Source organism: Megascapheus bottae, chromosome Y (genome assembly GCF_031878675.1).
Source record: "Megascapheus bottae isolate mThoBot1 chromosome Y, mThoBot2.hap1, whole genome shotgun sequence".
NCBI classification, from domain to species: Eukaryota; Metazoa; Chordata; class Mammalia; order Rodentia; family Geomyidae; genus Megascapheus; species Megascapheus bottae.
Genome location: NC_143548.1, coordinates 10,780,673 through 10,852,761, shown reverse-complemented (window position 1 = coordinate 10,852,761; position 72,089 = coordinate 10,780,673). Strand labels below are relative to the sequence as shown.

General features: G+C 37.4%; 1 pseudogene; it reads right to left on the bottom strand.

Annotated features, from left to right (window-relative positions):
* Positions 1-25,309: 25,309 nt before the first annotated feature.
* LOC150040343 (ribosome biogenesis protein NSA2 homolog pseudogene) lies at positions 25,310-64,106 on the bottom strand (annotated as a pseudogene).
* Positions 64,107-72,089: the final 7,983 nt, after the last annotated feature.

Genomic DNA, 72,089 nt, shown 5'->3' with positions numbered 1-72,089 from the left:
AGCTCTATGTTTAGTCTTTGAGGAGTTGCATACTGCTTTCCAGAGTTGTTGAATGACTTTACACTCCCACTAACAATATAGTAGCCATCCCTCTAGCCCAAATCACTTCCCACATCCCTTTTAATTAGACTTCTTGATAATGCCATTGTACCTGGAGTGGATAGAATCTCCAAATTCAATCAATACTCATTAGTATCCTAATGTCATTCTTTAAAGAAATAGAGGAAACAATCCAAAAATTCATACGAAATAATAAAATATCTAATAAAGCAATAACAATCCTCAGGAGAAAAACGGCATTATTTACCATACTAAAGCTATGGAACCACACCAGACGCCCCTCAGTAGATGACTGGATGAAGAAGATGTGGTACTTTTTTTTTCCAGTTCTGGGGCTTGGACTCACGACCTGTGACCTGTCCTTGGCACTTTCTTAAGGCTAGAGCTCTACCACTTGAAACATAGCAACATTTTTGGCCAACATTCCTTCTGTGCTGTTCTTTCTGCTAACAATTGTGTTTCCTATACTGGGTCTTTTATTATTTCATGTGAAATTTTAGATTGCTTCCTCTATCATTTCATTGAAGAATGACGTTGGAATATTGATGGGCATTGCACGGATTTTTATATATCCCTTGGCTGCACTGCTATTTTCATGATGCAAATCTATCCAGGCACATGGGATGTTTTTCCATTTTCTTAGTTCTGCTAAGAACTAAGGTTTGAACATAAAGGTCCTTTACATCCTTGGTTAATTCCTTAGTATTTTACTTTGAGACTATTTCAAAAGGATACGCTGGTTCGGTAGTTTTGCCTAGTGGTAAAATGCTTGACTAGCATGCACCAAGACCAGGGTTTAATCCTCAGTACCACATGCATAGAAAAAGCCAGAAATGGTGCTATGGCTCAAGTGCCACAGTGCTAGCCCTGAATAAAAAGCCCCAGGACAGTGCTCAGGCCCTGAGTTCAAGTGCCATGACTGACAAAAAAAAGGATTTGCTTTCCTGATTTCTCCCTCATTCTTCTCATTTTTGTTACACAGGGTTTTTCTTGGGGTGATAATTTGCTAATGTTTGAAATCAGCTTTAATAACTTCATTGTTGAGTCTGCCAAGTCATCTACAAGAGAGAAAGTTTCACTTCGTCTTTCCCTATTTGGATTCCCTTCATGATTGCTTCTTGCCTTATCAATGTGACTAGAAATTCTAATACTATATTGATGAGAAATGGAGAGAGTGAACATCCTATCTCATTCCTGATTTTAGAAGAAATTGCTATAGGTTTTTGCTATTAACTATAATGCTAGCTGGAGGTTTATAGCAGCTTCACATTTCATTAAATATGACATTTATATATTTTTTCATATTTTTTATTGTTATTAATAGAAGGGTTACATGATATTTGCCAGATAGGAGGTGCATTAATTCACATACATTGATACCCTTTCACATGTCTTGATCCCTATTTCCCTCCCCCCATCCACACCCCTCATTTTTCCCCCCTTCCCTATCCAATTTCAAATAACCAAATGCAAATATATCCGATATATCAGGTAACGAAGTGGGATACTGTAACAATATAAGATAACCAAGGGACAGCAAAAGAGATGAGAGATAACATAGTACATTAAGAACAACAATCATTCATTATATGGCTTTTGTTTCTTTATCCTAAAGGTCCTTTCATTTAGCGTCATGCTATATGGCCTTATGTATTGATGAGTTTAAAACTGAATTTGAAGAGAAACCCTTCCAGTTCGGGAGCATGGGAGGTTTTTATACTTACTTAATTCAGCTATGATTTTATAGAGTAGGGCCTGGAAAAGGAAACTAATGAAATAGAAATATACTAAATGGACACATTGCAGAGAACTTCCTAAATACCAGGAAGGACAGTCCTTTTTAGATACAAGAAACTTAGGGGATCCCAAACAGATATGAGCATAAGAGGATATCCCACCACCATATTAGAATCAGTTCAGAATCAATAGAGACCAAGAAAAGGTTCCTTAAAGCTACCAGAGAGAAGATAACAATCACCTATATAGGAAAACCAATTGGAATAACCACAGATTTCCCAGGAGAGACATGCAAGCAAGAAGAGCTTGGAATGATGTATGTCTTCTCCTAAAGATAAATGACAACCAATAAAGAAAAATATACCCATCAAAGCTGGCATTCATAGAAAACTCCAACAACAAAGAAAATTTGAAACAGTATCTGTTGACCAAACCAGTATTACCAAAACTCCTCAAAGATATTCTACACCTATAAAACCAACACAATGGTGATATTCACAAAGAAATTGCACCTAAACAGAATACCAATGAAGAATACCAACAAGGTTTGCAAGACACACTCCATAATGATATAGATTAAAAAGGCAGGAACGAACAAATATCTTTTAGTCCTATCCCTCAATATCAATGGACTTAACTCTCCAATTATATGATACACTGACTAGACAGATCAAACAGAAAGACCCAACTTTCAGCGGTCTTAATGGGACACATCTTGCTTCCAATGCACAAAAGCATATTCTGAGATTGAGAAGTGGGAGTAAAATCTATCAAGTAAACAGCCCCATAGACAGGTTGGAGTTGCTATTCTTATATCTGATAAAATAGATTTTAATCTAAAATTATTGAGGTTGTTGTTGTTGTTGTTACAAAGGGACATCTTGTTCTTCTACTAGAAATCAGCAAGTCAGGGAGCCAGATATCCCATGTTATAGATGACTTCTCAAGGCCGTAGTGATATTGACCCACCTTCCACTGATCAGAGAAAATCAGGGCTGAAAAACCATCTCTCTGTAGTCTAACCTGATAAATGAGGCCCTCAACTATGAGGAGGTTTCCTGGGGGACCAAGGCCCAATGCCATCTGCCCACCTGTAAGGTTCAATAAGATAACCACAAGCTGGTCATGGTGTATTTTTCACTTTTCATTCATTTGCTTCACTTTGATTTGATGGTGGCTTCTCAGAAGGCTTCTCACTAAATATACTGACAACAAGACTCTCACAACCCCTCCCATTGCTTCTCTCTCCATCTCTCATTCTCTTTCAGCTTTGTCACACTTTTAGAATTCCTGGAGCTTCCCCTCCAGATGGCTGACTTGACCCTCTGGAACCATAAGCCCCCGTTAATCCTGGGCCCCCAACCACTCTGGCAACTAGTAACGATGTCAGTGTGGGATAGGGCCTGTTTCTCCCAATATATTTCATCTGTTGATTTTGTTAAGATGCACACAATTTACCTTCTCCATTTTGTTCCAGGAACTGACATCATCGCAGTGCATAAGATCTACCAGTTTCACTGGATATTGCACTTTGGAAAGAAGGAGTGAAAATGATTTTGTGGGTTACTCACAGATTTAATAAGAGGACAAAATACCAATCATGCAAAAAGTAGCAGTTTGAAACCATGACAGGGATTCTATTTCTTCTGAGCAACTATAAATAACATTTATCAAGAGTAAATTGGAAGAACTTTTACATGGATCTTAATAAACAGTGTTTGAAGAAGTAGATCAAATTGCATCAAATTTTTTAGAAATAAATCTATGAGTGAAATGGAATGTCAAAAATTACCTCCTGGATCCTGTGATTCCACGTATTTTGAGCCTTCTAGAACACAAAAAGCACATACCAAAATTCCTTAACATAAAGGCTGTGCACTTCCAGATTCTCTGCACAGAGGTCTCATTAACATAGTAATTATGTTTGTGACACATGGATATAAAATTCAGCAGGACAACACTGAATTATCATAAAAATTAGAGTAAAATGTGAGGCACAATTATGAAATAAATCTTTGTGCTGAGGTACAACGTATTACCCAAGGTGACATATTTGTTCAAATATTATGCTGTAGAGTATTTTTCCTCACAATTTCATTTTGAATTTTAGTATAACTTCCAGTGTACATCATTCTGTACAAAGCTCTTTATGCAGATAGATATGAAAAAGCATACACTACACAATATCTATTAAGTTTTATTTCCTGAGTTCCATGCTAATAGTGTGAATACAGTATGAATAATTTCCATTGCATACATTCATTTGAGTTTATTTTGTCAGTATTGACCATAAATTCTGGGGCTGTTCTGTCCCTGAGCTCTTGTGCTCAAGACTAGTGTTCTACTTCTTGAACCACAGCACCCCTTCTGGCTTTCTTGTTAGTTAATTTCTCCAGGAAAAACGTTTCTCAAAGACTTTATTTCTTGGGCTGGGTTTGAAACCTCAGGTCTGAACTTCCAGAGTAGCTAGGTTGGGAACGATGGCTCATGCAGTACAGGAAGCTGAAACCTGAAGGTCATGGTTTAAAGTCAGTAGAAGAAGGTAAGTCCATGAGATTCATTCTCCTTTTCACCATCAGAAAATTGACTGTGGAGCTCTGACTCAAAGTGGTAAAGGGCTAAATATGAGTGGAAAAGCTCAGGGGCATTGCCAAGGCCTGAGTTCAACCCCCATGACTGACACAACAAAAAACAAGAGGCAAGAAATTCCACACTTTTGTTATACTAAATATATAATATAATAATATATTAAAATATTGTAGCTAGTATTTTATTCAGTTTTTTATTAAAACAAGTATTGTTACATATCATACATTATTTATTCACCTCTAACTCTTCAAAAACATCATTTTCAAATATTTTTCCCATTTTATGTAACAGAAGTAAATGTGAAAAATAACTCACATGCTCACTGAGAAATAGGAATACATTTTCATTAATCATTTGGACATATTTATTCTTTTTATTATATTTTATTGTAAGGGTAATATGTGGGGGGGCAATTACATTTATGGGGTAGTGAGTAATTACTTCTTGAACATTGATAACCATTTTCATGTTTTTATCTGACTTTCCCCTCCCCCCACACTCCCAATCATCTTTTTCCCCTTTCCTGTCCCTAATTCAAATAAGCAAACATTTATAAAATATATCAGGTAATAAAGTCAGATACAGTACCAACATAAGATAAACAAGGGCAAAAGGAAAAGAAATAACTTCAGACAGTACAATTAGAACAACAATCACAAAAATAAATCTCTTGTTACCCTGTCCTGTAGTTCATTTTGTTTAATCTCATACTATATGGTCATAAGTACGTAGCTTTTGAGCTACTGTGATCATCTGCAAGGAGAACCCCAGGTGAGTACTAATTACTACAAATGTGGGAAACTATGAAGCCTATGTTCCTTTGGGGATGGCTTACTTCACCTAGAATGACTTCTTTACAAGGTTTTCCCTTTCTTTGTGAATGAAGCAAAGTCATTCTTTCTGTTGGCAGCATAGAATTCAATTGTGTATAAATAGCACAACATTCATCTACTGAGGACTATGTGGATTGGTTTGATACCTGAGCTATGATAAATAATGCTGCAAGGAACATCATTGTTCTAATAGCACGTATTGATTCTCATGTCATTCTTTCAAGGCAGACATATATTGAAATTCTTGACATCTCTCATTTTCTCATTCAGTGTAATCATTTTTGCTCTATGTCTTCCTTACTAATATGCAATTTGGTTGCTCTTGAAAAGTGGAGCATTCAATACTCATGATTGAGATCAAATCTTCTCTCCCCTGAAGTTTTGGGTAGTGTTATATGTTGGATATTGTCATCAGAAATGTAAAAGAATTGTTTGGAAAACAAATGATATCTGAGATGGCATATCTGAAATGATATGCCATTTGGCACAACTAAAGCAACAGATACAGTAATTTAGAAATATTTTCCCAAGATTCCATAATAGTAAGAAAACTATGATCACTGAACACATTATATTCAGATAATTATAACTGTCATAACTGGAATCTCTAACCTGATATTTTGAATTCTTCACATATACATACCACTATCATTCACACACCTAATTCATTTTTTCACTATCATAAATATAAATAAGTGTATTATTATAGTAAACCGAGCTGCATCACAAAACCACTATCTGTGGAGATGTTCCCATTTCTGCTCTCTGAACCACACTGGGAAGGAATCCCCTGCCCCACCAGCCAACAGCAGCACCATTTTGACTGCTGGAAGAGACCCAGCAAAACCAACTGGAGCCTGAGAAATGCTGCTAGCAGTGTCATCATTCAAAAGGGCAAAGGATTTCCCAAAGGCAGCTTAGCCGGATATCCAACTTCAGGGCTAGGAGAAGTTCCTCCACCTGGGTGGGGCCAAGATACTAGTAAACAAAGCCTTTGGTGGCTCCACCAGCTTTTCTGGCTGCCCAATCAAGAAAACTGATCTGAAAATTTGCAAAGGCTAATCACAGGACAAAAAGTCTTCTTAAAATGTTTTCTTTTTGAAAATTTTTACTTTAAAAACATTTATCATTCATCTCTCCTATGTGTACCTTTCTCTTTTCTTTATATATTCTTCCTATTACTCTTATATTTTGTAAGTTTTATCTTACTTTTTTATATAAATTTGTACTCAACTGTTTTATTTTTCTATCACCTTAGGTCAGTTATCCTTACACTACCTCTTTACTTCATTACTATATTAAGCCTATACTCCTAAATTACTCTTTTCTTACATTCCCTCTTGTCTTTCATACTATTTTTCTATCTCTGGTCCTCTGTTCATCCTTCAATTTTTATAATGCATTGATCTACAATTGATGGTTGCTGATTAATACTGTATATCTAGGTCTTCAATTATACTATAGGTTGAGAGAGACTTAAATATCATGGAGATTCGTTTGTGGTATTTTGGTCATAAAATGTTGATTGGTGCTGTTAGATTTATATGTAAGTGCACAAGAAGAGAGAGACATTGATAATACCACTTGAAAATTCTGAAGTTCTATTATCTATCCAACTAAACAGTTCTAAGTTGGTTATATCCTAAAAATTGAAATCTTGTGCAGTATTAATTTTGCTCCCATTTTCAAATGGGAAAACAAGAAATTCAAGAAAAACAACAAATCAAGGAACAGCATCTCCCACCCAATGTAAGCAGGCAATGCAACAGTCAATGGCAACACTAAAAGACAGTCCTCTAAATGCTACACAAATGTAATTGGTAAACATGATTAAAGAAAAGTTTAAAAATATACAGAATGATACAAGTGAATGAGACAAATCCATATCTAAACAAGAGGAAGCCATAAAGAAAGAGCAACATGAATGTGAGGAAGCCATAAAGGAGGCCATACAAAAAGATTTACATGAACGTGAGGAAGCCAGACCAAGGAAATCCACAAAAAAAATCTACAAAAAGCTAACCAAACTCCAACAAATGTCCAATGAGAATAAAGCTGCTGAGCTAAAAGACTTCAAAGAGATCACTCAAAATTGAAATGAATTAGTTAAAGAATTCCATACACAATCTAAAACAAGAGATGCAAGCATCAAAAATGACCAATTGCACAAAGGGAGATGAAGAACAAAGTAGAAAGTTTTGATAGCAGATCAGACAATGCAGAATAGAGAGTCTCCTGGGTCCAACATAATCAAGATGTTATAAGGAAAAAACAGAAAATGAGTCACACCAAATCCAGAAAATTTGAAAGAATACTTCAGAAAGTGCAATATACAATTAGGAAGCCTAATTTAAGGCTAATTGGTATTGAGGAGGGCCTGGAGACAGAAGTCAATGGAATTGGAAATACACTTCAGGGAATCATTTCAGGGAACATCTCAAATATCCAGAATGGCAGGCCCATCCAGATACAAGAAGCTTTTAGAACCCCAAACAGACTTGACCACAAAAGAACATCCCACTGCCACATTATAATCCATACAGGATCAAGAGAGACCAAAGAAAGGATCCTAAAAGCAGCCAGGGGGAAGAGAACAATCACCACAAAGGAAAACCAATTAGAAAAACCACAGATTTCTCAGCAGAGATTATGCAAGCAAAAAGAGAGTGGAAGGACTTATGTCATGCCCTTCAGACAAATAACTAAAACCCAACAATACTGTACCCAATTAAGCTCTCATTCATAACTGAGGGAACAATTAAACTGTTCCATTCCAAGCAAATGTTGCAACATTATGTAGCAACCAAAACAGCATTACAGAAAATTCTCAAATATGTTCAACACACTGAAACCCAACACAAATGTGGCACTGACAAGGAAATGGCACCCAAAATTCGTACCAGCTAATTACCACAAGAACTGTCCATCCACAGGCCCTAACAAAATCTCTGTCAAAATGGCAGGAATTAGTAAATATTTTCAATCCTAATCCTCAATATCAATGGTCTTAACTCTCCAATGGCATAGACTGTCTAGAGGGATCAAAAGCAAGATGTATCATAATGCTATCTTCAGAGATATATCTTGCCCCAAAACCAAACATTTTTTTGAAAGTTAGAGGTTGGAATAAATTTATTAACATAATGGCCCCTATAAACAGGCTGGATTTGCCATTCTCATATTAAATAAAGTAGACCTCAAACTAAAATTAGTGAGAGGAGACAAAGAATGCTTTACATACTAATAAAGGGATCTCACCTCCAGGAGGACATAACCATCTTAAATGTCTACCACCCAACCCCAGAGCACTGAACTTCATCAAGCAAATTTCACTTTCACTAAAATGACATATAGATTGAAACACAGTGATCGTTGGTGACTTTAAGACACCACTCTCACCCATGGACAGATCAACCAGGCAAAAATTCAACATGGAAGCCTCAGAATTGAACAACTATATTGACCAACTAGATCTAACAGACATCTGCAGAAAGAGAACTATAGACCCAATTCTTGTTGAATATTGATGCAAAACTTCTCAACGAAATACTGGACAACTGTCTTCAGCAGCTTATCAAAAAATTATACATTATGATCGAACAAGATTCAATCCCAGGAATGCAAAGCTGGTTCAACATATGCAAGTCAATTAATATAATTCAACACATCAACATGACCAATTACAAGAATCACATGATTGTCTCAATAGATGCACAAAAGGCATTTCACAAGATCTAAGACCACTCAATGCTAAAAGCTTTGGAGAAACTAGGAATTCATGGAACGTTGCTCAGTATAATAAAGGCTGTGTATGACAAACCCACAGCTAGTATTATACTTAATGGTGAAAAGCTAAAGCCATTTCTTCTAAGATCAGGAATGAGACAAGGATCCCCACTCTCTCCACGCCTCTTTAACCCAGTATCAGCATTCCTGGCCAGAGCAATAAGACAAGAAGCAAGCATAAAACTGATCTAAATAGAAAAAGAGGAAATGAACTTTCCCTCTTTGCAGATGACATGATTCTGTATTTAAAGAACCCTCTAAACTCCACTCCCAAGTTGCTTGAACTGATTTGAAACTCTGAAAAGGCAGCAGGGTATAACATTAACCCTCAAAAATCAACTGCCTTCCTATATACCAACAATGAGGGGAACGAGGCAACAATCAACAAAGCAATTCCTTTTGCAATAGCCTCAAAGAAAATAAAGTACCTAGGAATTAATTTAACTAAGAATGTAAAGGCCATTTTTGATGAAAAATTTAAAACCCTGAAAAAAAGAAAATAAAGCAGAACTGAGGAAATGCAAAAACCTCCCATGCTCCCGGATTGGAAACCTTAATGTCATGAACATGACAACCTTGCCAAGGGCTATCTATAAATTCAATGCAATACCCATCAATGTCCCAGTGTCATTCTTTGAAGAAATAGAAGAGGCAATCCAAAATTTTATATGGAATAATAAAAGACCACGTATAGCCAAAACAATTCTCAGCAGAAAGAACAGCACAGAAGAAATTCAATACCAAACTTTAGACCCTATTACAGAGCTACAGTGACCAAAACAGCTTGATACTTGCATAAGAACAGGCCCAAAGATCAATGGAATAGAACTGAGGACCCAGATATTATCCCACAGACATATGGCCACTTAATATTTGATAAGTGAACCAAAAAATAGAATGGAAGAAAGACAGACTCTTCAACAAGTTGTGCTGCCAGAACTGTTTACACCTGCAAGCAACTAAAGTTTCATCCTTCTTTGTCACCCTGCACCAGGATTAACTCCAAATGGATCAAAGACCTGGAGGTAAAAGAAGATATACACTGAAAACATTATAAGAAGGAATAGGAGATACAGTAGGTCTCCTTGACACAAGTCAAAACTTTCTTAATAAGTTTCCAGACACAACAAATGAAAAAAAAAGTCTGGATAAGTGGGACTGCATTAAAATGCAGAGCTTTTGTATAGCAAAGGACATACCTCTCAATATATCTAGAGAGCATACAGAGTGGAAGAAGATCTTAACTCACCATACAACAGACATTTCTAAAATTTATCAACAGCTCAAAAACTTGAATCACGCTGAAACTGATATGCAAAGAAAGAACCCTTCCAATAAAAGATGGGGAAAAGACATAGAGTCTTCTCTCAAGAGGAAATACCAATAGCCTATAGATCTCTGAAGAAATTCTCAACACCTCTGGCCATAAAAGAAATGCAAATCTAAAGAACTCTAAGATTCCATCTCACTCCAGTTAGAGTGACTAAGATTAAGAATTCTAATAACAACATATGGTGTCAGGGATGTGGCCTGGAGGGATCACTACTACACTGTTGGTGGGAGTGCATACTTATTCAACCCCTATGGAAAGCAGTATGGCATTTCCTCAAAAGACTAAACATAGAGCTCCTCTTTAACCAAGCAATTCCACAACTTGTCATTTACCCAATTGTCCAGAAACAAGGACAACTAGCACAACAATGTTCATTGTAGCACCATATTCCATAGGAAGGATATGGAACCAACCTAGATACCCCTCAGTTGATGAGGGGTGATATTTATACACAAAGGAATTCTATACTGCTGTCAGAAAGAATGACATCACCACATTTGTAAGGAAATGGAAAGACTTAGAAAACAAATCATATTAAGTGAAGTCAGCCAGACTCAAAGGAACCATAGCCTCAATGGTTTCCATCATTTGTCATAATCAGTAGATACCTTGAGCCCTCCTAGGAGAGAGTTACAATAGAACAAAACCTAGAGAGATAAGGCCATATGGTATAATGTTAAAGAAATGACATCCAGGATATAGAAACAAAAGCCATATAATGAGTGATTGTTGTCCTTAATGTACTATGTTATCTCGCATCTCTTTTACTGTCCCTTGGTTGTCTCATATTGTTACAATATTTTACCTTTTTTCTAATATATTGTATATATGTTCATTTGGTTTTTTGAAATAAGATAGGGAAGGGTGGAAATAGATAAGCGTAAGGAGTGGGAAAAGGGAAATGGTGATGAGGACATGAGAAAGGGTATCAATGTTTGTGAAATAATGCATCTTCTATCTCCTGAGTATATTGTAATCCTTCTATTAATTACCATAAAAATATAGAGAAAAAAAAAACATTTAAAGCCATGTAAGACAACCCTACAGCCAGTATCATACTAAATGGAGAAAGTCTGATCTTAAAATGAGAAGTAAGATAGGCAACCGGGGAAAGGGGGAAGATGGCCTCTGTGTAAAAGGTGAACTTCTGTGTGGAATGTGAAAATGCATTTCTTTTTCATTAACTGGTCTTTGGGAATACCATCCCTGCTCTCTTTGGCATCGGAAATATTTTTTTGCCTCTCTGATACAATGTCAGACCAGCATAGATGGATCTTACATTACTGTCTATGGTGAAAACATGGATAGAAACTACCATGCAGTTTGCAGGATGGTGTTGGATCTGCCCTCCTTGTGCGATGGTGTGAGGAAGGTGAGGGGATTTGACTTGAGGTAAGTTCTTTAGGTTTCCTCAATATTTAGAATCAATAAAGTGGGTTAGGGAAATGGCTGCTCTAAGGTATAAACATCATTTTTGAATGTTCATGGGTTCATTGCTATTGAGTAAAGTGCTTATGAAAGTTCCTCTATAAATGAGGCATTGAAGTGTGTACTTACTCCTGAGACATCTCTTAATAAGGAAATGTGTGTGTGTGTTCCTTAGCTAAAACATATACAGGTTTACATTGTTTATGTTTCTTGTAACATCAACACCACAATCTAATCAATGATCCCATTAATGGTTTCATTTTCAGTTTCCTAACAAATAACAAGGTGGTTTACTTGACATTCATAGTGAATGGCATACTTAAATATATAGTGAGTATTTCATCTGCTCCATTATGTGATGGATTACACTAAACTTCACTGTTTTCACTGAAATCATTCATTTTTTAGACTGTGGACCTTTACCCATACATTGAATTTCACAGACCATATAATCTCCTTTCCTTTCTCTTTGAATTATATATATTTTTTTCCTTTGCCTTAACTGTTGGTAAGTACCTCAAAACTTACAGAATATTTAAAAAATTGTGAACACTTTCTGTTTTAATGTTTTATTACATTGCTATACTGCATTGCTACATAATATAGTCTCTGCCTCAAAGCAATGGCCTATCCTTAGGTATTTTAATCTTTCTTCTTCCATCTCTAGAAAGCATTAATTGGATATTTGTGAGTTTGTATTAGGCTTTCTAATATAATGGGATAATATATATGTGTATGTTTGATTGTATTCTTGTGTAAATATAAATGTATAACTAGGCATATAGAGAGAGGAGAGAGAGAAACGGAAAGGGAGGGGGTGGGGAAGGGTGCCTAGAAAGGGAGAACACTTGATATATGCCTTTAGAATGGTTACATATTGGAGGCATCTTGGCCTAAAATTATGTATTTTTTGGACCATTTCTCTGTTTAGAATTGTTTGTAACCACCAAACTTTCCACAGCATTTCAGTCTCCAGGCATTGTTTGTAATTCAAAAAATATGATGTTCATGTTCATAAGTTTTCTCACAGCTGACACCAGGGAAAATAATCAATGAGCAGAAGAGACACGATTTGATATAGTTTTAAAAAATGTACTCATTGTCTGGCTTTTGTTACAGCTATCACAATTTGTTTTGCTTGCTTTCTGTAATTAGAAAGGAAATGCTTGCCCTATGGTTGAATGATTTTTCAGTAAATAGAATTCCAAAGTGCAACTTGGTTGCTTTATTTTGTGTTTGTTTTGGCATTTAGTCTTTGATTTATGTTTTCCTTTGATATATAACCGTGAGTGCCTTAGAGCAGATATGAGATTTATTAACATAATTTACCATTAGTTCAAGAAGTTATACATTTCCCCAAAATAAACTCATTTTCAAAATGGAACAAGCATTTCAAGACTTAAAAATGCAAGTATTACATAGTTCATCTGCATTCAGCATATTCCCTGAATCAATCAGTGGAAATAGAAAAATTCCATTACTCAAGAGGAGAGTGAATCTGTGGAAATTGAAAGCAGGAAAAAAATAAAATAAAATGCCAACAAGGCTTACAGCATCCAGGGAAGGTTCTTACTTGTAGGACTATGATATTTTAATGAGTTCAATTATTCAAACATACATAACAGAACAACTTATTTCCTTGAGATGACATAGGCATCAAAACTCCTCCAGAAATAAATTCTGTTTATGGAGCAATGGATATTCTGGAACTGGTTAAGACATCATGATAATAAATTACTTGTTACTGCATTTTTATTTTTACAAAATGCTTTTTACATAGCTTCATACATTTTGCATCCACACATATGATATGCATTCAATTATTGTCATTCTGTAGATAAGAAAATGAGGTCTTAAATTTAATAATAAAAGGTGGTAAGAAATGCTTACAAAGCCAGATCTACTCTTTTTTTTTGCCAGTCCTGGGCTTGAGCTCAGGGCCTGAGCCCTGTCCTTGGACTTTCTCAAGGCTAGCACTCTACCACTTGAGCCTCAGCACCATTTCCGGCTTTCATCTATGTATGTGGTACCAAGGAATCGAACCCGGGTCTTCGTGCATGCTAGGCAAGCACTTTAACCACTAGGCAAAACTCCCAGCCCCCAGATCTACTCTTGTCACATACATTTTCCTCACCAACTAGAAAATACAACTTCAGAGATTGGTGGAAGATGGTGGCGGTTTAGTGTGAATCTTTCTGAGCTCCTGCCATGATACCAGTTCTGGCAGTGTAGGGAAAAGTTCTCAAAAAAAATTGATCCTGGGGCCAGGAGTTTGGCCTAGTGGTAGAGTGCTTGCCTGGATGCATGATGACCCAAGTTTGATTCCTCAGTACCCCACATACATAGCAAAGTGCTGCTGAGGCTCAAGTGGTAGAGTGCTAGCCTTGAGAAAGTCCAAGGACAGTGCTCAAGCCCTGAGCCCAAGTCCAGGACTGGCAAAAAAATTGATCCTAAGTAAGCTTTAGTGACACAGAGATCTCAGTCACAGAGGAAAAAGACAAAATCCCGACACAAGAAGACAGCATGGAGGGGTGCCAGCCACTCAGAGCAGCCCCATTTGTAAGGAAATGGAAAGACTTAGAAAAAAATTATAGTAAATGAGTAAGCCAGTCTCAAAGAAACATAGACCCAATAGTCTCCCTCATTTGTCATAATCAGTACAAACCTCAGGCTCTCCTAGCAGAGATTTACAATAGAACAAAATCCAGAGACATTAGATCAAGTAGTAAGACACTAAATGTAAGGAACTCCAGGATAAGGAAACAAAACCCATATAATGAGTGATTATTTTTCTTAATGTGCTATGTTATCTCTCATCTCCCTTGCTGCCCCTTGGTTATCTCATAGTGTTACAATTTTTCACCTTGTTATCTGATATATTTTATATGTGCTTAATTGGTTATTTGAAATTCATAGGAGAGTGTGGATATCAAGAGAAGCAAGGGGAGGGTGGGAGGGAAATGGGGGCCATGTCATGAGAAAGGGTATCAATGTTTGTGAAGTTATGCACCTTCTATCTGGTGAATATAATATAACCCTTCTATTAATCACAATAATAAAAAAAGAAAATATGACCTCAGAGTCTCTTGCTATCTCTCCTTTTAATCAGGACCCTCAAATCTCACTATATAGGAGTCTTTCCCAGCTAAAACCCACAACTTCAAGCAGGCAATGTCTTCCTGTGTAGCCTATCACAGAACATTTGTCTACTTCTATCGGGAATAAGAAAGAGAAGCCATAATCTCTAGCTCCATAACATGAGGATGTGCTGGCTTTCTGAGAATGTTAAACTCTTCTGGTTGAGCATAAATTTTAAGACTTTGGTCCCCTGGTTCGATGTGACATCACACACCCCTATAATCAACCACTCCAAGGATCTTAGATTGAGCACAGATCATACAGAAAACTAGCCAGGACCCACCTGAAAAACATAAAATGGTAGCGTGTATGACCAACTACAAAGAAGGCTGTGGGTGGTCTGAGGTTGACCCTGAGCAAAAATTAGACAAAGGTAAATAGGCAAAGACAAATAGACAAATAGACAAAGAGAAGTAGGTGACAAAACAAAGAACAACACTGAGCACTAAAGCACAATAGAGTCCAGAGTTCATGCTGAAGTGACTCAAGCATTCAAGACTCTGGAAAAGAGGATCCCAACAGCCAGGAAATACCTTTGGTCTTTGTGATGGGATTGAGTTATCTGCCAAATGACCTAGAGATTAATACCTGTGATTCCTCACATCACCTCCAGAGGGCGCTGGTCTTCTTTATTCATACATTATTTATTGTAATTAATAGAAGGGTTACATTATATTTGCCAGATTGAAGGTGCATTAATTCACATACATTGATACCCTTTCTCATGCCTTCATCCCCATTTCTCTCCCCCTCACTCCCATCCCTCATCTTGTGTTCCTCCCTTCCCTATCCAATTTCAAATAACCAAATACAAATATATCCAATATATCAGATAACAAGGTGAAATACTGTAACAATATGAGATAACCAAGGGACAGCAAAAGAGATGAGATAACATAGTACATTAAGGACAATAATCACTCATTATATGGCTTTTGTTTCTATATCCTAGAGATCCTTTCATTTAGCATCACACTATCTGGCCTTATGTATCTAGGTTTTGCTCTATTGCAAATCTCTGCTAGTAGAGCCCAAGGTTTCTACTGATTATGACAAATGAGGGAAACCATTAAGCCCATATTCCTTTGAGTCTCGCTTACTTCACTTAATATGATTATTTCTAATTCTTCCATTTTCCTAACAAATGGGGCGATGTCATTCTTTCTGACAGCAGCATAGAATTCCATTGTGTACAAATACCACAACTTGTTAATACATTCACCAACTGAAGGACATCTGGGTTGGTTTCATGGTCTTCTTTTTTTATCTTTCCAATGATTTTTTTAAAGATTTATTAGCATTGATTTTTACATCATATTTTAAATGACAAATTTAACATACAAGGTTCAAGGAAGGAATCTCTATTTACAATCACTGGGACTTAGTATTTAGAACTTAATCACAATTAGGCTAAGGGTTTGTATGTGATACAAATGTATGAATTTATGAAATAAAACATTATGTCTACAGAGTTATATGTTTTTATGTCTATATAGGTATGCTTATATTTCCATAACCATGTCCATACCTTTGGATTTCATAGCCACATATTAAGGATACGATGCACCTTTTTGTCCTTAGGACTTGACTTGTCTCACTAAACATGATTCACTCTAGATTCATCCACTTCCCTGCAAATGCCATTATTTTATCTCATCAGTTGGCTATGTAGAATTCCATTGTATATTTATACCACATTTTCTGTATCCATTCATCTGCAGTAGGGCATCTGGATTGTTTCCATTGGCTGGCTATTGTGAATAGTGCAGAGATGAACATAGCTGAGCGGGTGTCCTTATAATATCTTGGGTCATGCTGTTCAGGATAGATGCCCAGAAGTGGTATGGTGGGATCGTAGGGAAGGTCTATTTTCAGTTCTTTAAGAAACCTCAAAACTGCTTTCCAGAGTGGCTGAACTAGTCTGCATTCCCACCAGCAATGCAGTAGGGTTCCTTTTTCTCCGCAACCCTGCCCAGCAATTGTCATTGTCTGCATTCTAGATCTTGGCCATTCTTGTTGGGGTGAGGTGGTATCTTAGGGTTGTTTATATTTGCATTTCCTTTATGACCATAGATGATGAACATTTTCTCATATGCTTTTCTGCCATTTTAATCTCTTCTGATAAGTTTCTTTTAGTTCCCTTGCCCATTTAGTGAATGGTTTATTGGGTTTTGGGGGGATTAGTTTCTTGAGTTCCCTGTAGATTCTGGATATTAAGCATTTGTCACATGTATTGTTGGTGAATATCTTTTCCCAGTTGGTTGGCTGCTCTCTACTTTTGTGACTATGTTTTTATCTGTACAGAAACTTTTTATTTTTAGGTGGTCCCATTTATCGAATCTCTCTCCAATCTGTTGTGACCCTGGGATTCTGTTCAGGAATCTTTTGCTTGTGCCTATGAGTTCCAGTGTCTCTCCGTCGTTATCATGTAGCAGTTTCACGGTTTCCGATCTGAAGTTGAGGTCTTGATCCACTTTGAGTTAATGCTTCTGCATAGCAAAAGGCTGGGGTCAATTTTTAGTTTTATGCATGTGGCTGCCCAGTTTTGCCAGCACCAATAATTGAATAGGCTGTGTTTGTTCCACTGTATACCTTTGGCTCCTTTGTCAACTACAAGTTGACTAGAGGTATGTGGTTCTATTTCTGGGTCTTCTATTCTGTTCCACGGATCTTCTGGTCTTTTTTTGTGCCAGTACCATGTACTTTTTGTTATTATGGCTCTAAAGTAGAGTTTGAAGTCTGGTATTGTAATACTACCAGGATAGCTCTTTTTGCCTAGAATTGTTTTGGCTATTGTAGGTCTTTTCTTGTTCCACATAAATCTTTGGATTATATCTTCTATTTCTGTAAAGAATGTCATTGGGCCCTATTTGTTAGGAAATGGAAAGACTTAGAAAAAATCATATTAAGTGAAGTAAGCCAGACTCAAAGGTACTTAGGCTCAATGGTTTCCCTCATTTGTCATAATCAGTAGAAACCTTGGGCTCTACTAGCAGAGATCTACAATACAGCAAAACTTGGATACATAAGGCCATATAGCATGAAGCTAATTGCAAGGACCTCCAGGATATTGAAACAAAAGCCATATAATGAATGATTGTTGTCCTTAATGTACTATGTTGTCTCTCATCTCCTTTGCTGACCCTTGGTTATCTCATATTGTTACAGTATCTCACTTTGTTATCTGATATATTGGACTTATTTGTATTTGGTTATTTGAATTTGGATACGGAAGGGGGAAAACCAGGACGGCGGGGTGGTGGAGGGGTGGGTAATTGGGACCAAGACATGTGAAAAGGTATCAATATATGTGAATTAATGCACCTTCTATCTGGCAAATATCATGTAACCCATTTATTATTTACAATAAAAAATATAAAAAAAGAATGTCTTTGGGATTTTGATGGAGATTGCATTGGATTTGTATATCAATTTTGGCAGTATGGCCATTATCACTATGTTGGTTCTCCCTAGCCATGAGCACGGGATATCTTTCTATTTCCTAGTGTCCTGTTTAATTTCTTTCATTAGGCTTTTATTATTTTCATTGAATAATTCCTTTACATCTTTAGTTAAGTATATTCCTAAGTATTTTATTGTATTGGGGGCTATTGCAAATAGGATCATTTTCTTGATTTGGCTTTCTGTTTGTGAAGTATTGGTGTACAAGAAGGCTACTAACTTCTGAAGGTTGATTTTGTATCCTGCCACTTTGCTAAAGTAGTTTATTAATTCTAGAAGTTTGGGAAAGGAGTTTGTTGGGATACTCAAGTAGAGGATCATGTCATCTGCGAATAGGAATAGTTTAATTTCTTCTTTTCCTATGCGATCCCTTTGATGTCCTTTTCTTGCCTTTTTGCTCTTCCTAAGAGTTCCAGCACTATATTGAAGAGAAGTGGAGAGAGTGGGTATCCCTGTCTAGTTCCTGATTTTTAGGTGAATGGTTCCAGTCTTTCACCATTTAGTATAATACTGGCTGTAGGTTTTTCATATATGGCTTTAACTCTTTTGAGGAATGTACCTCTTATTCCTATTCTTTCTAGTGCTTTCATCATGAATGGATGTTGTATTTTGTCAAATGCTTTCTCCACATCCAGAGAAATTATCACATGATTCTTATCCTTAGCTCTATTGAGGTGATATATTACATTGATTGATTTGCAAATATTAAACCAGCCTTGCATCTGTGGGATGAAGCCTAATTGATCATAGTGTATGATTTTTTGAATTTGTTTCTGGATTCTGTTGGCTAATATTTTATTGAGGAGTTTTGCATCTGTGTTCATTAGAGAGACAGGTCTGTAGTTTTCTTTTTTTTGTTAGGTCTTTCCCTGATTTGGGCATGGGAGTAATATTAGCTTCATAAAATGGGTTTGGTATTGCTGCTTCTGTTTCTATTTCTTGGAAGAGTTTCAAGAGTATAGGTGTTATTTCATCTTTACATGTCTTGTTGAATTCCGCAGTGAAACCATCTGGACCTGAGCTCTTTTTGGTTGGCATTTCCCTGATTGCTTCCACAATTTCATTGTAAGAGATTGGTTTGTTCAATTTGCTTACCTCATCATTATTCAGTGTGGGTAGCCTATATTTATTTAAGAAATCATCCATTTCTACTAGATTTTCTTATTTCTTTGAATATTGGTCCTGGTAGTACCTATTCATTATGGACTGAATTTCTTGGAAATCAGTTGTAATTGTTCCCATGGGGTCTCTAATCTTGTTTGTTTGACTCTGTCCTTTCCTTTTTTTGATTAATCTTGCCAGGGGTCTGTCTATTTTGTTGACTCAAAGAACTAACTTTTTGATTTATCAATTTTGTGTGTAGTAGATCCTATTTAAATCTCTGATATTTCTGATTTTATTTTTGTTATTTCTATCCTTCTAGTGGTTTTAGAATTAACTTTTTCTTGCTATCTAGGTGTTTCAGGTTTTTTAGGTAATTTACATGCTCTTCTTATGTCTTTTTAATATGGGCTCCTGGTGCGATAAATTTGCCTCTTAGAAATGCCTTTGCTGTGTCCCATAAGTTCCTTTGTGATATTTCTTGATTGTCATTACATTCAAGGAAGTTTTTAATTTCATTTCTGATCTGATCTGTTACCCAGGAGTTATTCAGAAGTATTGCTCAGTTTCCAAGTGATTGAATGTTTTTTGACTTTGACTGCATTGTTCAGAATTAGTCTGACTCCACTGTGGTCTGATAGAATGCATGGGATTATATCAGTCCTCTTGTATCTGCTTAAGTTTTCTGTATGAACTATTATATGATCTATTTTGGAGTGTGTTCCATGTATTGCTGAGAAAAATGTAAAAAGTTTCACCATTGGGTGGATGACTCTGTGTATGTCTGTTAAGCCAGCTGGGCTATGGTTCTGTTTAAGTCGATGGTGTCTTTAATTTTTGTTGAGTTGACCTGTCATTTGTTGAGAGTGGTGTATTGAGGTCTCCCACTATGCTTGTGTTTGAGTCTATCTTGTTCTGTAATTCTAAGAGAGTTTGTTTGACAAATTTCGGTGCTCCTGTGTTGGGGGAGTAAATGTTTATAACTGTAATATTATGGGCATGGATTGTACCCTTTACTAATATAGAATGGCCATCTCTATATTTATGTACTGATTTTACTGAGAAGTTAATTTTGTCAGAGATTAAGGTTACTACTCCTACTTTTTTGCATGGTGCATTGGAGTGGAAAATTTGTTTCTATCTTTGCACTAGGAAATTGTTTCTGTCTTTGGCAGTGAGGTGGGTCTCTTGGAGGCAACATATGGATGGGTGGTATTTCTTAATCCAGTCTGCTGCTCTGTGTCTTTTGATTGGATTGTTCATCCCATTCACATTTAGGGAAATTATGGAGAAGTGGTCGGTCTCTATTGTCATTATTTATTTTTACTTCTGGGTTTCTTTCTCTCTCTTTTTCCCCTTTTTGTGTTTAGTCAATTATAGATATTTGCTTCTTGATGGGGGTTCTTGATTTTCTACAATGTGTTCTTGATTAATTAGTATTTTTTGTAACGCTGATTTAGTGTGCACATATTCATAAAGCCTCTCTTTGGAGTAAAATATTCTTGTTTTTCCCTCAAATATAAATGCTGGATATATCAGTCTGGGTTGGCAGTTATTGGTCTTCAGGACATCAATGATGTTTTTCCAAGCTTTTCTTGCATTTAGGGTTTGGGTGGAGAGATCTGCTGTAATTCAAATTTTTTCCCACTGTAGTATAGCTCTTTCTTTGTTTTTGCAGCATTTAAGATCAATTCCTTGGTATTCAGGTTTAGTGTCTTTTCCTTCTAGAATCTTGCCTGTTTGGAGTCCTGAAACCTTCAATAATGTGCATATTTTCCCTTTTGAGGTTGGGGAAGTTCTCTGCTATGATTTTGGTGAATAAGGGTTGCATTCCTTTGTCCTGCAATTCTGTGCCCTCCTCAATCCCTATTATGTGAAGATTGCTGCATCTGCCAGTTCCTGGAACTCTCTCTGGTAGATTCTGACTGATTTTTCCAAGGTGGCGAGTCTCTGTTCCAGCTCTTGTGTTTTATCTTCCATTCCTGATGTTCTATTCTCCATCTCAGTCAATCTGCTGCTTAATGCCTCCATTTTTGCTTGAAGTGTGGACACTGAGCTGATCATGTCTGCTCTGAGGGTATTAATCTTTGCTTCCATTTCCCCTTTGTATTCAAGGAGCTCTTTGGTGATTTCCTGCTTATATTCCTGGAATTGTTTTTAGAACTCTGTTTTAATCTCTTTAGTCATGTCCACAATCATCTCCTTGAATAGGGTCATGTTTCATGTCTCTTCAGGTGTCATTTCTTGGGATGGTGACATGTCTCTCATCCCTTCGCTCTTGTTTCCTTTTGGGCTCTGCTTGGGACTTTGATTATTTATGTATGTCGTAATTTTTCTTTGTGCTCTCCTAGGCATGGAGAACTGTTATTGTAGTTCACTCTGTGGTTGGTAGGTGGTGATCTTTGCTTGGATTGTGACCAGTGGTTCTGGGAATGTGTAAACCTGTGGTTCTCAGCCAAATTGATTCATCTGCTGACTAGGTCAGAGTTTGCAGTTTTTGCAGGTGTTCGGCCTGTTCCCAGAGGCTGTGTGCTGCTGCACCACTAGCTCTCAGCCCAACCAGTGGCCTCACATTGGACGGTGGGTTGGATCTGTGTGTTTCAGTCTCAGTGCACTGGGCAGATGGTTGAGTTTCCTGCGCTCCTTCCATGGGCGGGCCCCTGGCGAAGGGTCTGGGGTTTGGGAGTTTCCAGGGACTCTCAGGTAGGCCAGCTGGTATCTGTTCTGTTTCCAGGGGCAGGGCCCAACTGAGAACATGGGCTCCAAGGGTGAAGCAGGCCTTTCTGACTCAGAAGGCGAGCTTGGCTGCTGGTCGGTCCTTCAGTTCCCTGCTGTGTTTCCGCTGCTTTGGCCAGGAGTCTGTGACTGTGTGGGGGTGGGGGCCCCATTGGTGCTGCCTTGCTGGGGATTCCCACCTGGAGGGTGTCCGGCTCAAGATTTGAGGGGGACAGATGCTGGCTCCTAGACTCCCACGCACCCTACCCACTGTTGGAAGGCAGGGTCTCAGCGCCCCCCACTCTCCAGACCCAGTGGCCTGGGAGAGGAACCTATCGGATGGGTGAGCTGGGGCACCTCTGCCCCCTTTGATGAGGTGCTAGGTCTTAGCGCCCTCCCACTTGTCAGTCTCCAGTCAAAGGCCTGGGAGAGGAACCTGTTGGGCAGGGGGGAGCAGGGACACCTTAGCCCCCTTTGGTGGGGTGCTGGGTCTTAGCACCCACCTGCCTGCCTGTTAGTCTCCAGTCAGAGGCCTGGGGGAGGCGGCTGTTGAGGGAAGGGACCAGATTCTAAATTCCTTGCCCCCCGTCCTTGCCAGTCTTTCTCGGACGTGGTGGAGGGATCTGAGTTAAGTTGTATAGCTTGGAACCAGCTCTGTTTCCTGAAGGGTTTGGGGACACGCTGGGCTACCCACTGGGCTACCTGCTGGGCTACTCACTCCTCTGTGTTTGGCTGTGGGTGCTCCACAGTGTTGGAGAATCGCGTTTCGAATTTGTTGAGAAAGTTGGATGGAAGCTTTCTCTGGATTTCTTTTCTGGTTTGAGTCCTTCTCTGTTGCTTCTTTAGTTTGTTGTTGTGTATTTCTTAAGGTAGTTGGCTTGTGGGATTCCCTGGTTCTCTCTTTTGTGGGAGAGAGCTAGGCAGCGTCCCTATTGTCTCGGCACCATTTTCCAGGTGGTCTTCTTTTTTTAATTAAAGAATTTATTAACATTGATTTTTACATCATATCTCAAATGACATGCTTAACTAATGAGTGTTCAAGAAGGCAATCTCTATATACAATTACTGGCAATTAGTTTTTAGAACATAATCAAAATTAGGCTAAGGGTTTGTATATCATAGATACATATTAATTTATGTAATAAAACATTATGTCTATAGAGTCATAGGTTTTTATGTCTATGTAGTTGTGTTTATTTCTCCAATACGTATCCATAGAATTGAGTATACAAGTGTTGAGTCCTTGCTCTTGTACTGTTTGGATTTAATAGCCACATATTAAGGATACCATGCACCTTTTGTTCCTTAGATCTTGACTTGTCTCACTCAACATGATTCACTCTAGATTCTTCCACTTCCCTACAAATGCCATTATTTTATCTTGTCTGTTGGCTATGTAGAATTCCACTGTGTGTGTATCACATTTTTGTATCCATTTATTTGCAGTAGGGCATCTGGATTGTTTCCATCACTTGGGTATTATGAATAGTGCAGAGATGAACATAGCAGAGCAGGTGTCCTTATCATATCCTGGGTTTTGATGTTCAGGATAGATATCCAGAAGTGGTATGGTGGGATTGTAGGGAAGGTCTATTTTCAGTTCTTTAAGAAACCTCCACACTGCTTTCCAGAGTGGCTGAAGTAGTTTACATTCCCACCATCAGTGCAGTAGGGTTCCTTTTTCTCCACAACTCCACCAGCAACTCTCATTGTCTGAGTTCAAAATCTTGGCCATTCTTGTTGGGATAAGGTAGTATATTAGGGTTATTTTCATTTGCATTTCCTTTATGACCATGGAAGATAACATTTTCTCATATGCTTTTCTGCCATTTTAATCTCTTCTTCTGATAAGTCTCTCTTTAGTTCCCTTGCCCATTTAGTAAATGGTTTGTTGGGTTTGTGGGGGATTAGTTTCTTCAGTTCTGTGTAGATACTGGATATTAAACATTTGTCAGATATATTATTGGTAAATATCTTTTCCCAGTAGGTTGGCTGTCTCTTGACTTGGGTGGCTATGCTTTTATCTGTGCGTAAACTTGTTATTTTCAGGTAGTCCCATTTATCGAGTCTCTCTCCAGTCTCTACTTGAATGACCCAACAAGCTCCACTCCCAAACTCCTAGAATTAATAAACTAATTTAGCAAAGTGGCAGGATACAAAATTAACCTTCATACGTCAGTAGCCTTCTTATACACCAACAATAACAGAAACAGAAGGCCAAATCAAGAAAATGATCCCATTTGCAATATCCCCCAAAGGAATAAAATACTTAGGAATTAACCAAAGATGTAAAGGAATTATTTAATGAAATCTATAAAAACATAACAAAAGAAATTAAAGAGGACAGTATGAAATGGAAAGACATCCCATGCTAATGGCTAAGGAGAAACAATATGGTGAAAATGGACATACAGCCAAAATTGATATACAAATTCAATGCAATCCCCATCAAAATCTCAAAGACATTCTTTACAGAAATAGAAGATACAATCCAAAGGTTCATATGGAACAAGAAAACATCTAGAATCGCCAAAACAATTCTAGGTAAAAAGAGCAATGCTGGTCGTATTACAATGCCACACTTCAAACTCTACTATGGAACCATAATAAAAAAAAACCGCATGGTACTGGCACAAAAACAGACCAGAAAATCAGTGGAACAGAATAGAAGACACAGAAATACAACCACATACCTCTAGTCAAGTTGTATTTGACAAAGGAGATAAAGATATGCAGTGGAATAAACATAGTCTATTCAGTTATTGGTGGTGGCAAACCCAGGCCAGCCACATGCAGAAAACTAAAAATTGACCCTTGCCTTTTGCCATGCACAAGCATTAACACGAAGTGGATGAAAGACTTCAATGTCAGACCAGAAACCTTGAAACTGCTACATGATAGAGCAGGAGAGACACTGGAACTCATAGGGATAGGCAAAAGATATTTTGCATGTTTTCAGTTTGTAAAAATAGGCCTTTTTAATCTTTTTATAATTTAGTAACTAATTTTCTTGATTTCAGATAAGTAAGGCTCTTTGATAGTACTCAGAAACAACACAGTGATAGTGGTCTTCCTGATTGGTGTGTAGTCTTCAAAAATTGTAAGAGTTACTTGTATGAAATGTCTCTCAAACCAGTAAGACTACATTTATGCATCCATCATTTTCAGATTGTTTGTAACCTGTGCATATTTACCCCAAATAACCTTGCCTCCTTGTGTCAGTAAGCCCAGCTCTCTCACATTCACTTCAATGACTGTCCCTCCGGTAATGATAGCCAGAGTTGTAAAAAGTGTACATGAGGGATTCTTTTTTACAAAAAGCATGGGCAGGCAAAAGTTGGCTTACAGTTCAGGATAAGTTACCTGGGCCTTCTTGAAATGTAAGCCCGTTGGTCTAATGAACCTCTCATATTTAGGAGTCTTTCTTGTAAAGCCATCTCCAGCAAAGCAGACTTTAGTAACTATCTTTTTCCATGCCTTCTTTTCTCTCTTCCCAGTAAGAAAAATTCTTAATACATCCGTATCTCCCTGGGCACCAACTTGGGCAGAGGGACTTCCCACTTTCCTGACTTCTCTTTCCATTTTCTTTAAATCATTTTGGACAGTTCTTTTGCTCAAGACTGCCCTTTTCTGTCCAACAGATAGGCAGGTACTTCTCCCTGAGGAGTCTTCTCATCATCTTTTTGTTTGATTTCTCAGCACCACATAAATAGAAAAAAGCTAAAGTGGTGCTGAGGCTCAAATGGTAGAGCTCCAGCCTTGAGAAAGTCCAAGGACACTGCTCAGCCCTGAGCTAAAGCCCAGGACTGACAAAAAAAGAGATTTAGCCTTTCTGTGTGGAAACAATACCTAGGGTGCAGACTTTGGCCTATGTACTTTCCCTAGGTGACAGCTTGTGTTAGTCAAACATTTTAAATAAACTTTGGATTCCCTAAGCAGACCTAATGTCTGTTTCTTTAACACAACTTGACTCATCTTTTAAAAAATGACTTTGTTCCCTTGAACTGAAAGAGAATTAGTGCACAAAATTTCTTCAGCTGATTCATAGATGAAGCCCTTTCCTATCTTCTATCTGAAACAACCTTAGCCAGTGTCTTTAAGGGAATGCCAAGATTGTTAGTATGTTATCTTCCTATTGGGGCTATCCACTTAGCATGTATTTTACCTGCAATTGCATTGGTAGAGTCTAATTATAGAAGCTCTATACCCAGACCAAAACCCAATCTTGCCCTTCATTAAGAAAAGACAACTCTCACTGAAACTATGACTGTATTCTCTGGGCTGGTATGTATTCCCACTATTCTACCAGATCTAAACTCTACACTTCCTATATCTTGTCTTCAGCCCCCAGTCTATGCATACATAGATTAACTCCTATCGCCACTCCAGAAAGCATAATCTTGCCCCTGATAATCACTCATTATATGGGTTTTGTTTCCTTATCCTGGAGTTCCTTACATTTAGTGTCTTACTACTTGATCTAATGTCTCTGGATTTTGTTCTATTGTAAATCTCTGCTAGGAGAGCCTGAGGTTTGTACTGATTATGACAAATGAGGGAGACTATTGGGTCTATGTTTCTTTGAGACTGGCTTACTCATTTACTATAATTTTTTTCTAAGTCTTTCCATTTCCTTACAAATGGGGCTGCTCTGAGTGGCTGGCACCCCTCCATGCTGTCTTCTTGTGTCGGGATTTTGTCTTTTTCCTCTGTGACTGAGATCTCTGTGTCACTAAAGCTTACTTAGGATCAATTTTTTTGCCAGTCCTGGACTTGGGCTCAGGGCTTGAGCACTGTCCTTGGACTTTCTCAAGGCTAGCACTCTACCACTTGAGCCTCAGCAGCACTTTGCTATGTATGTGGGGTACTGAGGAATCAAACTTGGGTCATCATGCATCCAGGCAAGCACTCTACCACTAGGCCAAACTCCTGGCCCCAGGATCAATTTTTTTTGAGAACTTTTCCCTACACTGCCAGAACTGGTATCATGGCAGGAGCTCAGAAAGATTCACACTAAACCGCCACCATCTTCCACCGATCTCTGAAGTTGTATTTTCTAGTTGGTGAGGAAAATGTATGTGACAAGAGTAGATCTGGGGGCTGGGAGTTTTGCCTAGTGGTTAAAGTGCTTGCCTAGCATGCACGAAGACCCGGGTTCGATTCCTTGGTACCACATACATAGATGAAAGCCGGAAATGGTGCTGAGGCTCAAGTGGTAGAGTGCTAGCCTTGAGAAAGTCCAAGGACAGGGCTCAGGCCCTGAGCTCAAGCCCAGGACTGGCAAAAGAAAAAGAGTAGATCTGGCTTTGTAAGCATTTCTTACCACCTTTTATTATTAAATTTAAGACCTCATTTTCTTATCTACAGAATGACAATAATTGAATGCATATCATATGTGTGGATGCAAAATGTATGAAGCTATGTAAAAAGCATTTTGTAAAAATAAAAATGCAGTAACAAGTAATTTATTATCATGATGTCTTAACCAGTTCCAGAATATCCATTGCTCCATAAACAGAATTTATTTCTGGAGGAGTTTTGATGCCTATGTCATCTCAAGGAAATAAGTTGTTCTGTTATGTATGTTTGAATAATTGAACTCATTAAAATATCATAGTCCTACAAGTAAGAACCTTCCCTGGATGCTGTAAGCCTTGTTGGCATTTTATTTTATTTTTTTCCTGCTTTCAATTTCCACAGATTCACTCTCCTCTTGAGTAATGGAATTTTTCTATTTCCACTGATTGATTCAGGGAATATGCTGAATGCAGATGAACTATGTAATACTTGCATTTTTAAGTCTTGAAATGCTTGTTCCATTTTGAAAATGAGTTTATTTTGGGGAAATGTATAACTTCTTGAACTAATGGTAAATTATGTTAATAAATCTCATATCTGCTCTAAGGCACTCACGGTTATATATCAAAGGAAAACATAAATCAAAGACTAAATGCCAAAACAAACACAAAATAAAGCAACCAAGTTGCACTTTGGAATTCTATTTACTGAAAAATCATTCAACCATAGGGCAAGCATTTCCTTTCTAATTACAGAAAGCAAGCAAAACAAATTGTGATAGCTGTAACAAAAGCCAGACAATGAGTACATTTTTTAAAACTATATCAAATCGTGTCTCTTCTGCTCATTGATTATTTTCCCTGGTGTCAGCTGTGAGAAAACTTATGAACATGAACATCATATTTTTTGAATTACAAACAATGCCTGGAGACTGAAATGCTGTGGAAAGTTTGGTGGTTACAAACAATTCTAAACAGAGAAATGGTCCAAAAAATACATAATTTTAGGCCAAGATGCCTCCAATATGTAACCATTCTAAAGGCATATATCAAGTGTTCTCCCTTTCTAGGCACCCTTCCCCACCCCCTCCCTTTCCGTTTCTCTCTCTCCTCTCTCTATATGCCTAGTTATACATTTATATTTACACAAGAATACAATCAAACATACACATATATATTATCCCATTATATTAGAAAGCCTAATACAAACTCACAAATATCCAATTAATGCTTTCTAGAGATGGAAGAAGAAAGATTAAAATACCTAAGGATAGGCCATTGCTTTGAGGCAGAGACTATATTATGTAGCAATGCAGTATAGCAATGTAATAAAACATTAAAACAGAAAGTGTTCACAATTTTTTAAATATTCTGTAAGTTTTGAGGTACTTACCAACAGTTAAGGCAAAGGAAAAAAATATATATAATTCAAAGAGAAAGGAAAGGAGATTATATGGTCTGTGAAATTCAATGTATGGGTAAAGGTCCACAGTCTAAAAAATGAATGATTTCAGTGAAAACAGTGAAGTTTAGTGTAATCCATCACATAATGGAGCAGATGAAATACTCACTATATATTTAAGTATGCCATTCACTATGAATGTCAAGTAAACCACCTTGTTATTTGTTAGGAAACTGAAAATGAAACCATTAATGGGATCATTGATTAGATTGTGGTGTTGATGTTACAAGAAACATAAACAATGTAAACCTGTATATGTTTTAGCTAAGGAACACACACACACATTTCCTTATTAAGAGATGTCTCAGGAGTAAGTACACACTTCAATGCCTCATTTATAGAGGAACTTTCATAAGCACTTTACTCAATAGCAATGAACCCATGAACATTCAAAAATGATGTTTATACCTTAGAGCAGCCATTTCCCTAACCCACTTTATTGATTCTAAATATTGAGGAAACCTAAAGAACTTACCTCAAGTCAAATCCCCTCACCTTCCTCACACCATCGCACAAGGAGGGCAGATCCAACACCATCCTGCAAACTGCATGGTAGTTTCTATCCATGTTTTCACCATAGACAGTAATGTAAGATCCATCTATGCTGGTCTGACATTGTATCAGAGAGGCAAAAAAATATTTCCGATGCCAAAGAGAGCAGGGATGGTATTCCCAAAGACCAGTTAATGAAAAAGAAATGCATTTTCACATTCCACACAGAAGTTCACCTTTTACACAGAGGCCATCTTCCCCCTTTCCCCGGTTGCCTATCTTACTTCTCATTTTAAGATCAGACTTTCTCCATTTAGTATGATACTGGCTGTAGGGTTGTCTTACATGGCTTTAAATGTTTTTTTTTTCTCTATATTTTTATGGTAATTAATAGAAGGATTACAATATACTCAGGAGATAGAAGATGCATTATTTCACAAACATTGATACCCTTTCTCATGTCCTCATCACCATTTCCCTTTTCCCACTCCTTACGCTTATCTATTTCCACCCTTCCCTATCTTATTTCAAAAAACCAAATGAACATATATACAATATATTAGAAAAAAGGTAAAATATTGTAACAATATGAGACAACCAAGGGACAGTAAAAGAGATGCGAGATAACATAGTACATTAAGGACAACAATCACTCATTATATGGCTTTTGTTTCTATATCCTGGATGTCATTTCTTTAACATTATACCATATGGCCTTATCTCTCTAGGTTTTGTTCTATTGTAACTCTCTCCTAGGAGGGCTCAAGGTATCTACTGATTATGACAAATGATGGAAACCATTGAGGCTATGGTTCCTTTGAGTCTGGCTGACTTCACTTAATATGATTTGTTTTCTAAGTCTTTCCATTTCCTTACAAATGTGGTGATGTCATTCTTTCTGACAGCAGTATAGAATTCCTTTGTGTATAAATATCACCCCTCATCAACTGAGGGGTATCTAGGTTGGTTCCATATCCTTCCTATGGAATATGGTGCTACAATGAACATTGTTGTGCTAGTTGTCCTTGTTTCTGGACAATTGGGTAAATGACAAGTTGTGGAATTGCTTGGTTAAAGAGGAGCTCTATGTTTAGTCTTTTGAGGAAATGCCATACTGCTTTCCATAGGGGTTGAATAAGTATGCACTCCCACCAACAGTGTAGTAGTGATCCCTCCAGGCCACATCCCTGACACCATATGTTGTTATTAGAATTCTTAATCTTAGTCACTCTAACTGGAGTGAGATGGAATCTTAGAGTTCTTTAGATTTGCATTTCTTTTATGGCCAGAGGTGTTGAGAATTTCTTCAGAGATCTATAGGCTATTGGTATTTCCTCTTGAGAGAAGACTCTATGTCTTTTCCCCATCTTTTATTGGAAGGGTTCTTTCTTTGCATATCAGTTTCAGCGTGATTCAAGTTTTTGAGCTGTTGATAAATTTTAGAAATGTCTGTTGTATGGTGAGTTAAGATCTTCTTCCACTCTGTATGCTCTCTAGATATATTGAGAGGTATGTCCTTTGCTATACAAAAGCTCTGCATTTTAATGCAGTCCCACTTATCCAGACTTTTTTTTTCATTTGTTGTGTTTCTGGAAACTTATTAAGAAAGTTTTGACTTGTGTCAAGGAGACCTACTGTATCTCCTATTCCTTCTTATAATGTTTTCAGTGTATATCTTCTTTTACCTCCAGGTCTTTGATCCATTTGGAGTTAATCCTGGTGCAGGGTGACAAAGAAGGATGAAACTTTAGTTGCTTGCAGGTGTAAACAGTTCTGGCAGCACAACTTGTTGAAGAGTCTGTCTTTCTTCCATTCTATTTTTTGGTTCACTTATCAAATATTAAGTGGCCATATGTCTGTGGGATAATATCTGGGTCCTCAGTTCTATTCCATTGATCTTTGGGCCTGTTCTTATGCAAGTATCAAGCTGTTTTGGTCACTGTAGCTCTGTAATAGGGTCTAAAGTTTGGTATTGAATTTCTTCTGTGCTGTTCTTTCTGCTGAGAATTGTTTTGGCTATACGTGGTCTTTTATTATTCCATATAAAATTTTGGATTGCCTCTTCTATTTCTTCAAAGAATGACACTGGGACATTGATGGGTATTGCATTGAATTTATAGATAGCCCTTGGCAAGGTTGTCATGTTCATGACATTAAGGTTTCCAATCCGGGAGCATGGGAGGTTTTTGCATTTCCTCAGTTCTGCTTTATTTTCTTTTTTTCAGGGTTTTAAATTTTTCATCAAAAATGGCCTTTACATTCTTAGTTAAATTAATTCCTAGGTACTTTATTTTCTTTGAGGCTATTGCAAAAGGAATTGCTTTGTTGATTGTTGCCTCGTTCCCCTCATTGTTGGTATATAGGAAGGCAGTTGATTTTTGAGGGTTAATGTTATACCCTGCTGCCTTTTCAGAGTTTCAAATCAGTTCAAGCAACTTGGGAGTGGAGTTTAGAGGGTTCTTTAAATACAGAATCATGTCATCTGCAAAGAGGGAAAGTTCATTTCCTCTTTTTCTATTTAGATCAGTTTTATGCTTGCTTCTTGTCTTATTGCTCTGGCCAGGAATGCTGATACTGGGTTAAAGAGGCGTGGAGAGAGTGGGGATCCTTGTCTCATTCCTGATCTTAGAAGAAATGGCTTTAGCTTTTCACCATTAAGTATAATACTAGCTGTGGGTTTGTCATACACAGCCTTTATTATACTGAGCAACGTTCCATGAATTCCTAGTTTCTCCAAAGCTTTTAGCATTGAGTGGTCTTAGATCTTGTGAAATGCCTTTTGTGCATCTATTGAGACAATCATGTGATTCTTGTAATTGGTCATGTTGATGTGTTGAATTATATTAATTGACTTGCATATGTTGAACCAGCTTTGCATTCCTGGGATTGAATCTTGTTCGATCATAATGTATAATTTTTTGATAAGCTGCTGAAGACAGTTGTCCAGTATTTCGTTGAGAAGTTTGCATCAATATTCAACAAGAATTGGGTCTATAGTTCTTTTCTGCAGATGTCTGTTAGATCTAGTTGGTCAATATAGTTGTTCAATTCTGAGGCTTCCATGTTGAATTTTTGCCTGGTTGATCTGTCCATGGGTGAGAGTGGTGTCTTAAAGTCACCAACGATCACTGTGTTTCAATCTATATGTCATTTTAGTGAAAGTGAAATTTGCTTGATGAAGTTCAGTGCTCTGGGGTTGGGTGGTAGACATTTAAGATGGTTATGTCCTCCTGGAGGTGAGATCCCTTTATTAGTATGTAAAGCATTCTTTGTCTCCTCTCACTAATTTTAGTTTGAGGTCTACTTTATTTAATATGAGAATGGCAAATCCAGCCTGTTTATAGGGGCCATTATGTTAATAAATTTATTCCAACCTCTAACTTTCAAAAAAATGTTTGGTTTTGGGGCAAGATATATCTCTGAAGATAGCATTATGATACATCTTGCTTTTGATCCCTCTAGACAGTCTATGCCATTGGAGAGTTAAGACCATTGATATTGAGGATTAGGATTGAAAATATTTACTAATTCCTGCCATTTTGACAGAGATTTTGTTAGGGCCTGTGGATGGACAGTTCTTGTGGTAATTAGCTGGTACGAATTTTGGGTGCCATTTCCTTGTCAGTGCCACATTTGTGTTGGGTTTCAGTGTGTTGAACATATTTGAGAATTTTCTGTAATGCTGTTTTGGTTGCTACATAATGTTGCAACATTTGCTTGGAATGGAACAGTTTAATTGTTCCCTCAGTTATGAATGAGAGCTTAATTGGGTACAGTATTGTTGGGTTTTAGTTATTTGTCTGAAGGGCATGACATAAGTCCTTCCACTCTCTTTTTGCTTGCATAATCTCTGCTGAGAAATCTGTGGTTTTTCTAATTGGTTTTCCTTTGTGGTGATTGTTCTCTTCCCCCTGGCTGCTTTTAGGATCCTTTCTTTGGTCTCTCTTGATCCTGTATGGATTATAATGTGGCAGTGGGATGTTCTTTTGTGGTCAAGTCTGTTTGGGGTTCTAAAAGCTTCTTGTATCTGGATGGGCCTGCCATTCTGGATATTTGAGATGTTCCCTGAAATGATTCCCTGAAGTGTATTTCCAATTCCATTGACTTCTGTCTCCAGGCCCTCCTCAATACCAATTAGCCTTAAATTAGGCTTCCTAATTGTATATTGCACTTTCTGAAGTATTCTTTCAAATTTTCTGGATTTGGTGTGACTCATTTTCTGTTTTTTCCTTATAACATCTTGATTATGTTGGACCCAGGAGACTCTCTATTCTGCATTGTCTGATCTGCTATCAAAACTTTCTACTTTGTTCTTCATCTCCCTTTGTGCAATTGGTCATTTTTGATGCTTGCATCTCTTGTTTTAGATTGTGTATGGAATTCTTTAACTAATTCATTTCAATTTTGAGTGATCTCTTTGAAGTCTTTTAGCTCAGCAGCTTTATTCTCATTGGACATTTGTTGGAGTTTGGTTAGCTTTTTGTAGATTTTTTTTGTGGATTTCCTTGGTCTGGCTTCCTCACGTTCATGTAAATCTTTTTGTATGGCCTCCTTTATGGCTTCCTCACATTCATGTTGCTCTTTCTTTATGGCTTCCTCTTGTTTAGATATGGATTTGTCTCATTCACTTGTATCATTCTGTATATTTTTAAACTTTTCTTTAATCATGTTTACCAATTACATTTGTGTAGCATTTAGAGGACTGTCTTTTAGTGTTGCCATTGACTGTTGCATTGCCTGCTTACATTGGGTGGGAGATGCTGTTCCTTGATTTGTTGTTTTTCTTGAATTTCTTGTTTTCCCATTTGAAAATGGGAGCAAAATTAATACTGCACAAGATTTCAATTTTTAGGATATAACCAACTTAGAACTGTTTAGTTGGATAGATAATAGAACTTCAGAATTTTCAAGTGGTATTATCAATGTCTCTCTCTTCTTGTGCACTTACATATAAATCTAACAGCACCAATCAACATTTTATGACCAAAATACCACAAACGAATCTCCATGATATTTAAGTCTCTCTCAACCTATAGTATAATTGAAGACCTAGATATACAGTATTAATCAGCAACCATCAATTGTAGATCAATGCATTATAAAAATTGAAGGATGAACAGAGGACCAGAGATAGAAAAATAGTATGAAAGACAAGAGGGAATGTAAGAAAAGAGTAATTTAGGAGTATAGGCTTAATATAGTAATGAAGTAAAGAGGTAGTGTAAGGATAACTGACCTAAGGTGATAGAAAAATAAAACAGTTGAGTACAAATTTATATAAAAAAGTAAGATAAAACTTACAAAATATAAGAGTAATAGGAAGAATATATAAAGAAAAGAGAAAGGTACACATAGGAGAGATGAATGATAAATGTTTTTAAAGTAAAAATTTTCAAAAAGAAAACATTTTAAGAAGACTTTTTGTCCTGTGATTAGCCTTTGCAAATTTTCAGATCAGTTTTCTTGATTGGGCAGCCAGAAAAGCTGGTGGAGCCACCAAAGGCTTTGTTTACTAGTATCTTGGCCCCACCCAGGTGGAGGAACTTCTCCTAGCCCTGAAGTTGGATATCCGGCTAAGCTGCCTTTGGGAAATCCTTTGCCCTTTTGAATGATGACACTGCTAGCAGCATTTCTCAGGCTCCAGTTGGTTTTGCTGGGTCTCTTCCAGCAGTCAAAATGGTGCTGCTGTTGGCTGGTGGGGCAGGGGATTCCTTCCCAGTGTGGTTCAGAGAGCAGAAATGGGAACATCTCCACAGATAGTGGTTTTGTGATGCAGCTCGGTTTACTATAATAATACACTTATTTATATTTATGATAGTGAAAAAATGAATTAGGTGTGTGAATGATAGTGGTATGTATATGTGAAGAATTCAAAATATCAGGTTAGAGATTCCAGTTATGACAGTTATAATTATCTGAATATAATGTGTTCAGTGATCATAGTTTTCTTACTATTATGGAATCTTGGGAAAATATTTCTAAATTACTGTATCTGTTGCTTTAGTTGTGCCAAATGGCATATCATTTCAGATATGCCATCTCAGATATCATTTGTTTTCCAAACAATTCTTTTACATTTCTGATGACAATATCCAACATATAACACTACCCAAAACTTCAGGGGAGAGAAGATTTGATCTCAATCATGAGTATTGAATGCTCCACTTTTCAAGAGCAACCAAATTGCATATTAGTAAGGAAGACATAGAGCAAAAATGATTACACTGAATGAGAAAATGAGAGATGTCAAGAATTTCAATATATGTCTGCCTTGAAAGAATGACATGAGAATCAATACGTGCTATTAGAACAATGATGTTCCTTGCAGCATTATTTATCATAGCTCAGGTATCAAACCAATCCACATAGTCCTCAGTAGATGAATGTTGTGCTATTTATACACAATTGAATTCTATGCTGCCAACAGAAAGAATGACTTTGCTTCATTCACAAAGAAAGGGAAAACCTTGTAAAGAAGTCATTCTAGGTGAAGTAAGCCATCCCCAAAGGAACATAGGCTTCATAGTTTCCCACATTTGTAGTAATTAGTACTCACCTGGGGTTCTCCTTGCAGATGATCACAGTAGCTCAAAAGCTACGTACTTATGACCATATAGTATGAGATTAAACAAAATGAACTACAGGACAGGGTAACAAGAGATTTATTTTTGTGATTGTTGTTCTAATTGTACTGTCTGAAGTTATTTCTTTTCCTTTTGCCCTTGTTTATCTTATGTTGGTACTGTATCTGACTTTATTACCTGATATATTCTATAAATGTTTGCTTATTTGAATTAGGGACAGGAAAGGGGAAAAAGATGATTGGGAGTGTGGGGGGAGGGGAAAGTCAGATAAAAACATGAAAATGGTTATCAATGTTCAAGAAGTAATTACTCACTACCCCATAAATGTAATTGCCCCCCCACATATTACCCTTACAATAAAATATAATAAAAAGAATAAATATGTCCAAATGATTAATGAAAATGTATTCCTATTTCTCAGTGAGCATGTGAGTTATTTTTCACATTTACTTCTGTTACATAAAATGGGAAAAATATTTGAAAATGATGTTTTTGAAGAGTTAGAGGTGAATAAATAATGTATGATATGTAACAATACTTGTTTTAATAAAAAACTGAATAAAATACTAGCTACAATATTTTAATATATTATTATATTATATATTTAGTATAACAAAAGTGTGGAATTTCTTGCCTCTTGTTTTTTGTTGTGTCAGTCATGGGGGTTGAACTCAGGCCTTGGCAATGCCCCTGAGCTTTTCCACTCATATTTAGCCCTTTACCACTTTGAGTCAGAGCTCCACAGTCAATTTTCTGATGGTGAAAAGGAGAATGAATCTCATGGACTTACCTTCTTCTACTGACTTTAAACCATGACCTTCAGGTTTCAGCTTCCTGTACTGCATGAGCCATCGTTCCCAACCTAGCTACTCTGGAAGTTCAGACCTGAGGTTTCAAACCCAGCCCAAGAAATAAAGTCTTTGAGAAACGTTTTTCCTGGAGAAATTAACTAACAAGAAAGCCAGAAGGGGTGCTGTGGTTCAAGAAGTAGAACACTAGTCTTGAGCACAAGAGCTCAGGGACAGAACAGCCCCAGAATTTATGGTCAATACTGACAAAATAAACTCAAATGAATGTATGCAATGGAAATTATTCATACTGTATTCACACTATTAGCATGGAACTCAGGAAATAAAACTTAATAGATATTGTGTAGTGTATGCTTTTTCATATCTATCTGCATAAAGAGCTTTGTACAGAATGATGTACACTGGAAGTTATACTAAAATTCAAAATGAAATTGTGAGGAAAAATACTCTACAGCATAATATTTGAACAAATATGTCACCTTGGGTAATACGTTGTACCTCAGCACAAAGATTTATTTCATAATTGTGCCTCACATTTTACTCTAATTTTTATGATAATTCAGTGTTGTCCTGCTGAATTTTATATCCATGTGTCACAAACATAATTACTATGTTAATGAGACCTCTGTGCAGAGAATCTGGAAGTGCACAGCCTTTATGTTAAGGAATTTTGGTATGTGCTTTTTGTGTTCTAGAAGGCTCAAAATACGTGGAATCACAGGATCCAGGAGGTAATTTTTGACATTCCATTTCACTCATAGATTTATTTCTAAAAAATTTGATGCAATTTGATCTACTTCTTCAAACACTGTTTATTAAGATCCATGTAAAAGTTCTTCCAATTTACTCTTGATAAATGTTATTTATAGTTGCTCAGAAGAAATAGAATCCCTGTCATGGTTTCAAACTGCTACTTTTTGCATGATTGGTATTTTGTCCTCTTATTAAATCTGTGAGTAACCCACAAAATCATTTTCACTCCTTCTTTCCAAAGTGCAATATCCAGTGAAACTGGTAGATCTTATGCACTGCGATGATGTCAGTTCCTGGAACAAAATGGAGAAGGTAAATTGTGTGCATCTTAACAAAATCAACAGATGAAATATATTGGGAGAAACAGGCCCTATCCCACACTGACATCGTTACTAGTTGCCAGAGTGGTTGGGGGCCCAGGATTAACGGGGGCTTATGGTTCCAGAGGGTCAAGTCAGCCATCTGGAGGGGAAGCTCCAGGAATTCTAAAAGTGTGACAAAGCTGAAAGAGAATGAGAGATGGAGAGAGAAGCAATGGGAGGGGTTGTGAGAGTCTTGTTGTCAGTATATTTAGTGAGAAGCCTTCTGAGAAGCCACCATCAAATCAAAGTGAAGCAAATGAATGAAAAGTGAAAAATACACCATGACCAGCTTGTGGTTATCTTATTGAACCTTACAGGTGGGCAGATGGCATTGGGCCTTGGTCCCCCAGGAAACCTCCTCATAGTTGAGGGCCTCATTTATCAGGTTAGACTACAGAGAGATGGTTTTTCAGCCCTGATTTTCTCTGATCAGTGGAAGGTGGGTCAATATCACTACGGCCTTGAGAAGTCATCTATAACATGGGATATCTGGCTCCCTGACTTGCTGATTTCTAGTAGAAGAACAAGATGTCCCTTTGTAACAACAACAACAACAACCTCAATAATTTTAGATTAAAATCTATTTTATCAGATATAAGAATAGCAACTCCAACCTGTCTATGGGGCTGTTTACTTGATAGATTTTACTCCCACTTCTCAATCTCAGAATATGCTTTTGTGCATTGGAAGCAAGATGTGTCCCATTAAGACCGCTGAAAGTTGGGTCTTTCTGTTTGATCTGTCTAGTCAGTGTATCATATAATTGGAGAGTTAAGTCCATTGATATTGAGGGATAGGACTAAAAGATATTTGTTCGTTCCTGCCTTTTTAATCTATATCATTATGGAGTGTGTCTTGCAAACCTTGTTGGTATTCTTCATTGGTATTCTGTTTAGGTGCAATTTCTTTGTGAATATCACCATTGTGTTGGTTTTATAGGTGTAGAATATCTTTGAGGAGTTTTGGTAATACTGGTTTGGTCAACAGATACTGTTTCAAATTTTCTTTGTTGTTGGAGTTTTCTATGAATGCCAGCTTTGATGGGTATATTTTTCTTTATTGGTTGTCATTTATCTTTAGGAGAAGACATACATCATTCCAAGCTCTTCTTGCTTGCATGTCTCTCCTGGGAAATCTGTGGTTATTCCAATTGGTTTTCCTATATAGGTGATTGTTATCTTCTCTCTGGTAGCTTTAAGGAACCTTTTCTTGGTCTCTATTGATTCTGAACTGATTCTAATATGGTGGTGGGATATCCTCTTATGCTCATATCTGTTTGGGATCCCCTAAGTTTCTTGTATCTAAAAAGGACTGTCCTTCCTGGTATTTAGGAAGTTCTCTGCAATGTGTCCATTTAGTATATTTCTATTTCATTAGTTTCCTTTTCCAGGCCCTACTCTATAAAATCATAGCTGAATTAAGTAAGTATAAAAACCTCCCATGCTCCCGAACTGGAAGGGTTTCTCTTCAAATTCAGTTTTAAACTCATCAATACATAAGGCCATATAGCATGACGCTAAATGAAAGGACCTTTAGGATAAAGAAACAAAAGCCATATAATGAATGATTGTTGTTCTTAATGTACTATGTTATCTCTCATCTCTTTTGCTGTCCCTTGGTTATCTTATATTGTTACAGTATCCCACTTCATTACCTGATATATCGGATATATTTGCATTTGGTTATTTGAAATTGGATAGGGAAGGGGGGAAAAATGAGGGGTGTGGATGGGGGGAGGGAAATAGGGATCAAGACATGTGAAAGGGTATCAATGTATGTGAATTAATGCACCTCCTATCTGGCAAATATCATGTAACCCTTCTATTAATAACAATAAAAAATATGAAAAAATATATAAATGTCATATTTAATGAAATGTGAAGCTGCTATAAACCTCCAGCTAGCATTATAGTTAATAGCAAAAACCTATAGCAATTTCTTCTAAAATCAGGAATGAGATAGGATGTTCACTCTCTCCATTTCTCATCAATATAGTATTAGAATTTCTAGTCACATTGATAAGGCAAGAAGCAATCATGAAGGGAATCCAAATAGGGAAAGACGAAGTGAAACTTTCTCTCTTGTAGATGACTTGGCAGACTCAACAATGAAGTTATTAAAGCTGATTTCAAACATTAGCAAATTATCACCCCAAGAAAAACCCTGTGTAACAAAAATGAGAAGAATGAGGGAGAAATCAGGAAAGCAAATCCTTTTTTTTGTCAGTCATGGCACTTGAACTCAGGGCCTGAGCACTGTCCTGGGGCTTTTTATTCAGGGCTAGCACTGTGGCACTTGAGCCATAGCACCATTTCTGGCTTTTTCTATGCATGTGGTACTGAGGATTAAACCCTGGTCTTGGTGCATGCTAGTCAAGCATTTTACCACTAGGCAAAACTACCGAACCAGCGTATCCTTTTGAAATAGTCTCAAAGTAAAATACTAAGGAATTAACCAAGGATGTAAAGGACCTTTATGTTCAAACCTTAGTTCTTAGCAGAACTAAGAAAATGGAAAAACATCCCATGTGCCTGGATAGATTTGCATCATGAAAATAGCAGTGCAGCCAAGGGATATATAAAAATCCGTGCAATGCCCATCAATATTCCAACGTCATTCTTCAATGAAATGATAGAGGAAGCAATCTAAAATTTCACATGAAATAATAAAAGACCCAGTATAGGAAACACAATTGTTAGCAGAAAGAACAGCACAGAAGGAATGTTGGCCAAAAATGTTGCTATGTTTCAAGTGGTAGAGCTCTAGCCTTAAGAAAGTGCCAAGGACAGGTCACAGGTCGTGAGTCCAAGCCCCAGAACTGGAAAAAAAAAGTACCACATCTTCTTCATCCAGTCATCTACTGAGGGGCGTCTGGTGTGGTTCCATAGCTTTAGTATGGTAAATAATGCCGTTTTTCTCCTGAGGATTGTTATTGCTTTATTAGATATTTTATTATTTCGTATGAATTTTTGGATTGTTTCCTCTATTTCTTTAAAGAATGACATTAGGATACTAATGAGTATTGATTGAATTTGGAGATTCTATCCACTCCAGGTACAATGGCATTATCAAGAAGTCTAATTAAAAGGGATGTGGGAAGTGATTTGGGCTAGAGGGATGGCTACTATATTGTTAGTGGGAGTGTAAAGTCATTCAACAACTCTGGAAAGCAGTATGCAACTCCTCAAAGACTAAACATAGAGCTTCCCTATGACCCAGCAATTTCACTCCTTGGCTTTTACCCAAACGTCCACAAACTAGGACATACTAAATTCACTAGCACGACGATGTTCATTGCAGCACTATTTACCATAGTGAATATATGGAACCAACCCAGATGCCCTTCAGTAGATGAATGGACCAAGAAGATATGGTACTTATACACAATGGAATTCTATGCTGCTATCAGGAAAAGAGACATGTGGCCCCATCTGTAAGGAAGTGAAACACTTGGGGAAAAACATCCCATTAAGTGAAGAAAGTCAGACGAAAAGGAACACAGGCTCCATGGTTTCCCTCATTTGTGATAATTATTATACATCTAGTACTCTCCTAGCAGAGGATTACAATAGATCAAAACCTATTTATATAAGGTCATATTGGGTGAGACTAAGTGAAATAAAGTCTTGGATATTTAAAAAAGGGGTTTATCTTGTGTGAATGTTGTTCTTAATGTACCATATTATTTCACTTCTCTTTTTCTTTGACTTTATGGTTAATCTCATGACAGTGTTACCTGATAGATAAGTGTTTCTTTGTTTATTTGTACCATGGAAGGAATGGTGGCAAAACAAGATGAATGAGAGGGGTTAGGAGTGCAAAATTATGTGCGAAGTAATGCACTTACTACCTGATTAATGTAACTATAACCCTCTAGATAAATTATCCTGACAAGAAAACAAAAGGAAAAAAGAATGGATTAAACACTTCTAAAAGCCTAAAGTTAGATCTCTATATGTCATTCTGAAACAAAATTAACCCCCAAAATCTAAAGATTTGAAGCAAAAGCTTTTCATTTACACTATCTGTCCATCCTCAAGAATTTCATTGAAAACACTCTGCACACTGAATCTCCAACAGAACCCAGATATGTGTGTATTTATCATGATTCACCCATTACGGTTTTGCGTGGGAAAATAGAAATGAGGAATTTTTTGTATTGAAATTGAAATCTGCCTAGGTTTCTTTGTGAAGTATGAACCATTATATTGTTCTCATTTCAGTTTTGTCTTTGAATATCACATTGTATTTTATCTTTTCATACCCATCGAAGATGAAATACTAAAATCTCTTACAAAAATTTCATATCAATATTTTATATGTGCTTAATTGGTTATTTGAAATTGGATAGAGAAGGGGAGAAGTCAAGATAAGTGGGGGGGGGAGGGAAATGGGGCCATGTCATGAGAAAGGGTATCATTGTTGGTGAAGTTATGCACCTTTTATCTGGTGAATACAACATAACTCTTCTATGAATCACAATAAAAATTATTTTTAAAATTCCATATCAGAACCCATCCAGATGTCCCTCAGTTGAAGAGTGGATCAACAAGATGTGGTATTTATACACAATGAAATTCTATGCTGCTGTCAGAAAGAATGACATCGCCCCATTTGTAAGGAAATGGAAAGACTTAGAAAAAAATCATATTAAGTGAAGTAAGCCAGACTCAAAGGAACATAGGCCCAATAGTCTCCCTCATTTGTCATAATCAGTAGAAACCTTGGGCTCTCCTAGCAGAGATTTGCAATAGAGCAAAATCTAGATACATAAGGCCATATAATATGATGCTAAATGAAAGGACCTCTAGGATATAGAAACAAAAGCCATATAACGAGTAACTGTTGTACTTAATGTACTATGTTATCACTCATCTCTTTTGCCATCTCGTGGTTATTGCATATTTTTACAATTTTTCACCTAGTTATCTGATACATTTTATATGTGCATAATTGGGTATTTGAAATTGGATAAGGAAGGGGGAAATCAAGATTAGCAAAGGGGAGGCTGAGAGGGAAATGGGGACATGGCATGAGAAAGAGTATCAATGTTTGTGAAATTATACACCTTCTATCTGGTGAATATAATGTAACCCTTCTATTAATCACAATAAAAATTATTTAAAAACAAAACAAAAAACCCAAACAAACAAAAGTTACAGAAGTTTTCTGAAATCAACTGGATAAAGATAAGGAATCTGATGAGCTAAAAAAATTCCATATCATTTCCTTTCTTGGAAAGTTTAAAAGTGTTGCAAAATCAGTGAGGTCTGGCATAATTTTCTTATTTACAAGACCAATCCATAGGACTTGCATGTATAATTGATTCTTCCCAAGTATTCTAAGACGGGTTCTGAGTATTAGCTACAGAGAAACACCAGATAGTATTATGTATATACAAAACACCATCCAAAATTTAATCAGTTTGTGGGAACTTTGTCTTCCTGAGAAAGTTACAGTTAGATGCTAAGAATGTGACAAGTAGATAGCATTAATGGGACAAGGAAATATATTTTCTTTAATAATTTGCTGTCGGGAGCAAGAGTGGAAACAAACTGTACTTTGATTTGCATCAGATAATTGCTTGATTGTCTCATTGTTTTTTGGCCTTCTCCTGTTCAATTGATCTGAGATTTACCATATGAATGTAACCCTCAACAGCTCCCTGATTAACGATCTGGATGTAACACCTGGGAGGGCCCTGGTCTCCGGAGGGGATAAAAACCTTGTGTTAAGAATAAACGGGGCAGTTTTTGCTTGGGCTGCAGACCTCCTGGACCCGATGTGTTTGTCTCTCTTCTAATTTTTCCAGTCCCTGCCCCTTATTTCAGGAACCCCAATTTGCTGCCGGGAGGCCCCGGCATCTGGCGCCCGAACAGGGACCCTGAAAATCTGGGACGAAGGTGAAGGACCCCTCCCTGTGGTAAGTAACACATCGTAGGACTATTAAGAGAGTATAGTCAGGAGTAAAAATTATGGGTCAAGCTAATAGCCATGAGTTATTTCTACCGATCTTAACAGGCCTATTTGAAGCCCACGGAACGTGGGTGGAAGAGGGGGTGCTTCAGAGCTTCCTACAGTTTCTCAAGGAGGCATGCCCGAGGTCTGTAGAGGAGGCATTCCAAAAAGCCTGGCAGCGGATAGGAAAAAGAATTAAAGATTATTATGAGGTATATGGCCCCGAAAAGACCCCAATAGAGGCTACTACTGTATGGAATTTAGTAAGTAAATAGATAGATCCTCTACATGAAGATGCTGAACTTAATCTTGAATTAAGGGAACTTTATGAGTTAAAGGACCCTTCTGAAAAACCTGAGGCTGAGCCATATGCCGCAGCCCAAGAGAGTCTAAGTGAGATCTTGAAAAGGGAACAACAACCAGTAGATATTGAGTATCAGAATTCAGGTTTGAATATCAAGGAGGAAAGTTATGATGAGTCAATGGAGGGCCGAATGGCTACGATGGAGAAGAAGTTAGAAGAAATCCTACATTTTCTATCGAAAATGGGGACAGAGCAGAGAGCCCCCTCAGAAGTAGGAAAGAAATATGACCCTCAGGCCACTATGGTGTCTGATTCTAAACCTTACCCCTCACACCCACCGCCTCCGGCTGCAGCCTTACGGCCTCAATCCCTTTCTCAACCTTTAGGCAAGCCTAAAGGCCCTAGCAACAAGTCCCTTTTAACAGGCACTACAACCAGGCACAGTGCATCGCAATTAAACCTGGCTCAGGCTGCTAGAGAGAGGGAAGGTATTTCAGGGCCTCGATGCTTCCCTAGTTCAGTTGATCATGATGAACAAGTATACCATCAGCCTGTTCCTGTTAAACTATTACAGGATTTAAAAAATGCCTGCTCCCAATATGGGCCAACTGCCCCTTTTACTCAAGTAATATTGGAGGCCGCGTGTGCTGGTATTGCATGCCCAAATGACTGGAAGCGGCTTGCCAGAGCATGCCTTAGTGCAGGAGAGTACTTATTATGGGAGACAGAGTTCACTGCACAGTGTCGGGCTAAAATTGAAACAAATAGGTCTAAGAACCTGCCTTACACTGTTGATCAGTTGTTAGGAGAGGGAACCTATAAAAACACCGAAGATCAATTGGGTTATGCAAAGGAGGCCTATTTACAAATAAATGCTGCGGCGAGAGAGGCTTGGAAAAAGTTACGCAATTCCAATCGTACAAAAAATCTAGTAGAAGTTAAACAGGGACCGAATGAACCTTATCTAGAATTATTGTCTCGATTAATGGAGACTGCAGACTGCCTAGTACAAGATGAGAATGCAAGGAAGATTATAGTTAGACACCTAGCCTATGAAAATGCCAACGCCGCCTGTCAGGCGGCTATCAGACCCCATAGGAATAAGGGAGGAATCATGGACTTTATTTCACTGTGTGCTGATATTGGACCCTCCCATGTACAAGGCCTTACTTTAGCCGCCGCTCCTCAAGGAAAGACTGTTACTGAGTCTCTAAAATATAGAGGTCAGCGGCATTCTCGGGATGCTAGACCCCCAGGGCGTTGCTTTTCTTGTGGACAAATAGGACATTGGATGACGCAATGCCCACGCCAGGCCAGGCAAAAGAGAGAAAAATCACCTGGCACATGTCCACGCTGTGGTAAAGGGAAGCACTGGGCTAAAGATTGCAGGTCAAGAACAGATCGCAATGGCCGCCCGCTTTCGGGAAACTGGAGGAGGGGCCAGCCCCTGGCCCCGCAAAACCATGGGGCAGTCCCTCCCTCTTCTCGGCCACAAGTGCATCTTCTAACAACCCCCCAAGATCAGTCTCCGGCCTCCTCCGTGCCACCCCAGGAAGTGCAGGATTGGACCTCTGTTCCTCCACCTGCTCAGTATTGACCCCAGAGATGGGGACACAAGCTCTCCCCACGGGGGTCTTCGGCCCCCTTCCCCCGGGAGTGGCTGGATTGCTGTTAGGGCGAAGTAGCTCAGCCCTTAAAGGGATACAGATTACACCTGGCAAAATTGACCAGGATTTTACTGGAGAAATCAAAGTTATGGCCTCTGCCCCGAAACACGTGGTATCGATCCCAGCCGGTCAAAAATTAGCACAATTAATACTTGTGCCTTTACCTCCCGGGGAGACTGCTAATTCCCCATGTGGACAGAGAGGATTTAGATCTTCTGATATCTATTGGGTACAAAGCATAAAACAAGAGAGGCCTGAGATGACTATATTTATACAAGAAAAGCCCTTTAAAGGAATATTAGACACTGGAGCAGATGTGTCTGTGATATCTAAAAAACATTGGCCAGCCCAATGGCCCCTGACAACCTCTATGACTTCCCTACAGGGGGTTGGGCAAGCAACTGACCCACAGCAGAGCAGTGCGATCCTTGTTTGGAGAGATGAGGAAGGGCACTCTGGTCATTTTCAGCCATTTGTCTTGGATCATCTGCCAATTAATTTATGGGGTCGTGATATCATGGAAAAAATGGGAGTGTATATGTTTAGTCCTAGTGCTGCGGTCACTAAGCAGTTACTTGATCAAGGCCTCCTCCCCTTTAGGGGACTAGGCCGAGCAGCACAGGGGGAGCTAGAGCCACTCCAACCCCAGTCTCACCCTACGAGACAAGGATTGGGGTATCCCTTGACGGGAGCTGTCGTTTGCCCTCCCCCTCATGCTGATCCCATAAATTGGCTCTCTGAACGACCGGTATGGGTTGAACAGTGGCCTCTTTCACTAGAAAAGATCATTGCAGTACAGCAGCTGGTACAGGAGCAGCTGGATTTGGGGCATGTGGCCCCTTCTAACTCTCCATGGAATTCTCCAATTTTTGTTATAAAGAAAAAGTCAGGTAAATGGAGGCTGTTACAGGATTTGAGAAAAATAAATGCCACAATGGAACTGATGGGGGCCCTACAGCCTGGCTTGCCTTCACCCATGGCAATCCTAAAGGATACTTATAAGATTATTATAGATTTGAAGGATTGTTTCTATACTATACCCCTGGCGCCTCAAGACTGTAAGCGCTTTGCCTTCAGTGTCCCCTCTGTTAATTTTAAAGAACCCATGAAGCGATATCACTGGCTTGTGCTCCCACAGGGCATGGCAAATAGCCCAACTTTATGTCAAAGTTTTGTGGCTAGAGCCATTTCTTCCACTCGTGAAAAATTTTCTTCTGTTTATATTGTTCATTATATGGATGACATCTTGTTGGCTTGTTCTGACCCTATCGTCGTACGACAAGCCTTTGGACAACTAAAGCAGGATCTGAGCCTCTTTGGCCTTGTAATAGCAGCTGAAAAGGTTCAGGAACACCCACCTTTTACATATCTAGGCCATATATTAGGCCCACACTATTTTAAAAGCCAAAAAATACAATTAAAAACTTCACACTTAAGAACTCTTCATGATTTTCAGCAATTCTTAGGAGATATAAATTGGCTTCGGCCTTATCTAAAGCTCTCCACAGGAGAGTTAAAACCCCTCTTTGATCTCTTAAAAGGAGATACCAACCCTACATCCTTGCGCGAATTAAATCCTGACGCCAGGAGGGCCATCCAAATTGTAGAAAAGGCAATTTCCCAGCAACAAATGACCTATTGTGACTATTCTAAACCCTGGGGAGTTTACATTTTAGCTACTTCTCACTCCCCAACTGCTGTATTGTGGCAGGATGGCCCACTTTTATGGCTTTATCTACCATCAACACCCGGCAAAGTGCTGACCCCCTACTACGAATTGGTAGCTAATCTGATACACATGTGCCGAGTGGATTCCCGTAAATATTTAGGTCAGGAACCTCATTTTATCTGTGTCCCATATAATTTACAACAACAAGATTGGCTATTCGCCCATTGCGATCCTTGGGCCATTGCTTGGGCCAATTATACGGGAAAAAATTTGCATCACTACCCGTCTAACAAACTTCTCCAATTTGCTGCGTGTCATACGTTTCTATTTCCTTCCATAGTACAGGCCTCGCCTTTATCTTCTGCCGCTTTGGTATTTACAGATGGATCCTCAAATGGAACGGCTGCTCTGACCATTAATGGGAAAACTCAATCTTGGGTTACAGGTTTTTCCTCCGCCCAAGAGGTGGAGTTAGAGGCTGTTTTACAGGCACTCGTCCTGTTACAAGACGAGCCCTTTAACTTATACTCAGACAGTCAATATGTAATTCATGCTCTTCAAGTCATAGAAACTGTTCCCTTTATTGGAACTACTAACTCCAATATTCAGACCCAATTTCGCCAAATACAAACTTTGCTTTGTTCTCGCAACCACCCCTGTTTTTTTGGCTTTGTTCGAGCTCACACTAATCTTCCTGGCCCTTTAAGTGAAGGCAATGCGGTCACTGACTCTGCCACCAGAGTTTACTTAACTCAGGTTGAACTTGCTAAGCAGTCACATGCCATCCACCATCAAAACAGTCGAGCCTTGCGCCAACAGTTCAAATTATCTAGGGAAACAGCAAGGCAAATAGTTAAGACTTGCTCCAACTGTGTCCCTTTTTCACCAGCCCTCCATTTAGGTATAAATCCACGAGGACTGCTTTCTAATCACATTTGGCAGATGGATGTCACGCATGTTCCATCATTTGGCCGATTAAAATATGTTCATGTTACTGTAGATACTTATTCTAATTTTATCCTGGCCACCCCCCTTGATGGGGAAGCCACTAAACATTGTATCTCTCACTGCATTCGATGCTTTGCTGAGATGGGGATTCCCTCGCAAATAAAAACAGATAATGGCCCTGGCTATGCAAGCCGAGCATTTCAATCCTTCTGCCGTTCCTATAATATCACTCATATTACAGGCATTCCTTACACTCCTCAAGGTCAAGGCATCGTGGAGAGAGCTAATGGATTATTAAAACACCAAATTGCTAAAATACAGAAAGGGGAGTCGTATCCCGCTACCCCTGTGAATATACTTAATCATGCTTTATTTGTTTTAAATTTTTTGAATTTGGATTCAAATAATTTATCTGCTGCTCAGCGATTCTGGGAAAAAAGAGAGCAGCGTCCTTTTGCCTTAGTGAAGTGGAAGGATCCCCTAACTGGTGCTTGGCATGGACCCGATCCTGTTCTAACCTGGGGTCGAGGGCATGTATGTGTTTTTTCACAAGGAGAAAATGACGCCCGCTGGCTGCCTGAACGCTGCGTTCGGATCGTGGAGAGTGACAGTGGCCATCCAAGCAGCGACTCACTGGGCCTACACCCCCAACCCTCCAGTGGTGCATCCTGCGACGTGGAAAGGACCTGAGTTATTCGTGCATGTCTATTGGGACTGCTACTGATCCACTTGTTCCACACATTCATATGAGCTGTGTTTCTCCTCCTTTTACTATTATGTAGGGACCTTTTAACATATTCATTGACTCTACACAATTTAATATGTGACATTATTTTGTCTTTACCATCCCTCTTCTTAATAACCTTTTTTGTAAAAGATGCCCAGGTGAAAAGCAAAGGCCTCCAGAGGTAAGTAGAAGTCGGCCGACCCCCTGTATGTCTGTGTTTTGTTTTATTTTTTTTATTCCATTTTATTTTATTTTATTTAAAAAAAAAAAAAAAAAAAAAAAGGTGCACTGTGGGCCTAAAATAGAGGCCTGGGTGGTCAAGGGACGCCTTGACCCCCCTTCCCCTTCTGAGTTTCTTGTCAATATCAAGGCATACCAGAGAGTCCCACCTGCAAGACATGTCTAAATCTAAAATTAGCTGTTAAGTGTATCTGATTGAGTCCAATTTTCTTGTTATATGTCAATGTCTGATTATTTAAAAGTCTCCGCTTCTCTGTCTTGTTCATGTTACATATTTTACTTTGTCCAGTTTTTGTCTTTAAAATTGGTACCATTTCTAAGTGTGGGTCCTTATGGTTTTTCTGTGCGTACTCAAGCACACATCCTTGTTATTTATTTGAACATTTCTGGGCCTAGCATGGCCGCTCCCCCATGTCTGCAGTTGTAACAAGCCCTGGAAAAATAAATTCCAGCTAAGCTGCCTTGCAAAAAGTTTGGTTTCGAACCTGGTTCTCACCTGTAAGAGTAAAATTGGCAAAACTCTCTTGACACAAACTTCCGGAAATTGAACGGCCGATATTAATTTTGCGCGCTTTATGATCTTTGAGTATGAATGTGTGTGAATGAGTGAGTGAACATGTTCAAGGTTAAATTGTCAGCATGCTGAAAAAAAAAAAAAGGATAAATTTATACTTAAACACAAAGACAATTGGGTAAATCTAAGCTTAAAACTTCAAGAAAAATATTAGGTTTGGATGTTTTACAATGTCTCAAAGAATTATTGTGTTGTCTTAAAGAAAAACTGGTAAATATTTTTCTAGATCCTGAAATCTGCATTTTATTGCAGGGCATACAGCTGTTTACATTGTAAACATTGTATCCTGTTCAGCTCAGAGGTGTTAGGGAATTTGGGATTTATTACTTTAAGTTAAAGTTTGGAAACATGTATTAGAGATTTAAATGTAAAATTGTTCATTAACGTCAGAAACTTTGCCTGTCCTTTCTTGCAAACTGACACTAGAAATCTGATGGTAAAATGTGGATAATGTGATTAGTATTTTAAAGGAATGTTAAAAAGGAAGAAAACTAAGTCCAGACTTGGACTTTTGGTGCACTGATGTCTATAGTTCTTGCATTAGGGAAAAACTGTTATTTGAGTTTAAACTGTCGTTGGAGTTTTAGACAGTAATCTAAACTGCATAAGAGCCCCTTTTTTCTAAAAGGCAAGAGGAGTGCCTTGGGCCCTAGGGGGCCTGAGGGCAGGAGCTCTTTGTGCCCTTAAAGGTTTTTCAATTGCAAATAAAGGCTAAGGTGTTAATTGTTTAAGCCAGTATCAGTAAAAGTTATTAAGAACATTGGAAATGGGTTTCTAAACAATATTTGAAAGTGAAGTTGTCTTATATGTTTAAAGAAAGAGAGAAAAGGAAAATCAGGACTACCAAAGTAATTGCTTAATTGCTATTTCAGCTTGCTCTTGTAACTTCCAGCTAGCCCATTGGAGAAGAACAGCAATCCTTATTCAGATGTAACTTTGGCCTTTTCCAGGTTCTAGGTAAGCTCATGCTTAGAGACTATTTCTGTGTCTACCACCTTGTTGCTCTATTGGAGATACATGGCCGTTCGTAGGACTCACTGATCTGAAAACTGCAGTTTTGAGCCAACCCCGGGCAAAGCAAAGTCCCTGTGAGATTGTGGTGTCTAATCTGGCAGCAGAGTGCTATTAAGGCAGAGTTGCTTTGGAGCTTGAAGCCGCAGAGTGCTAGCTCTGAGCTGAACAGCTGGGGGACAGCACTCAAGCACCAAGCTCAGGACTCACAGTGGCAGGGTGCTAGCCTTGAGCTGGAGAGCTGAGGGACAGTGCCCAAGCCCTGAGTTCAAGTCCAGCAACTAAGCAAGTGAATTGCCAATGGGACATTTATCCCTGTGTGGGGAAACTCTACTGGGACACGACGCAGAAAGCCTCTGCTTGGATGGCAGAGATGGTGTCAGATCTTAGTCACTTGTGCTTGGCCGATCAAATTAATCAGAGCCGGGAGGTCATAGAATAGTTTGTAAGCATGCCTTACTAATGCCCGTGCCTTTCATAACTGGGCAGGAACTTGTCAATCTTCTGTGATAGTGGATAGTTTAAAGCCCTAATTGAGCAAAATTTTTATTTATTTATTTATCTATTTATTTTTGACACCAGCCACAAATTCAGGAAAAGTTTGTGGATCTGAGACTTGTGTCTCTATTAATCTGTTTAGATCTGACAACTGAAGCATTGTTAAGGTTGCAGAAATTTAGTTCCCCAGACAATCAAGAAAAGGCTTTTGCAAATGGGTGCTATGTAACTACACTATTGTAGCCAAAGATGGTTTGTGCAGTTGTTAAATGTCAAATATGATCTCTAGTTTGGAGTAAATTATTATTCCTGATATCTAATCCTTGCAATCCCTAATAAACAGGCTAGGCTTTTTAAGGTCCCTGGTCAAGCACAGAGACAACGCCCCTGAGTCAGCTTGAAGAAGTCACAGAAGCCGAATCTCCGCCCATCTATCCCCTTTAGATGAAGGGACCAGTCATTTTTGGAAAGTGAGACAGGATAATGAGATATTAGAGATAGTGAAAAGAATAGAAATTGCACTTGTGTTTCTTTTAAAATAAAGACGGGGGATATGTCGGGAGCAAGAGTGGAAACAAACTGTACTTTGATTTGCATCAGATAATTGCTTGATTGTCTCATTGTTTTTTGGCCTTCTCCTGTTCAATTGATCTGAGATTTACCATATGAATGTAACCCTCAACAGCTCCCTGATTAACGATCTGGATGTAACACCTGGGAGGGCCCTGGTCTCCGGAGGGGATAAAAACCTTGTGTTAAGAATAAACGGGGCAGTTTTTGCTTGGGCTGCAGACCTCCTGGACCCGATGTGTTTGTCTTTCTTCTATTCTTTCCAGTCCCTGCCCCTTATTTCAGGAACCCCAATTTGCTGCCGGGAGGCCCCGGCATCTTGCAAGTATAGTTCCTTTTGTGTGTGGGTCATAGGGCTTGAACTCTGGTCTTGGGTGCTGTCCCTGAGCTCTTCACCTTTAGGCTACTTCCCTACCCCTGGGCGTAGGTGTTGTCTCTGAGCTCTTCAGCTCAAGGTTACTCCTCTGCCCCTGCAGCTACAGCCTCACCTCCAGTTTTCTAGTCTCAGGGTCTTTAGTGCCTGGGCTGGCTTTAAGCCATGACCCTCAGATTTCAGCCTCGTCAGTACGAGGATTGGAGTCATGAGCCATCCGGCCCATCTCTAGGTATAGTTCTTAAATGTTGAACCTAGAGTGGACTCAGTGTCATTTAGAACTCTGTCACGAATCCTCATATACTGATACTAATTGCATTGTCTATTTGTGTATAAATTGCCCCACATATTCATTTCATATTTAGCTTATTTGGGATCTACTTACTCACCTTCTTACTGCTGAAAAGCATAGTCTTTCAATCAGTTTCAGAAAGTTCAAAGCTGTTGAAAAATTGATAACTTTTTGGCTTCAGTTTGGCTTAGTGGTTAAGAGTGCTTGCCTAGCATGTACAAAGACCAAGGCTTGATTCCTTGGTGCCACACACTTTTTAGAAAAAGCTGGAATTGGTGCTGTGGCTCAAGCCTTGAGAAAGCCTGAGCTCAAGCCTTGAGTTCAAGTCCCAGGAGTGGCAAAGATAGTTGATAATTTTCAACATTGATAAATTCACCTGTAATCTTTATAGGTGAACTATTAGAATTATCAGAATATGAATATTCATAACAGAACAGTCACCACTCTTCTGACAGAAACAATATGAAAACGTGGAGAAATTGAAAACTGTATATGCAACAATCTGCCCATTAGACCAGTATCCAACTAAAATATGCCTCTCATATGTATTATTTTACAAAATATATTACCTATTGAATGCTCCATGTGATTGAATTGTTATTAAAAACAGAATCCTCTGATCCTGATTCATGTCGGAAGGACATCAATTTGAGGTGAAGAATTGGAGTTCATTTTTCTGAAACAGAAGCTGAAGCCCTACCACAATCAAGAAGCAATATACTTTTTCAAATTTTATGAAGAAAATAGGCAATTTTAGATATTTATTTTGGGCTCTACCTAATGCAGATCACTTTCTTTCACACTGTGGTACCTCCCAGATACAGATATTCTCTAGGAACGACAATATGTACTTTGCATAGGATGTCTGGGCTTGAAACTACAAATGTTCATTGAGATTTGAATTTCTCTGATTTATATGTCATTAGAAACATATCCTCCCATGACTAAGGTTTCAACCTTAGTCAAGTCTATAATAAAAACATTCCAAGTGCAGGTAAGCATTGATTAATCTTCTTACTACCTTCTGATAAGAAGCCTCAATCATTATGAAGAGGAGACAATTACTTTTGTTTTTTTGTGCATGATATCATAAGAAGTATTCATTTAAGCATACATAGGACACACTATGAGCACCCACACTTACAGAGGATTCTTCTCATATTTTTAGGAATTAGAATTTTCAACAGGGAAAGGCAGACTTTATTAAATCTGGTCACAAACAACTTTATATCAGACATCTAACCCCATTGTTGACACTTGCTTTGCTGTGGTTCTGAAGTCCCAATGATAGACTGATTTTAAATATATTCTCTAGAAAGGTTAATTCCCTTCAGAAAACAGAAAAAATTCACTAGGAATAATTAGATTTTAAATTTGTGCTGGGAAATTCAATGTGGTTAATTACCTAAGGTATTCCACAATTTGGTACCAGGGGATAAGGTGAGTATTCAAATATGGATTGTAACTATGAGGGTTCATGAAAATAAGTAAAAGAAACCATTTGGGCAACACTTGCTAAAATTAGTATTTCCACTCAAAATACACAATTGCTTAGAGACACTCCAATGTGATGTCAAAAGAGGAGTTCACAGGCTTGTGTAAATAAACTACACCTTCATTTTCTGATGTGAGCCAAATCATGCAATAAAACAACTCAATGCTATTAATGACTTGATTTTTTTCATAAATATAGAAGTAGATAATCAAAACTGAATTATCTCTCTCCATCTCTCTGTGTATTGGTCTCTGTCTTCTACTCTCTCTTTTCTCTCTTTCCTTCATTCAATGCATGATTTCATTCTCTTCTTGTGTGATTAAATTACAACTATAATTGAAAATGTGAAAAATATCATCCATTGCTTGATAGACATTATAGAAACATACAGGATTTTTTCCATAATGAAGGATGCAAATTTTGAAAAAAGAAGAGCTTGTCCTTTTGCCTTTGATCTGAATATTAGAGCTCTTCTATTTCCAGTACCACAGGACATAGAGATAAAGATTAAAAAAACATAGCAGGGAGTATTTAGTGCAGGTTAGATGATGCAGGAGATCGAGTCTCTAGTTTGAAGACACTGGAGATTACGTACAGAAAGACCACAAATTATTGAAAACAAATCTAAAACACACTGCAGAGCTCAAGAGCTCCAGGATAAAATCAGAAAGGCTGATTTTTATGGCACAGCATTCTATACTATTGATCTCTTTCTCCAGGCCTTCCTCAATACCAATTGCTATACATGCATTCTGAATCCTTACCCAAAAAACTACCAGAGATTATCACCAATGCAAAAGCAAGAGAGTCTTTATTGCAAGCTCAAGCCTGGTCCCTAGTGCACCTTCTGAATCATCCTGTTTCCCCCTTCTCTTTTCTATTTCAAATAAAAAAATTAACATATATACAATATAAAGGTAACAAAGTCAGATACAGTAAAAATATGAGATTAACCAAAGGTCAACAAAGGAGAAGAGAAACAAGAACACAGTACACTATGAAGAACATTTATCACACAAGATAAAGCTAAAGATCCTTTCATTTAGTCTCATCCTATATGTTCTTATGTATCTAAGTTTTGTGTTATTGCAATCCTCTGCTAGGAGACTCCAAGATGTGTACTAATTATTACAAATGAGGGAAACTATGAAGCCTGTCTTCCTTTGTGTCTGGCTTACTTTACTTAACATGATTTTTTCCAAGTATTTCCATTTCCTTGCAAATGGAGTGATGTCATTCTGACAGCAGCATAAAATTCCATTGTGTATAAATACCACATCTTGTTGATCCACTCATTAACTGAGGGTCATCTAGGTTGATTCTATATCTGTGCTATGGTAAATAGTGCTGCAGCGAACATTGTTGTGCTAGTGGATTTAATATGTCCTTGTTTCTGGACGACTGAGTAAATGCCAAGTAGTGGAATTTGTGAGTCATAGGGGAGTTCTATGTTTAGTCTTTTGAGGAACCTCCATGATGCTTTCTAGAGTGGTTGAAAAAGTTTACACTCCAGCACTAACCTGAAATTTCAAACTCCTAAATTATTTACTTGTGGTTAATTACATAGGAAATACATCATGGAAACTTACTGTAATTTTGTTAGTGAATACTGATGCAATTTTCCTATGCATTTTGATCCTGTTTTGATTCAATCTGAAGAATAGTTTACATACTCATACTTAATTGTATATATGTATATTTATAATTTATACTTTAATTATTTATGTGTTTCTCACATTGAAATTTTTTCCATGTAAGTGTATTTCCTTGCCATCCCTACTAACTGTGGTTGTTACTTCCCTATACCCTTTGTGATTTTCACACACACAAATGGAAAAGCAGGATTTTTTCTCATTGTTGTTATGTATGGACCCTGGCAATCATGAAAAATTTCTCCAAATTTTTCCTGCAGGTTTTTCCATTTCATCCCTTTATACCTTCAGATTCTTTAACAATAATGACCATTTTAGGATACTTCTTGTTTAATAATCCATCTTTTTCCTTTATATTTTGTATGCCTTTGAATTGGAGAACAAAATTGATCATATTGATTTTTGATTGAAGGAAATACATTCTGCAATTTGTTATAAAGTATCAGAATCATTTCTTCAATTTTTCTCTGATGTATTTTATATCAGTAATGATTCTGTTACTTTGATAATTTAGAAAATGTCGACAGTATATTGGTGAAGCTTATTGGGTTTTAATTGAATAAACTTAGATGAATTTAACACAACCTGTTAAAATAATGGATTTTGATTAGGGTCAAAGTTCACATATTCACCTAATTTTTAATGTTTCTAGAGAAAGTGTCCAAGAATTATTCCTAAGAATTGTGTATATTATTAAGAATCCTGTGAAAATGAAATGCAAGAAAGCTTTAAATTCTTCATAGTAATTGGCAATGTGGTAGTTTAAATTGTCAGTATATCTATCACATCTAATGAAGTTGTTTGCTGCTGTTAGGCTGGAAATGAATAGTAGTGTTATTTCTAATTCCTTGCAGAAATGATTCATCGGGCAAAACCTGTGAGTACAAACTTTTTCTGAGTTTATGATGAACTAAAATAGTAAATATATTCTGACTCTCAAAGAAATGAATGGACTTTTATTTACACAATCTCTACATCCTCACCAATTTCTTTGGAAAATTCATTGTTCATACAGAATCCTTAAATTGATCCAGGTGTGCCTGATTCACCCATTTCAGATTGCATGGGAAAACAAAAGGGAGAAAACATGGGTAATGAAGTAAAAATCTGCCTAGATTTTTCTGTGGAGAATAAACCACCTTATTCTTTTCATTTCAGTTATGGTTGTCTTTAAATATCAAATATCATGTTAGTTTTTATTCCTCTAGCATATGACAACATATAATGCTATTTAAACTCTTACTCAAAATATCATATTAATTCCTTGTTTGGAAAGTTTACTAGATTCTGAAAACCGTATATTTCTGGCAAAATTTTCATTCTCTACAAGATTCTAACCAATCCCTATGATTTGCATGTATAATTAATTCTCCCAATGAAACTTCTGAATATTACTTGTAGAAAAACATCATTTTATATATACATGAAATAGCATCAAAAATGTATTGAGTGTATGTAAACTTGCACATTCAGAGAAGGTTACAGTAATAGATGAGAATCTGAGAAGTACACCCAGCATTAATGGGCCAAGGAAAGAAGTGTTATTTAATCTTTTACAGGTATCATTCTAAAATGTTGATGATAGGGTAGACCTACTGTTACTCAGGACTCCAAGAATCCATATATTCTGACTCCAGTTTCATCTTAAACTTGTGTATAAATCGCCCCATATATTGAAAGTATTCTTAGCTGATTTGGAATTCTTTTCTTCTTTCCAGTTGTGGGGCTTGGGCTCAGGGCCTGAGCATTGTCCTTGGACTTTTCTCAAGGCTAGAGCTCTAGCACTTGAGTCATAGCACCACTTCCAGCTTTTTTCTATGTATGGGGTACCAAGGAATCAAACCTGGGTCTTCCCACATGCTAGGCAAGGATTCAACCACTAGCCAAACTCCTGCCCCTGATTTGGAATTCTTTTACTCATTTTTAAAGATAAAAGATATGGCCTTTCATTCTGTTTTAGGAAGTCCCAACATGTCAAATAAATTGATAAATTTAAAATTTTGTAAATTCACTGGTCATATACATGTGAGTTGTTGGAGTTCATTAATAACATAAATATATGCCAGTCCTTCTCACACTGATTTTTTATTGTTAAAATGCAATTGTTTCTGTGTATGATCCTGTGTACTGTAGTTACAGATACTTTTGGGATCCCTCAGAAAGTTTGACCACCTCTTGTACATTAAGGAACTGAACTCTAATGCTTCAATGATGGGTTGCAGTCTGTATCTTGAAATGGAACAATCTGCAACTATTCTTATCTTAGGAATATTCACAACAGTGGCCATTCAAGTGGTATAGAATCAAGGTGGAAATTTGGGAGAATTAAAGTCTTGTATGTAAAAATCTGTTTGCCCATTAGGCCAGTATGCAAGTCAAATAAGCATTCACATACATTTCATTTCAACCAACCTATTTCATAATATCTTAATTAGTGAAATGGAAGGCAGCATGATTCAGGGAGTTGTTATCAACAATGGAATTCTCTGACCATGCTTCCTGTTGGATTTCCATCAATGTCAGTTGGAGAATTAACTTTTATGAAACAGGAGTTGAATCCCACCCACAATTGTGAAACAATATTTTCTTGCATTTTTAATTTAATTTTGTTGTCAGGATAATGTAGAGATGGTTTATAGTCACATTCATCAGGGACTAGGTGCATTACTTCTCACACATTGATACCATTTCTCAGGTTTTTTATCAGTTTCTTTTCCCCCAACTCCTCCCAATCACCTTATTTCCCCTTCCCCTTCCCTATTTCAATAAACAAATAAACCTATATATAATATACCAGGTAACAAAGTCAAATACAGAGATAACATGAGTTTAACTTTAAGGGCAAAAAAAAACGAATAACATAGTACATTAAGAACAACAATTAGGAAAGATAATGCTTTTGTTTTCAATTCCTACAGTCTCTTTCATTTAGTCTCATTCTGTATGACCTTACATACACCATTTCTGAGCCATTGTAATCCCCTGCTAGGAGAATCTTAGATGTGAACTGATGATTACAAATGAGGGAAACCATGTTCCTTTGGGGTCTGGCTTCTTCACTTAATAGGATTTTTCCCAAGTCTTTCCATGTCCTTACAAAAGGGGCAATGTCATTCATTCTGATGGCAGCATAGAATTCCATTGTGTATAAGTAACACGTCATGATCTAGTCATCTACTGAAGGGCATCTATGTTGGTTCCATGTTTTTGCTATGGTAAATAGTGCTGCAATGATCATTGCTGTGCTAGTAGTGTTAGTATGCCCTTCTTTCAGAATACCTTGTTAAATGTCAAGGAATGGAATTGCTGGGGCCTAAGGGAATCACCATACTGCTTTCCATAGTGGTTGAACGATTTTGCACTCCCACCAACAGTGTAGTAGTGATCCCTCCTGGCTGCATCCCTGCCAACATCTGTCTTGATCATAGCAATTCTAACAGGAGTGAGGTGGAATCTCAAAGTTGTTTTGATTTGCATTTCTTTTATGGCCAGAGATGTTGAGCATTTCTTCATGTGTCTATAGGCCATTCCTATTTTCTCTTCACAGAAGTCCCCCTTTAAGATGGTTGTTTCTTTGAAGATTTATGTTGGATAGATTCAAGTTTTTGAGCTGTAGGTATATTTTAAACATGAGGCCTTTGTTAGTGAAGATCTCCCACTCTTTGGGCTTTCTATTTAATGTGTTAGGTATGTCCCTAGCCATACAGAAGCTATGCAGTTTAATGCAGTTTCATTTGTCGGAACTTTCTTTAATTTGTTGTGTTTCTGGGTTTTATTAAGAAACTTTCAGCCTGTGCCAATGAGTCCTAATGTGTCTCCTGTTGCTTCTTGTAAAGTTTTCAGGGTATCTACTTTCATCTCAAAGTCTTTGATCCTTTTGGAATTAATTAATTGTTGCAGGGTGACATAGAAGGATCCAACTTTAGTTTTCTATAGGTGCTAGCACCATGTGTTGAAGAGGCTGTCTTTCTTCCATCTAATTTTTGTGGCTTACTTATTGAAGATTGGTGGCCACATGTCTGTGAGTTGATTTTTGGGGTTTTCAGTTTCATTTAACTGTTTGGCCAAATCTTGTTCCAGTACCCAGCAGTTTTGATTAGTATAGCTCTGACATAGAAAGTAAAGTTTGGTTTTGATATTCCTCCATCACTGGTCTTTCTAAGGAGGATTGTTTTTGCTACATGGGAACATTTATCATTTCATATGAACTTTTAGATTACTTCCTCTATTTCCTTAAAGAATGGCCTTGGTATATTGATGCGGATTGCATTGAAATTTGGCTGAATGGGCATTTAGTAACCTATGATTTCTTTCTTCTTTTATAGTTTTCATTAAATAATTCCTTTTCATCTTTGGTTAGGTTAATTCCTAAACATTCTATTGCTTTGGAGGCTATTGAAAATGGAATCATTTTCTTGATTTCTACTTCTGTTTGTGTATTTTGTCATGCAGACTTTGGAAAGTTGTTTTTGTGTCCTGCCACTTTGATACAGTGGTTTATTAGTTCTAGGAGTTTGGGAATGGAATGTGTCGCATTGTTCAGGGAGAGGATCATATCATCTGTGAATAGGGATAACTTAATTTCTTCTTCCCCTGTGGGCATCCCTTTGATGTCCTTCTCTTGCCTTATTGGTCTGGCTACAGGTTAAAGGGCTATATTGAAGGTAAATAGATCTAGTCTTTCTCCAATTAGTATGATACTGGCTGAAGGTTTGTATTAAATGGCTTTAATTGTTTTAAAGAATATACTTTTCCCCCTTGTTGCCTGTCCTCATGATTTCCCCAGGACAGTTTTCATCAGTCAGGGCTCTTCAGCTTCGTTTCTACTCAGCAACAGCTTTGGCTCTCCCAAATCTTCTGAATTTCCAGTCTGCTCATATGCATCCTTTTAATTTGCATGCTCCACTGGAGGGACCCCTGTGGCCTCTCAAAATCTAACTCTTTGTCAGTAAAAACCCCTTAATCTCTGTACCCAGCTACCTTAACAAGTACAGTTACAAACCTAAGCCTCTAGTATCTGGGTGAGAGAACCTTTTTCAAATGGGTGTGGTGAATTTCATTCTGCTCATGTCAGAGACAGGAAAACACACACCTATACACATATACCTATACTAACATAGCTAAGTATGTATATGCCTAATAATTTACTATCAGTGTCATAACTAGATACACACTAGATAAAATAGCTCATAAAGATAAAACACATATTTATCTATAATTGATTTGATTATGGAAGTTTTTTTCACCTTGATTCATTATTGAGGTGTCTGAATCCAATTCAAATTCTCTTTTGTGAAAATTTCATTATAGTAAAATGATAAGAAAATTCTTTCACACTTACAAAGCCTATTTAAAATGTACCAATGGGTTGATAGAAATAGGCATAGAAGTAAGGCAGGGCTAATGGGAAGAAGAAAACTTGGTCCACCAGGAAAAAGATGACACAACACACACATCCAAAATCCTCCACCCCAGGAGTCAGTTAAAAATGTAAATGAATTGGAATCAGCATTAGCAGGAAAGACCAAGAACAGATTATCATTGCCAATTTAAGGTTCATCTATACTTCTCACAAATTTATTCAACCCTACTCTCACACGCACGTCAATTCAGCAACAATCTCAAGAGCTAGATTTATTTTAAATTCCGGAGTAAGAAATCTTCTCCACAATTTGTCTTGGAAGATAGTACCAAAAGAGCCCTGCCTAGCAAAGAACAACAAGATATGCAGGGGAAGATGGGTCCTGAAAACCAGGAATCATGGAAGGAGAAAATAGTGCTTCCTCATATATTGAGTCATTTTACACTTATATTTTCAAAATTAACCAGAGGTGAGAGGTCTAGAAAGATCATGAACCAGCTGCTCAACTAATGTACATATGTGACTACATTCTAACTGGACATGAATTTATATACTCACCATTGTTGTCTGCTGTTTGTTATTTAAAGTAAGTCTCAGAGTCAGGACAGTTTAACTTGGCATCTTCCTCAGTGCCATATTTCTCTACAATCCAAACATCTACCAAGGGCAACGAGTGGACCATTATCCCCTCCAAACCCGACCTAGCCTATGACTGGTTATTCTCAGCTGATCCACCAAGCTCTCCCCTTCCCAAAAACTTTAGATAGATACATCCTTCCTACTCCCAGTACATGTATTAAAAAACTCTTCCTTCCTTGTAAAGGGCCACAACTGAGTTCATGCTCCAAATGGTAATTCTTTGGCTTGTGGCCAGGATTTGTTCTCCTGTGTCATTTCTGTTAACTGATCCTTCCACCTTGACACCTTTTACCTGATCTCATCTTTTCAAACGTTTCTTGTTAACAGAATAATAGCCCTCACTCAAGACACCACCTATTGAAAGGCAATGCTATCCTATTAAGACAGGCAATGCAAGGCTTCACTGACAAGTGCACATCTTTCTGTCACATAACACATAATTATGAACTGGGAATAAACATATACACACTGATATCTGTTTTGATGTTGGATTTACAACAATATATTTTGAAAACACACTGAGTAATATCCATGTGAAACAATTTTTCCCATGATGTCTCTCTGTTTTAATAATAGAACAATTAAGTCAATGAAAGAATTAAATCATTGGGTGGGTAGCCTTAATATCTTCACATGAGATTATGTAAAATATGGTAATCCTGGTGTACTGACATTCTGTGGGATCTAACATCAAATGTTTTAAAATTCTTTAAGAATGACCAGGAATGATAATATCTACCTAATCCTGATAGAAATGCTTTTAAAATCTACTTAATCCTGAGAGAAGTTTTCTGTCTTCTACTTGAAGGAAACATAGTTGATTAATCAGGCTCATTTTGAGGATTAAGGATCACATCTTTCAACAAAGCAAAATATTAAATTAGCCTTCCTAAAACATAGGCTGAAATTTCTCTGCCGGTAATTTATCTGCATAGAAGTAGTATATTTCAAAATACAATATAATACAGAATCCCAAGTATCCTAGGCTTATTGAATATGAAACATAATAGAAACTTTGACCATCTATCAGTCCAGAACTGATCACAACTGGATTTTGGGTTGGTGCACAAGTTGCTATCTCAGACTTCATGGAGGAAAGACAGAGGATCATAGGCTCAGGGTCATTACTACTTCAGACTTTGTTGGAATTTACTTGATTAAAAAAATCTATTCCAGGGGCCAGAATTTCTTGGTATTATCAGACATTATATTTAGGGATAAACAGAGAGGAGACCTAAACAAGAGCAGTTTCCAATGCAAAGGAAAGTGAAAATATACACACAATTGTAGATTGTGGACAGGATGTACAAAAAATAGCTTCTCTTGTGGTCCCCATCTCTTAAGCTGACATTGGTGTTGGCATAATGGTGGATATTTCAGAAAACTAGGCATCTTCCATTAATTCATGTGGACATGAACAAATGAAATACTCATTTATTCCCCCACACATTGTGCAGAGGATTTTAACTACAAATGGTGGTAAATGGGATAGGTTTTTCTGTGAGTTAAGGAGGCTACAACGGCGTGTCATAAGTATTTCAGTTACTCTCAAATGATTAGTGTTAGGTTTGAGAGGAAGAAATGATATTTTCCCTTGTCTCAGCACCTTTATCCTCCTTGTCCTTCACATATTGATTTCCTTCTTTCTTCAGGGTGTTAAACTGTGTTTCATCTGGGATGTGTGGTGGGTGTGCTGGGGTCATCTCTGCTGCAGGACACCAAGTTCCAAATGGCTCTGAAGTAGGAAAGGGTGACAGCTCCTCCTGTCACTATTTTGTTAATACTTTCATTTGCTAGCTGGACTGCACAGTCTATTTGCAACACTGCTTAGTAATCCACTTAAGCTTTCCAATCCTGCCCTAAAGTTTCATAGGCCATTGTTCTCTCAGGAGAGGTTTCATGGAGAATACATGAAACTCCAGAGCCCTGTTACACCTCAATGAACTGCCATCTCTTGAAAAGCTCCTTGCTTTGGTTCTTCAGGCCAAAGTGGTCCACCAGGTTGCCAAACCTGGGGTTTGGAGTGAGGGGTTAATAATGCAGGCTTCCACGAGATCCAGGATGTCTCCTCTGTTGCCTGGGGGCCCATTGGAGTGGCATGGGGTCATGGAGGTGGTCTGAGGCACCTCACTCCTCAGTGCTGGCGCCAGCTTCTGGTGAGGGGCACCTCTAAAAGCCCTCCCCATCCTTTGACCAACAGCTTCTTCTGGATGTTGCCAATGGCCCAAGGGGTCACTGTGGGGAGGTGTATAAGGGAAGCTGGCTGTGTCATCACCAAAGGCAGGCAGGAGCAGTTGATGGGCAGGACCTTGGGGGAGCCCTGTGTGTTCTCTCACCACAAGGTGCAGCACCTCATTTTCATTTCTACTTGTTCTTTTTTCTGGCCATTTTTTTCTCTATCCTAATCCCCTATCCCACCTTTTCTCTTCTTCTGTCATTGTGGTAATTCCTAGAAACTTAGTGATAGCAAATAATAATAGTCCTCCTATCTACAGACTTGTTTCAAATTATATTTTTTATTGACTTGGTCCTCTGCTTTTTAATCTTTCAGTTTTTAACCTTAGTATTTGTTATTTAAGAACTCATAATTCTGAGGTGTCTTTTTAAATCATTGATCTCTTTTATATTTTTTCTTTTACATATTTTTATTCTTTATATTTATTTTAAGTTTAATTTAAATTTTTTTCACTTATTTTCCCTTTCTATCACTTTAGGTCACAGTTATCTTCACTCTATTCCTTTCCTTCCTTACTATATTACTCTGACACTCCTACATTACCATTTTCTTACTTCCACTATTGGTTATCATACCTTTCTATTTCTGCTAATTTGTTCCTTCTTCAGTTTTCATAATTCATGGATCTACAGTTGATTGTTGTTGATCAAGACTGCATATGTATGTGTTCAATTGTGCTATAGATCCAGAATGATTAAAGAATATAGAGATTGGTTTGTTGGTATTTTTGTTTAGCAGTGGTATTGGATTTGTTTGTAAGTGCACAAAAGGAAAGAGACAGACAGACACACAACAGACAGACAGACAGACAGACAGACAGACAGACAGACAGACAGAGAAAACACCAGTCTAAAATTATTTTCTTAGAGGCAAAAAGGGTTTTGAGACAAAAGGATTTGCTTTCCCAATCTCTGCTTTGCTCCTCTCATTATTGGCATATAGGAGAGCAGTTGTATTTTGAGGGTTAATTTTATAACGTGCTAGGTTTCCAAAGTTTTGAATCAGTTCAAGCAAATTGGGAGCACAGCCTATATGGTTCTTTACATACAGAACCATGTCAATTGCAAAGAGGTTAAGTTTTACTTCTTCTTTCCCTGTTTGGATTCCTTTACACTTGCTTCTTGCCTTATTGCTCTGGCTAGGAATTTTAATACTATATGAAAGAGAAATGGAGAAGAGTGGGCATTCTTGTCTCAAACTAGATTTTAGAGGAAATGGCTTTAGCTTTTCACCATTAGTATAATGCTAGCTGTGATACTACATACACAGCCTTTATTATACTGAGGAATGCTCCATGGATTCCTAGTTTCTCTACAGTTTTTAGCATAAAGGGGTGTTGGATCTTATCAAATGCCTTTTCTTCATCTAATGAGACAATCATGTGATTCTTGTCCTTGGTCCTGTTGATGTGATGAATTACACTAATTGTCCTTCATATATTGGACCAGTTTTGCATGCCTCTGATGAATCCTGTTTGATAATGGTGCATGGTATTTTTGATGGGTTGCTGAAGGTGTTTGGCAAGTATTTTGTTGAGAAATGTTGCATCAATAGTCATCCAAGAAATGTGTCTGTAGTTCTTTCTTTAGTGAGTCATTGTGTGGTATTGGGATGCGGGTTATGCTGGTTTCTTAGAATGAGTTAGGCAATAACCTTCACTTTCAATTTCATTGAAGAGCTTGAGGATTATTGGTGTGAGCTCTGGGTTGAAGGCCTTATAGAATTTAGCTGTGAATCTATCAGATCTTGGGCTTTTCTTGGATGGGAGGTCTCTTATTGCCATTTCTATTTCATACTTGAAATATGTCTATTTATTTGGTTTATGTCTTGTTGGTTCAGTTTAGGTATGTTAAGTGTCTCTCCCCTTCCAGTAGGCACATGATTTCAAATTCAACTGACAAGTCAGAAATGACTCTTCATTGTTTAATCACTGTTGTTAAATTATTAGAATAAAAGGCACATATCAGTATGAATCCTGAATCATTTGGCCACTTTTCAAATGTTGTCAAACAATGACTACACCCAAGCAAATGGACACATTATTCTAATTCTCAGTATTGGATCATACCTCACCATCAAGACAGTAATTTTTGAGTGATGATGGAGCTATTATCCCAACTCAATATCATTTATTATACATGAAGTTTCTGATTCACATCTGCACATAATTCTGCACACCCACCATTCCTAAAACATTTGTTTCATAACATTCAAACAACTCATCAAAATCATCATTATACTACTAAATAATATATAATCTATCAAAAACATAGGAATTTAGAAGGAAATCAGATTGAAATGTTTGGTCAAATACTTAACATTTATCTGCAAATGTTTTCTCTAAACTAGCTAGGGTCATGATAACTTCTGTGGTTTCCTTTTCCTGATTTAAGTAAAGCTCTTATGAGTGAAATACTAGTTTATTTCAACAGAAGGATCTGTCAGATCTTATATTTTAAAGTATGATCCTCTGTCATTTTATAGGAAATCTGTGACCTCTCCTGTAAAGTACATATTCAATGACATTTTTCAAAAGAGAAGATGCTAGCAAAGAAATGGGTTTCTTTGAAGCTTGAATTAGCCTAAAGTATGTCAAAGGAAGTTCTGAATACTGAAGAAGGTATGCAAAATAATATCTAAGCATGATGGGCTCAATGTTCAAAATGCAAACCAAAAGAGAAGCTATAGGCAATAGAATAACTGAAATGGATAATTGAATATTAGGAACAGAAGATAAAACATGCTGGAACAGTCATCAATGTGGAAAATGTCAGAATTCACCAGAAGTCCAAGAATGGGCAAACACAGACAAAAAATATAACTTTTGTATAATAGGAATTGATGAAGGTGAGGAGTATCAAATGAAGGAATTGAAACACTTATTCCCCAAGATTATACCAGGGAACTTCGCCAGCCTCAAAAGGGAAAAGTAAACTCTCACACACATTACAGAAGCCTATAAAACACTGAACAAACAAGACCCCAGAAGGAACTCTTCCAGACATATCATAGTAAAAACATCAGACCTGAATAGTAGGAGCTGATCCTTAATCCTGAAAAAACAAAGAGCTATACTAGAATGGAAAAAAAATCACTGCTGACCTCTCCACACAAACCTAAGTGCAAGAAGAGCTTGGAAAAATATCATCCATTCCCTGAAGACCAAAAAGTGCCAACCAAGGCTAATATAACCAGCAAAATTATCGTTTACATTTGAGGAAGAAACAAAAATGTTTCATTCCAAAGAGAAATTATATGAGTTTATATACTAAACCAGCATTAAAAATATTAATCAAGAACAAAGAGAAGAACAGCAGAAAATCAAGAAGCTATCCCCTATTGAAAAGTAGGCACAAATGGGGAAAAAGAGAAAGAGAAGGAAAAATGACAACAAAGGACAGTAATCACTTCTCCATAATTTTCCTAAATGTGAAGGGGCTGAACAATCTAATTAAAAGACATAGAACAGCAGATTGCCTTAGGAAACAAGACTTACCAATATGCTGTCTCCAAGAGACCCATCTCACTGTCATACACAGAGACAAACTCCAAGTAAAGGAATGGAAAACAATTTTCCACACCAACACAATATTCAAAAAAAGCAGTAGCTTCTGACAAAATTAACTTCTCAGTAAAATCAGTACATAAAGATAAAAATGACCACTACATATTAGGAAAGGGGTCAATTCATAACCAGAATATTATAGTTGTAAACATTTAACCTGGGAGCACCTAAGTATGTCAAGGAAACTTCCTTAGATTTACAAGATAACACTCAAATACCGTCAAAGTGGGAGATTTAAATACAGCCACTCTGGAAGGCAGTTTGGAAAATAGTAGGAAGTGACAAATTCAAGTGGAGTGAGGGTGAAACTTTCTATTTTGATAAATAGAGATCTTCTTAAGAAATATTGGGAGGAGAGTCTCCTTTCAAAATATTTGAATGTAATAATATGGAAAGCCTAGTTTGACAATTGACTCTTTAAAGAGCCAGTTAAATTCAGCACCAATTTCAATTGTCTTCGTCTCTGGTTGATTTACTTGCTGAAGAAAAGGAAACTTCTATTTTAAGCCAGGAAATTATTTAAATGTTTCACTTTAGTAATTACACACACCTTCTTTTGTACACCTCTTCCACTTTTCAGTGCACTAGAACAAAACAAAATTTAAAATTATGTGAATATTTGATTGAAATAAATATTCCAATCTTGATACACAAATTCTGATGCTTCAATATTTAGAATTTTCCAAAAATTGCTAGCACTTGGAATCTGACCAATGAACTTTTAATAATACCACTTAAGGCATTCATTGTTTTGTCTTGAAGACAAGAATATTCATTTGTTTGTTCTCTTTTAAGTGCAGTAAAGGAATGAAAACATATGCATTATTTAATAGTTTACCTAATTAGGAAAACTTTTAATCTGCTTCTAGTAGCTTTTCCATTGACTGTTTTTATTCAAATGCATCCATTTAACTTTCTCCTTTGGTTTTAGTTACTGTGATACCATGATCTAAATTTTAAACAAGGATTTCCCAAACTGTCAGCAAGAATTTAAACAGTCAGGTTGAACAATGTTTTTCCAGGAGCTGCTTCCTTGTATCCACATCTGGAAAACAAACAACACCTTGGAGACTAAGGAAATCCTAATTCTGATTTAGCTGATGCTCAATATTTCTGGCCATAAAAGAAATACAAATCCAAACAAAATTGAGATTCTACATTGCTCTGGTTAGAACAGTTATTTTCATTAACTCTAATAGGAATGTATGCTGATGGAGAAGTGACCAAATGTGAACACTACCATATTGTGGGGGACTTGCTGCTCTAGTTTTCAACCACTGTAGTAGGAATTACATAGATTCTTCAAATGGCTAAAAACAGATTAGCTCCCATATGGCCTAGCAAGCCCACTGCTAGGCATTTTCCTACATGATAACAAAAAAGAGGCCATTACAAATCACTAAGCTCAGGAATACTTGTTGCATTCTTATTTACCATACTTAGTATAAGGAACAAACCCAATGCTCCTCAGTAGATAACTGGATCAATAATATATGGTATTTATATACACAAAGGAGTTCCATGCCTCAGTCTGAAAGAATTTCATTTTTCCATTTGTAAGGGAATAGAAAGACCTGGGGAAAATTATATTAATCCCATAAGCCAGGTCCCAAAAAAGGGGGATCACAAAGTTTCATTCATATGTATTAACTAGGATATGTCAATAATATTCTTTTTTTTTGCCAGTCCTGGGCTTGAGCTCAGGGCCTGAGCACTGCCCTTGGGATTTCTCAAGGCTAGAGCTCTACCACTTGAGCCTCAGCACCACTTCCGGCTTTTTTCTATGTATGTGGTACCGAGGAATCGAACCCGGGTCTTCATGCATGCTAGGCAAACACTTTAACCACTAGGCCAAACTCCCGGCCCGTCAATAATATTCTTAACAGGGCATTTCTACACTTATAATGGACAGTGTATAGGACTATATTTACTGAAGCGTGTCTATAGGAACTTCAAGAATTGGATACAAGGGTTTTTAACTATGTCTTCTATGCTGTCATTTCCTTTTCCTTTTTCTGATTTACTTTTCTGTGCCATTGGCTTCCATCTAGGTTTATTTAATCTGTTAACTGAAATAAACAACAGGACATAGGATAAATTAAACCAACAATGATACTCACTTGATACTAAGTTGGAAATGAAATTTGCAACTGCATGGGTGGGGAGCAGGGATAGGTAAGAAAGAAAATGAGGGATGGGCTCACAGTGTTTAAAAACAAATGTATTATTGGTAACTCTAACACCCTTATTGCTCAACTTTTCAGTAAGAATTAAGAAAAGGAATGAATTGTCATTAATTTAATTAGCAAAATAAACAGTAGGAGCAGGAAATATTTTTGTGAGCAGGAGGATAGTGGAGTAAGGTTGGTGAATGGAAGAAAAAACACAGAACACCAGAATGTTCAATGTACATACCTGATACAGTAAATGGGAAATGTAAAAGTGAGTTCTGGTGAGAGATTCAGATATGTTAGGATGCATAATGAATCAAAAATACTAGAAGTTCTGAAGGGTGACATCTGAAGATCAAGGTTCTAAACCAGTTAGAGCGTGGCAGGCTCTAGGACTCCTATATTTAGATAACAAGGAGAAACCTAGTAATTGTGATGTCAGACTTGAATTATAAGATAAAGGAAAACATTCAGAAATTGGATTTTAGAAAATGTTAATTATAAATAAGTTCTTCAAATGTTCTACTCAATTTTGCTATGTATAATACATTTCTATGATAATTGAACAAGAGGATCACTTCTTACTATGTAAATAAATTTTGGTACAAGTGGATGATCTCTCCCATACCACTATGTAGTTGTCCAGTACTGCAAGTGACTTTGACTTGTATCTACTTCAATGATATCAATTCTTTTATTTGCTTTCTAATGGGGAAATCAAATCATTTAGGAAAATATATCAAAATTCAGTTTTGTGATTTTTCTCATGGATTTAAGTATAAGAACTTTGTTATGTGTAAACAATTCCATTCCACATTTAAAAGTCAGTTTTAGTGCTAATATTAGAGAAGGTTTTCATGATGAAGTAGATGCCAGTTAGTGGGCAGATCACAGTAAAGTTGAAAGACATCTCTGTCTGGGTTTGAGCTCTAAGTTTCATTCCTGGAAGCATCAATGTCCATATCCTGCCTATGACACCCATCCAACAGCTATGTGGAGGGTTGTGGGGCTCCAGAGTTGCAGGAAAACTTTTCATTTGTACATTTCAGATATCCAGTCCAAAATGTTTACAATTTGTATGACCCCTCGAAATACCACTGCCCTGATTTTCATTCTCTTAGAAACAAGAAAATAAGAAGAGAAGGCTATAAAGAATAAAATTACTTGCATTTATTTTGTGTTTATAAATTGTTTATTATTCTCCTTTTAAGAAATATTTGTGAACATTACAGTTGCAAATACTTCATTTATATATCTCAAGAATCTATTATGATTTCAGAAGTTAAATTTTCATCTAAGATTCCTCTTGGTTTCTCCTTTTAATATGTTTCAAAACTATGAACAAGCTTGATTTCTCTAAAATAGTATTCTTAAATAAAAACTACCCACTCTCCCTGAGTTGCCATCATATATTTGTAAAAACTATATTCTTTACTTGGGGACTGATAGCCACTGTCTTTAATCCTAAATATAGATACACTGAGATTTGAGGATAATTTAAATCCAGCAAATGCACTATACTGTACAAGTCTCTTATATCTATCCTGAAAAAAGTCTGAAGTGATGTGTCACACAAGTAATGCACTGACAGCCAGCTTTGAGAAAAACAAAAACAAAAACAAAAACTGATGGGTAGAATTCTATTCCTATACCTACTTTCTGCCTGAGTTTATCTTTCTGATTATCAGCATCCCACCTAATATTGATTGTTTATCAGTCTTGAAATTGGGTGATAGATACTGAGTCTCCAAATTACTCATTATATTTCATCTCTCTTGGAATATTTCTATCACTTTGGGTGAGATTTAAAGCATTTTAAAGTATAATTTTGAAGTGTGTAAACATGTAAGAGGATTTTATCTATATGACTGAAATTTTTTTGTCAACATACCTAATTATACACAGCCCTATCCTTTGCTCAGAAATCTATTTCTTCGTTTAGTGATAATTTTCTTAATTTTCTTTTGATTGGTTTAAAATGTCTTCCTCATCCTTTTGTTTTACTTCTTTGCTTAACATGACATTTGAAATATGATGTAAAAATAAATGTTAATAAAGTCTTTCAAAACAAATAAAATAAAATACCCAGAATGTTTTTAAAAAGAAAATGGAAAGTAAAGATAAATAGGAAAGAGTAAAAAAGCATGTGAAAGGGAATGGGGAAGTGAGAATGTTGACAATAGGACAATGTCAGACA